The sequence below is a fragment of the Camelus dromedarius genome, unplaced genomic scaffold, assembly GCF_036321535.1.
Source record: "Camelus dromedarius isolate mCamDro1 unplaced genomic scaffold, mCamDro1.pat HAP1_SCAFFOLD_43, whole genome shotgun sequence".
Taxonomy (NCBI): Eukaryota; Metazoa; Chordata; class Mammalia; order Artiodactyla; family Camelidae; genus Camelus; species Camelus dromedarius.
This window is the reverse complement of record NW_026989754.1, coordinates 783,376-855,464: the sequence shown is the minus strand read 5'-3', so window position 1 is coordinate 855,464 and position 72,089 is coordinate 783,376. Positions and strand designations below refer to the sequence as shown.

The following is a 72,089-nucleotide window of genomic DNA, read 5'->3' as shown; positions in this document are numbered from 1 at the left end:
TCAGTTACATTTGTATATAAGATTTCAAAAGAACTGGTTTCTCAAAATGATGATATTTAACATCTATGGCCTTTTCTTAATCAAGTAATTCTATAAGGCTGTCAAGGGCAGCAGTGAACTTTGTGTGTGGTGATTGCTGCTTCAGAGTCTCCGGTGCTGACCCAAGATCTTGCAGGTGTTTATGCATCCTTGTGAATGTCAACACATCAGTCTATTAGGAGCTGAAATTAAACTACCTGGATGCTACTTTTTCTTTTTAAAAACAATAAACTCAATTCCCCTTACTAATTCTTTATTGTTTCTTATACTGAGTCTCAACACTTTTCCTAATATATATGTTTGGTGGGGAGGGGGGCACAGCCCTGAATGCCTGCAGACAGCAACAACTCTATAAGATTAACCAGAGGTGGCCGTGGATGTTGTGTGACTTCAGTCACTGAGCACGAGCACCTGCTGTCCCTCCAATTGTTCTGCCTCCATTGCTGACAGCCCTGAAGGTCACTGCCTCTTGTAAAATTCTACAACATTACAGTTCATATATTTTTAAAAGGTATCAACTTGTGAAAGTCATCTGTGTAAAATGGGTGGTACATGTCTTTGCTCATTTCAGGCTAAACTAAGTTCAGAAGGCCACACTCACACACACACACACACACTCAGTTCTGAGTGCCCCCAAAGAAAAGTATAAAAGGCTTCGGGACAGTGGTGACACTCAAACCTTTGGAATTTTGAGCTCTATGAAAGTATCACTTATTCAGAAATTAAGCATTATAATTCTAGGCCAAGAGAATCAGTATCCCCCACAAGTTAATTACCAGAATTTTTTTAAAGAAACTATCTTCCCTAAAATCCAATGATAAATCAAATATCCATGGAAAGAATATAGATCAGTAATATCAAGCAACAATTTCTACACTAATGCTGATTAGCCATCAGCCCAAACCAAAGGACATAGAAATAAGACAACTGGAGATAAAGAGATGGAAGGGAGGTATTAAAAAGCAAGAATATAAAAGAAGTAATGGCCCTATGGAAACCTGCTCATTTTTTTGAAATAATTACTTGGTTAAAGGAACTCACTGTTGAGGATTTGAAATGCACCAAGGGGAAATCTAGCAGGGAAAAGAAGCAGAAGCAGGTCTCAGTTTTCTCCGAGGATGATCCTAAATGAAAAAAAAAATCCTTGGCTTCCACAATACACAACCTGCATTGATGTCTAAGCAGAAGAGTGAGGAGGAGAGAAAACCGAAAGTGTGTGGAAGCCATCCTTCACCAACACTGCTGGAAGCACAGAACTGTGGTGTTGGGGCACTGCCCGACCGATATATATAACAGCAGGAATAAGCTCTAACTAGGTTTCTGAGCGAAAAATGCTTTTAGCTTTAAATCTACTCAAGTAAACATGCAGAGAAATCATGGTAAGTGCTTGAGATGAAGCCTTGCTGTTTAGGTAAGATAAAGGAATGCTTCTACACTTGTTCCATTTTGGAAACATATGTGAGTAGAAGCCAACCTTCACCAAGGTTTTTGAGAACCCAGAGTTTCTGGCCTCGGGGAATTACGGTACTTTCATATATAAGGGGAGGCACAATCTCCAGGAGGCTTTTCCATTCCAAAGAGCTTTCACTTGAAACCGGCTTTCAGAATCATGCTGAGAAATCAGAGTTAGTGTTTCTATATGTCACTCCATCTTTTATGCTGTATGAAAGAACTCCACACCACATGCTCAATTTTTAGATATGTATGAGTTTGGAAGCCATCCTTCAACTAGCTAATTGGGAACCCACAGTTTTTGGGAAAGGGAAACTACGCTACATACATATCTATTGGGATGCACTAGTACCAAAAAGCGAGTACCGGAGGCACTCGCTCCAACGCGGTTTTCCTAAGCAAACCACTTTTACTTTGAAACCAGCGTTAGTAAACACGCTGAGAAATCAGAGAATGTGTTTCTACATGTCACTCTGCCTTTTATGATCGGTGAAAGAACGCCACTCCACATGCTCTATTTTCAAATCTGTATATGTACGGAAGCCGTCTTTCACCTAACTTTTTGGGAACCATAGTTTCAGGACTAGGGGAACTACGCTGCTTTCTTATATTTGGGGACGTCCTAGCACCAACTCGCATTTCCACTGCAAAACTTTTTTACTTGAAACGGATTTCAGAAACATGCTAAGAAATCAGAGTGAGTGTTTCAGTATGTCACTTAACCTTCAATGGTGGAAGAAGGAAAGCCTCCCAACATGCTCACTTCTGACATCTAAATGTGAGTTGAGGCCATTCTTCACATTACTTCTTCGAGAACAAGGGTTTCTGGTCTAGGGGAACTACGCTGCTTACATATCTAAGCAGAGGCTCTCGCTCCAAAGCGGTTTTCCAGAGCAAACCACTCTTCCTTAGAAACTGGCATTAGGAAACATGCTGAGAATTCAGAATAAGTATTTCTGTATGTCACTTAACCTTCAATGCTGGATGAAAGTACGCCTCTCCACAAGATCACTTCTGACATTTGAATTTGTGTTGGAGACGTCCTTCTCCTAACATGTTGGAAAACCAGAGTTTCTGGAATACGGGAACTACCCAATTTACATATCAAAGCAGAGGAACACGATTCAAAACAGTTTACCAAAGCAAAGTAATTTTTTTGAAACCAGCATTTCACAGTAAACATAAAAGTCAGAGTGAGATGTACAAACACGTTCTCTGATTTCTCAGTATGTTTCTTAAACCCGGTTTCAAGTAAAAGCGGTTTGCAGTGAAAAGCTGAGTTCGTGCTAGTACATCCCCATATATATGAAAGCAGCGAAGTTTACATTGGACTGAAAGTCTGGGTTTCCAACAAGCTAGGTGAAATGCGGCTTCCACACTCCTACATTCCTGAAAATTGAGTGTGTGGAGAGGCGTTCCTTCAGCATAAAAGGCAGAGGGACTTCTAGACACACATTCTCTGATTTCTGACCGTGTTTCTTACGCCGGTTTCAATGTAAAAGTGGTTTGATCTGGAAAACGAAGTTGGAGCGAGAGCCCCCCCTTACATATGTAAGTAGCATAGTTCCTCTATACAAGAAACTCAGGGGTTCCAACAAGTTAGGTGAAGGACGGCTCGAAGAGAAATTCAGATGTCAAAAGTGAGCTTGTGGAGAGGTTTCTTTCATCCAGCCTTGAAGGTTAAGTTACATACAGAAACAAGTACTCTGATTTCTCAGCATGTTTCTCAAAGCCGTTTTCAAGTAAAAGCGGTTTGCAGTGAAAAAAATCGAGTTCGTGCTAGTACATCCCCATATATTGGAAAGCAGCGTAGTTTACCTTGGACTGAAACACTGAGTTTCCAAAAAGCTAGGTGAAGAACGGCTTTCACACTCATACAGATCTGATAATTGATTATGTTGAGACCCGTTCCTTCATACAGCATAAAAGGCAGAGGTATTCGAGACACAAATTCTCTGATTTCTAAACATGTTTCCTAACGCCTTTTTCAATGTAAATCCAGTTTGCTGTGGAAAACCACTTAGGAGCGAGTGCCTCCCCTTAGATATGTAAGTAGCGTAGTTCCCCTATACCAGAAACTCTGGGTTTCCAACAAGTTAGCTGAAGGACGGCTCCAACACAAACTCAGATGTCAGAAGTGAGCTTGTGGGGAGGCTTTCTTTCATCCAGCATGGAAGGTTACGTGACAGAAATAATTACTCTGATTTCTCAGCATGTTCCTCAAAGTCGGTTTGAAATAAAAGTGGTTTACTGTGAAAAACCTTGTTGGTGCCAGTACGTCCCCATATATATTAAAGCAGCGTAGTTTACCTTGGACTGAAACTCTGGGTTTCCAACAAGCTAGTTGAAGTACGGCTTCCATACTCATACAGCTCTGAAATTTGAGCATGTGTAGAGACGTTCTTTCATGCAGCATAAAATGCAGAGGTATTCTTCACACACACTGTTATCTCAGCAGGTTTCCTACCTCCGTTTTCAATGTAAAACCGGTTTGCTGTGGAAAACCAAGTTGGAGCAATTGCCTCCCCTTAGATATGTAAGCAGCTTAATTCCTCTATACCACAAACTCTGCGTTTCCAACAAGTTAGTTGAAGAATGGCTCCAAGACACATTCAGATATCCGAAGTGAGCTTGTGGAGTGGCGTTCCTTCATCCAGCATTGAAGGTTAAGGGACATACAGAAAGAAATACTCTGATTTCTATGCATGTTTCTCATAGCCGGTTTCAAGTAAAGGCGGTTTGCACTGTAAAATCGAGTTCGTACTAGTACGTCCCGATATATATGGAAGGAGCGTAGTTTACCTTGGACTGGAACTCTGGGTTTCCAACAAGCTGGGTGAAATACGGTTTCCACACTCATACAGTTATGAAAATTGAGCATGTTAAGAGGAGTTCCTTCATGCAGCATAAAATGCAGAGGTATTATAGACACACATTCTCTAAAATTTCAGCATGTTTCCTAACACCGTTTTCAATGTAAAAGCGATTTAGTGTGGAAAACCACGTTGGAGCAAGTGCCTCCCCTTAGATTTGTAAGTTGCGTAGTTCCCCTATACCAGAAAATCTGGTTTTCCAAAAAGATAGGTGTAGGACGTCTCCAAAACAAATTCAGATGTCAGAAGTAAGCCTGTGGAGAGGCGTTTTTTCATCCAGCATTGAAGGTTAAGTGATATACAGAAACACATTTTCTGAGTTGTCAGCATGTTTCTCAAAGCCGGTTTCAAATAAAAGCGGTTTGCAGTGTAAAACCGAGTCCGTGCTAGAAAGTCCTCATATATATGAAAGAAGGGTAGTTTCCATTGGACTGAAACTCTGGGTTTCCAACAAGGTAGTTGAAGGATGGCTTCAACACTCATTCAGTTCTGAATATTGAGAATGTGGAGAGACATTCATTTGTGTATAATAAAGGGAATGGTTTGCAGTAGAAACACCTACACTGGATTCTCAGTAAGCTTCCTAGTGCTGGTTTGAATTTCATACAGTTTTCATTGTAAATCCCAGTTGGAACTAGTACCTTCACATTTACACAAATGTAGTGAATTTACCCACTCATAAGAAACTGTGTTCCCAACAAGCTAGCTGATTGAAGACTTTCACACAACTTAACTCTCAGAATTGTGCAAGTGGAGAGACGTTCATTCATCTAGCATGAAATAATGGGTTGCAGTCGAAACACTTGCTCTGGTTTCTCAGTATGTTTTCCTAGTGCCGGTTGGAGATTCATGCAGTTCTCACTGAAAAACCGAGTTGGAGCTTGTACCTCCCAAAATATATTTATTTAGCTTAATTTTCCACACAAAAGAAACTGTGTGTTCCCAACAAGCTACGTGATTGACGGCTTTCATACTCATTTAAAAGTCAGAAGTGAAAATGTGAATAGACGTTCGATAATCTAGCATAAAGGGAATGGGTTTGTAGAAACACGTACTCGGGTTTCTCAGTATGTTTTCTACTGCCGGTTTGATGTTCATGATGTTTTCACGATAAAACCGAGTTTGAGCTAGTACATCCATATACATATATAAGAAGTGTAGTCCCCACATAAAAGAAACTGTGTGTTCCCAACAAGCAAGGAGATTGATGGCTTCACAATTAAATCTCATAAATGAGCATGTGGAGAGAAGTTCGTTCATCTAGCTTAAATGGAATGGTTTCTACTAGAAAGACTTCTACTGGGTTTTCAGTATGTTTTCCTCTTGCCAGATTGAAGTTCATGAAGTTTTCACTGTAACACCGAATTGGAGATAGTACTTCCCATTATATATGTAAGCAGTGAATTTCCCGGCTCTAACGAAACTGTGTGATCCCAACAAGCTAGGTGATTGAAGGTTTCCCACACACTTAACTTTCAGAATTGAGCAAGTGGAGAGACATTCGTTCATCTACACAAAGGTAAAGGGTTGAAATAGAAACACTTACCCTGGACTCACATTATGTTTCCTAGTGCCGCTTGGAAATTAATGCAGTTTTCACTGTAAAACGGAGTTGGAGCTATACCTCCACACATGTATTCATGTAGTGTAGTTACCCACTGAAAACAAAATGTGTTTCAAACAAGTAAGGTTTAGGATGGCTTGCAAAATCATTTATCTCTCAGAATAGAGCATGTGGTGAGACGATGTTTCATCTAGCAAAAATGGAACTGATTAGGGTAGAAAAAATTTCACTGGTTTCTCAGAATCTTTGCCTAGTGCCCTTTAGAAATTCATGAAGTTTACTCTGTAAAGTCGAGTTGGAGCTAGTAATTCCACATATATATGTATGCAGTGTAGTTACCCACTGAAAAGAAAATGTGTTCCAAACAAGATAGAAGATAGAAGAATTCCCACACACTTAACACTCAGGATTAAACATATAGACAGACGTTCGTTCATTTAGCTTAAAGGGAGTGGTTTCTAGTAAAAGAAATATTCTGGTTTCTCAGTCTGTCTCCTAGTGCCTGTTTGAAATTCATGCGGTTTTCAATGTAAAATCTAGTTCGGGCTAGTACCTCCCCATATATATGTATCGAGTATAGTTTGCAACTGAAAACAATCTTTGTGTTTCCAACAAGCTAGGGGAAGGACTGCTTTCATACACCATTATCTGAGAAGTGAGCATGTGGAGAGAAGTTTTTCATCTAGAAAAAAGGGGACGAATTGCAGGAGTAACACCTACTCTGGTTTCTCAGACTGTTCCTAGTGCCGGATTGAAGTTCCTGCAGATTTCACTGTAAATCCGAGTATGAGCTATTAAATACCCTTATAGAGGTATGTAGTGTAGTTTCCAACTGAAAAGAACCTTTGTGTTACCGACAAGCTAGGTGAAGAATGGCTTTCACACACACTTATCTCTCAGATCTGAGCATGTGGAGAGACGTTCGTTCATTTAGCACACAGGGAACGTTTACAAGAAAATCACTTACTCAGTTTTCGCAATCTGTTTCCTTGTGTCTGCTTGAAGTGCCTGCAGTTTTCAATCTAAAACCGAGTTGAAGATAGTACCTCCCTATATATACGTATGTACTGTAGTTTCAAACTGAACAGATTATTTGTGGTCCCAACAAACCTTGTGAAGTTCGGTTTTCACACACAATTATCTCTCAGAACTGAGCTTGTGGAGAGACGGTCGTTCAACTAGCACAAATGGAATGGCCGCAGGGAAAACACTTAATCTCTGTTCTCAGTCTGTTCCCTACTGCCGGTTTGAAGTTCCTGCAGTTTTCACTTTAAAACCGTAATGGAGCTATTATCTCCCCAAATATATGTAAGAAGTGCAGTATACAAATGTAAAGAAACTTTATGTTCCTAACAAGCTAGGTGAAGGAAGGTTTTTACACATACTTATCTCTCCGAAAAAAGCACGTGGAGAGACGTTCGTTCATTTAGCACAAAGGGAACGGGTTGCAGGGAAATCACTTACTCTGTTTTCTCATAGTGTTTCCTAGTGCCTGATTGAAATGGCTGCAGTTTTCCCTGTAAAACCGAGTTGGAGCTTGAACCCACCAATATATATGTATGAAGAGTAGATTCCAACTGAAAAGATATTTGCTTTCCCAACATGCAATCTGAAGGACGGCTTTCACACACACTATTCTCTCATAACAGAGCATGTGGAGAGACATTCGTTCATCTAGCACAAGGGGAAGTTTTTGCAGGATAAACAATTACTCTCGTTTCTCAGTCTGTTTCCTAGTGCAGGTTTCAATATCCTGCCCTTTTCCCTGTCAAACTGCGTTGGAACTTGTGCCTCCCTGTATATATTTATGTTTGGTAGTTTCCAAAGGGAAAGAAATTTGTGTTCCCGAAAGTTTGTTGAAGGATTGATTCCACACACAATTATCTCTCAGAAATGAGCATGTGGATCTACTTTCGTTCATCTAGAACAAAGGGAACGGGTTGCTGGGAAACAATTACTGTGATTTCTCAGTCTGTTTCCTTGTGTCTGTTTGAAGTGCCTGCAGTTTTCACTGTAAAATCGAGTTGGAGCTAGTACCTCCTCATATATATGTTTGTAGTGTAGATTCCAACTGAAAAGAAACTTTGTGTTCCCATCAAGCTAGCTGCAGGACGGCATTCACACACACTTAATACTCCGAAATGAGCATGTGGATAGACGTTCTTTCATCTAGCAAAAAGGGAACGGTTTTCAGGGGAAACATTTACTCTGTTCTATCACCCTGTTTCCTAGGGCTTGTTTAAAGTTCATGCAGTTTTCCCTCTATAACAGAGTTGGAGCTAGTACCACCCCATATATATGTATGAAGTGTAGTTTCCAAATGAAAACAAACTTTGCTTTCACAAAAAGTTTGCTGAAGGACGGATTCACACACAGATAGCCCTCAGAACTGAGTAAGTGGAGAGAAGTTCGTTCAACTTGCACAAAGAGAACGTGTTGCAGGAGAAACACTTACTCTGTTTTCTCAGTCTGTTTGCTAGTGCCGATTTGAAGCTCCTGCAGTTGTCACAGTAATGAATACTTGGAACAAGTACATCTACATATACATGTATGTAGTGTAGTTTCCAAAGGAAATGAATCTTTGCTTTCCCAACAAGCTTGGTGAAGGCGGCTTCCACAAAAAATTATCTCTCAGAACTGAGCATGTGGATAGACTTTCGTTCATCCAGCACAAAGGGAACGGGTTGCAGGGAAAATACTTTCTCTTGTTTCTTAGTCTGTTTCCTTGTGCCTGTGTGAAGTTTATGAAGTTTTCAAACTTAAAACGTGTTGGAACTTCTACCTCCCCATATATATGTAGATAATGTTTTTTCATCTGAAAAAAATTTGTGTTCTCAACAAGATATATGAAAGACGGCTTTCTAAGAAACATCTCTCAGAACACAGCATGTTGACAGACGTTCGTTCATCTAGCACAAAGGAAACGGTTTGCAGTGGAAACTTTTTTCTGCTTTCTCAGTTTGTTTCCTAGTGCCCGTTTGATGTTCCAGCAGTTTTCACTGTAAAACTTAATTGGAGCTAGTACCTCAATATATATATCCATATAGTGTACTTTCTAACTGATAAAAAATTTTATGTTCCCAGCAAGCTAGTTGAAGGACGTCTTTCACAAAAAATTTTTTCTCAACTGAGCATGTGGAGAGACGTTCCTTCATGTAGTCCAAAGGGAACTGGTTGTAGGAGAAACATTTACTTTGTTTTCTCAGTCTGTTTCCTAGTTCCGGTTAGAAATTCCTGCAGTTTTCAATGAAAAAATGAGTGGGAGTTTGTACCTCCCTTTATACATTTATGCAGTGTAATTTGAACTAAAAATAAACCTTGTGTTCCCAAACAGCTAGGTGAAAGGTGGCTTTCCCACACACGTAGCTCTCAGAACTGAGCAAGTGGAGGAATTTCGTTCATCAAGCTCTAACGGAAAGTGTAATAGTAGAAACAATTACACTGGATTTTCAGTCAGTTTCCCAGTTCCCGTTTCAAGTTCCTGCAATTTTCACTGAAAACAGAGTTGGACCTAGAACCTCCCCAAATATATATGTATGTAGTAAAATTTCTAACTGTAAAGAATCTTTGTCTTCCCAACAATTAAGGTAAAGTACGCATTTCACACATACGTATTTCTCAGACTGGGCATTTTGAGAGATATTCGTTCCTCTAGCACGAAGGGAACGTGATAAAGGAGAAACATTTTGCTTTCAAAGTGTTTTTCTTTCTGTCGGTTTGAAGTTCCTACAGTTTTCAGTGTAAAACCGAGCTGGAACTTGTACCTCCCCATATATGTGTAAGTATTGTAGTTTCCAAATGAAAAGAAAATTTGTGTTGCCAACAAGATATGTGAAGGGCTGCTTTCACACGCACTTCTCTCTCCGAAAAGACCATGTGGAGAGACGTTCGTTCATCTAGCACGAAGGGAACAGTTTGCAGGAGAAACACATAGTCTGGTTTCTCATTCTGTTTCCTAGTGCCGGTTTTAAATTCCTGCCCTTTTCACTGTAAAACTGAGTTGGATTTAGTACCTAGCCATATATATGTATGAAGTGTATATACCAAATTAAAAGAAACTTTGTGTTCCCAACAAGCTAGGTGAAGGACGGCTTTCACACACACTTAACTCTCAGAAGTGAGCGTGTGGAAAGACGTTCGTTTATTTAGCACAAAAGGAACGGTTTGCAGGAGAACACTTACTCTGGTTTCTCATGCTTTTTCCTAGTACCGGTTTCATATTCCTGCCGTTTTCACTGTAAAGACGAGTTGGAGCTAGTGACTCCCCATATATATGTATGTAGTGTAGTTTCCAACTGAAAAGAATCTTGTGTTCCCAACAAGCTTGTTGAAGGACGGTTTCCACACAAAAGTATCCCTCAGTATTCAGCATGTTGAGAGTCGTTCGTTCACCTATTCGAAAGGGAACGGGTTGCAGGGAAAATATTTTTCTGTTTTCTCAGTCTGTTTCCTAGGTTCTGTTTGAAGTCCCTGCTGTTTTCACTGAAAAACCGTATTGGCGCTTGTACCTCCCCATTTATATGTATATATTGCAGTTTCCAACTTAAAAGAAACTTTGTGTACCCAGCACGCTAGGTGAAGGACGGCTTTCACACACACATATATCTCAGATCTGAGCATGTTGAGAGACGTTTGTTCATCTAGCACAAAAGTAAAGTTTTCAGGAGAAACACTTACTCTTTTTTCTCACTCTGCTTCCTAGATCCTGTTTCAAATTCCTGCCGATTTCACTGTAAAACCAAGCGGGAGATAGTAACACCCCAGATATATGTATATAGTGTAATTTCTAAGTGAAAAGAAACTTTATGTTCCCAACAAGCTAGGTGAAGTACGGCTTTCACACACAATTATCTCTCAGAACTGAGCATGTGGAGAGACGTTCGTTCATCCAGCACAAAAGGAACGGGTTGCAGGGGAAACTCTTATACTGGTTTCTCAGTCTGTTTCCTACTGCCGGTTTGATGTTCCTGCAATTTTCACTGTAAACCCGTGTTGGAGCTAATACCACAACACATATATGTATATTATGTTGTTTCTTCCTGAAATAAACTTTATGTTCCCAACAAGATAGTTGAAGGACGGCTTTCACACACACTTATCTCTCAGAACTGAGCATGTGGAGAGACGTTCGCTCATGTAGTAGAAAGGGAACTGTTTGAAAGATAAACAATTACTCTCTTTTCTCCGTCTGTTTCCTAGTGCTGGTAAGAAATTCCTGCCGTTTTCAATGAAAAACCGAGTTGAAGTTTGTACCTCCCCGTATATATTTATGCATTGTAGTTTCCAACTAAAAAGAAACTTTGTGTTCTCAACAAGCTAGGTGATAGTCGGCTTCCCCACACAATTTTCTCTCAGAACTGAGTATGTTGAGAGACTTTCTTTCATCTAGCACAATGGGAACGGGTTGCAGGTGAAACAATTACTCTGTTTTTTCTGTCTCTTTCCTAGTGCCGATTTGATATTCCTGTATTTTTCACTGTAAAACCTATTTGGAGCTAGTACCTCCCTATATATATCCATGCTGTTTTGTTTCTAAGTGAAAGGAAACTTTGTGTTCCCAACAATCTATGTGAAGTTCGGCTTTCACACACACTTATCTCTCAGAACTGAGCTTGTTTAGAGACGTTCATTCATCTAGCACAGAGGGAACGGCTTGAAGGTGAGACACTTACTCTGGTTAGTCAGTCTTTTTCCTATTTCCGGTTTGAACTTTAAATTTTTCACTGTAATACCGTGTTGGAGCTAGAAACTCCCCATATATATGTATGGAGTGCAATTTCCAACATAAAAGGAGCTGTATGTTCCCTATAGTCTAGGTGAAGTTAGGCTTTCACACAAATTTATCTTTCGGAACTGAGCCTGTGGAGAGACGTTCTATAATTTAGCAGAAACGGAAGGAGTTGCCGTAGAAACACTTACTGTGGTTTCTCAGTATGTTTCCTAGTGCTGGTTTGGAATTAATTCAGTTTTCACCTTAAAAACCTGTCGGAGCTTGTACCTCCCCACATATATATATTTTCTGTTTTTTCCAACTGAAAATAACTTTTTTTCCATCCAACTATGTGAATGTCGTTTTTCACACACATTTATCTCTGAGAACTGATCATGTGGCGAGACGTTCGTTCATCTAGCACAAAGGAAATGGGTTGCTGTAAAAACACTTACTCTGGTTTCTCAGTATTTTTCCTAGTACCGTTTTGAAGTTCATGCAATTTTCAGTGTAAAACCGAGTTGGAGCTTGTACCTACCCATATATATGTATGTCGTGTTGCTTCCAAATTAGAGAAACTTTATGTTCCCTACAAGCTAGATGATTGACGGCCACACACACACGTATACCTGAGAACTGAGCATTTGGAGAGATGTTCTTTCATGTAGCACAAACGGAATTGGATGCTGTAGGATCACTTACTCTGGTTTCTCATTCTGTTTCGAAATGCCAGGTTTTAATTCATGCAGTTTTCACTGTAAACCCGAGTTCGAGGAAGTAACAATAAATATATATTTATGTAGTGTAGAATCCAACTGAAAAAAAATTTGTTTTCCTAACGAGCTAAGTGAATGTCTTCTTTCACTCACACTTATATCTCAGACCATAGCATGTGGAGAGATATTCGTTCATCTAGCTCAAATGTAGTGAGTTTCAGTAGAATCACTTACTCTGGTTTCAGTATGTTTCCTAGTGCCTGTTGAAAGTTCATGCAGTTTTTACTGTAAAACAGATTTGGAGCTAGAACCTCCCCATATATATGTATGTAGTGTAGTTTCCCACTGAAAAGAAGCTGTGTTCCCAACAAGCTACGTGATTGACTTTTTCACTCACACTTATATCTCAGAATTGATCATGTGGAAAGACATTCGTTCATCTAGCTTAAGGGAAATGGTTTGCAGTTAAAACACTTACTCTGGATTCTCAGGATGTTTCCTCTGCCGATTTTAAGTTCCTGCAGTTTTCACTTTAATTCCCAGTTGGAACTTGTTCCTCCCCATATGTATGTATGTAGTGTTGTTTCCCACTTAAATGAAACTGTGTTTTCTCAATAAGGTAGGTGACTGACGGCTTTCACACACACTTAACTCTCAGAATTGAGCATGTTGGGAGACGTTCGTTCATCTAGCATAAATGGAATTTGAAAGTGATGATCATGACCTGTGCTTGTAAAAAAACAGTTAAGGGAGCATTAATTTAGAGCCTTTATAGTTATGGCCATGAGACATTACAGAATTTCGTTTTCAGCAGTTGATTTCTTTTTTTTAAACTTCAGAAAACTTAAGTCTTTCCTGTAACTGGATATAGATAGTGAATATCTTAAAATCTTGAGCGACCGCTTCAAAGTAGATTAGTTACTTTGCTTTTGGTCTTTAACCTAAAGGAATATCCAGAAGTCCAATGGCAGTTCGTAAGCAAGGGCATTATCCTTGCCTTTTCATTTTTTATGTGGAATAGGTATAACTGTATACTAGGTTACTGTGTTTATCTGAAGAGCTTCTTGAATATGTATATGTAAGTTATATTTTCAAAAATTATAATATTATGAAAATCAATTAACCTTGGAGATATATTTCATATATTTTATTCTTTAATAATATAGATTTAGATAGCCCTGTTTTATGTAATACTTATGAAAATAAGTTGGCTTTATATAAATCCTTTTTCGATAAATCATTTAAAAATTGGTTTTTTTTTATCATTTGCTTCTTAAAAATAAGATATTAATTGCACAATATGTATTTTCCTTCAAGTTCATCCTTTTTTCTCTATACTATCTTGAGTTGCTTAGATAATTTTTCCCGCAGTATTATTTATTTTAAACACTCAGTATGTGCTTCTGTCTGTTGCTTTATTAGAGAGCAAGAATTCATTATTATTTTTAATAAAATATACTTTCAGGAAACTATACTGGGATTCTTTCATTCACACAGTTAAGCAATGATACCTGTTTTGTTATATCAATTGTCTAAGCCTCTCAACTTCCAAAAGATTACATGGACAAAGTTTAAAACGTCATAAATGATTGACTAACAAAGTTTATTGTGTTCCTTGATTAAAAGTACAAATATGAGTCAGTCTTAAATTCGGATGTAAACGTCTTATAAATTACATGAGTCTTCTCCAAAATTCTTTAATTTGGGCTTTAAATCCTCCAGTAAAAAACTGGTTTGAAGAAGAAGAAAGTCGAGAATAGATTCAATCCAAATTCTATGGGAATAAACAAAGCTAAATGTTTCAGTCATTTTTTTGAAGCAGAATAGGTATGTTTTGTGCACCATATGATTTTAATAGTATTCATCTGAACATACGGTTTTGACACCATGAGACCACAAGCCAGCAAACAAGATTTCAGGCAAAGCAAGAAAAACAACTGAGGGGATTTTCTGCTGCAAAATTTCCCCTAACTAAAACTGTAATTGAGAACAAATCTGACGCCATATTGGATCTGTTCCTTCAGTTTGAAGCACTGTGCCCTGTTTTCCAGGTTTAATCTTGCTGGCTTTGCACCTTTTGTAAAACAACGTTGCCTTTAGCCTAAAACCTACAGGAAAGCCTATTCTCGGGGCTCTGACCTTTAAGGATGTTAGCACTTCTGCACTTATGCAGAGATGGCAAGTTGCAAAATAGAGAATAACCTTTGTTTTGTTGGAGGCTTACAGGGACACAATAGCCTGAGCCACATGGATGGCTGCAAGAACAAAGAATCCCGGCAGCAAGAAGTTTGCACAACCAACCACACCCCCTCCCCTTTTTAGTTCAAAAGGAGCCTTAATTCTGACTTGGGAAAGATGATTCTCCAGGACATTAGTCCCCCATCTTCTTGGTCTGCCAGCTTTCTGAATAAAGTTACTATTCCTTGCCCCAAAACCTTGTCTCCTGATTTATTTATTTATCACTATTGTGCAGTGAGCAGAACAAGTTTGGCCTCAGTAACAGAACCAGCTTTGTCATTCCCTCTGATGTGAAATCTCTCTGGGTGTACAAGTGCTTGCCTTGTGGTGGTGGTGGCGGTGGTGGTGGTAGGCAAAAATATTTCACATCTCCTGATTTCATTAGGCTAAAATTTACTGCTATTTAAGTCAACTCTAGACTTTTACAGAATCACCTGCAGATGTGCTTCTGGGAGCTACAAAAATTCCAACAATGAAAATAATTCTATTGTCTCCAGACAAGATAATTTTCCTCAAAATTGAGCAGCTCTGAAACACACTTCAGGAGTACAGATAGATGCAGTGTTCTTCATTTCCCATGCTGTTCTGACACAATTTTCCACTTATATCAAAGTAAATTAAAATCAGTCTTCAATAGCAGATGCTCTGCCATGATACAACAATGTCAATTCCACTTATTTATTGAGCCAGAGCAGCTTTAGAATAAATGACTTTATACCAAACTCCTGCTTGATATCCTGTCTTCTCCCTGGTGGCTAATTCATTCTTCTTACTTCCTAAAAGTTCTCCTGTTATGGGAAGTTAGCCTTTACTGTGCACATTCAATTGGAAAGGCACAAATTAAATATGTGAGGGGATGACATACATATTTAATTCTTACTTATACATAAATACAAGCACACAGGACCTGTGTCTTGGAAGATGTCACTTTCTAATGTGGGCAAAAGGATGGTCTATAGTTCAATCAATGATCTAAAAGCAGTTTTCTAGGATATAATAAAGCAGTGCTTGAGTTATAAGACAGAACAACTCCTGGATATGAAACAGTGGCACCAATCAGTGGGTGCACATGTGTGCATACACACGCCTATGCACACGGAGCAGCCTTGGAGACACTCCATCTGTGCTGATGGAGCAAAGCCATGCTGGGGAGATGAGGAAAAAGTGCCTAATGCAATCAAACCAGGACACCTGAGTAATGGGTAATAGGAGTCAATTGAATTTTCTGGTTAGCTGAAGGCCAAACAAAAACACTTTTAGTTTCAAACGTCATTGTTAAAAACTTTCTTAAAGCACAGAAGCCTGTTTTCCTGCTTTGCTTAGTGTCACATGGCATATTAAACATGACAGATTCTTAGTTCTCTGACTGTGGAACGGGAAAGGCCTTGCTGTCATATTTCTGAACATTAGTCTATGTTTTGCAGCACAGTGGATACTGAAAATGGGGCAATTTGAGTGAATGGGAATGGAAATAACCTAGCAGTCAGTGACTGTGTGTGATTTGCCAACTTTCTCCAAAAAGTAGGGGTAGCAAGCAAATCAGATAAATTGAGGGATCCTGGGGTGGGGAGTCAGGTGGGCTGACAGCTGGTGGTCCCAGGTAGCTTGTTTTACTGTGTAAAATTGTGACTATGATCCAGACAGTAAAACATTGTCAAATTCCTGTGCCTGTAGCTTTGATACCTGGCCGAGTCTGTGAGCCAATTTTATCGATGGTGCATAATGAAGATAACTAACATTTCCTGAGGACCAGGTTATGTGACTTCCATGCATTGACTCACTGAATTCCCTAAGCACCCTTTGTGGTACATAACAGTCTTAAAATATGCAGCAGGGGATTATTCTGTTTGCAGATGATAAAATGAAACTCTGAACTGTTGAAGCCTGGCCCGAAATAATGCAGATGGGAAGACGCCGTGTTGGGAGCTAAGCTCGGGCCAGGCTACAGAACCTGAAGCTCCCAGCAAGTCCCCTCACCCAGGAACCTGGCCCACAGCCACTGTCTGGCCCTGTTCTATTTCTATGAGTGCTCATATGAAAAAGCCAGGTACTCAGGGTCAATGCGACTTGATTAAGAAATTCAAACTGGGATAGCCTTTTGATGGGGACTGTAACCTGGGAGTGAAACTGGCAGTGAAATAAGGGAGGAAACATCTCTGGTTGTAAGAATATTTCTAGGGAAGAAGGTTCCCTGATGGGCTGGCATGGGAATCGCTGTGGTTGTGAGCCCCGTGTTGCACTGTTGGGTTGTGGGCAGGGAAGGAGAGAGGCTGTTCATACTGGTCATAGTCAATACAGTTTGTAAACAGCTGAGTTCTGTTCCCTCACAGCTCAGACACATGCAGGACATGAGGATGCTTAGCTAATGACCAACAGTTGGTATCAAAGGCCAAGAGTGGGGTGGGGAGGAGAGATGGGGCCACCTTCTGGAAGAACCGCTGCCCCAGGGGACCAGGAAGGTAGTGAATGATTGGGGATGCACAAAGGGTTTCTATGGCCTCATCAGGTAGTTCCTATTTTAAACTGATAGTCTGGAATATATGGTCAAATGCGGTGGAATGTCTGCTCTTATTTTAAGTTCTACAAACACTTAAACGGATAGATTTCTATCTCCATTATACATGCACTGCCGGGTGACCTTTATAGTCAATGTGAGGATCAAAAGAGTGAGTACTTATTAATGCTATTACCATGCTTCTACTGAATTAACACTTCAGCAACAGTATAACGGCCACGCTCCTTAACAACTGCCTCTGTAAGGGTCTTGTAAGTCACAAATAATAATTATAAAGAAAATATATTAAAAATAATAACAATTACAGTTACAACAACTATGTTGTTTATAACGATGATAGTGTTAGCATCTCCCTCTCATATTAAACATTACCCAACACTAGATTCCTTAGGAAACAACGCCAATGCATTTTTGGACTTTTCTAAGTCTTCACCCACTGAAGCCTTTTTATTCACATTGGTCCACCAAAGCCAGAATTGCTGTTCCTTGCATGGTGGGCTGCCATGCTGCGATGTTCTGGGCTTTTTCTGGCACAATGCGTCTATACTGGGTAGTCAAGGTTCCACGTACCCATTCTGATTTCCAATATATTGTTCTCCAGAGCCAACAGAGGGGCCACTGGAAAGAGGCCACATATACTGTGGTGAACCCAAACTGAATACCTGTTGAAGGAATGGACACAAAACATGGAGTGGTGGATGGATGGAAGGACAACATAAATTCTTTTACTCCTGTAAAGAGAGAGGGGAAAATGGTGAACTAAATCCCAAAGAGAAAAGACGTTCATGGTAATAATAATGTACAACAGTGAAAGAATCCAAACAAAAGGCAAATATAAAATCTCTGGAAAGAAGACTCATTACAACCTGTTTCTTTCACATATATACCCTTAGTAGAAATAACATACTTAAAAATCTTCAACCAAACATAATTATTTGCTCATAATAAACTTGGGAATCTTGAAGCAAATTATTCACTCTTTGTGTTGAAATAATACAATCTTGGAAGATGATTTGTATTTGAGGATTAAAAAAAGAATATTGTGGATGTATCTAACAATTTAAATAGAAATAAGAAATGTACCTTTGGGAAAGCTATGCATAGAGAATGTTGGAGGAAATACACAGAATATAGGCAAGTGAGCAAGCTCCCTTGAGTCTGGGAAAGTGAGTGCAGCACATTCATAGAGTCTATGAAGTTATTACAAGTCACAGAAAGGTATGCAATTAAAGTGTCTTCCTAAGCAAAATATTCTTCTTCAGGAATTTTTATCTTGATATTTCTATGGTCTGTGTGGTCACAGGAAGTCAAAGTTATGGTGGTGGCTTAGAAGTTCTTTTCTCTCTGTGTGTAATTTACAGAGCAATGCTACAGATGGGGCAGCAGAGATCTGTGGTAAGCTGTTCCATAGGGTGGGGGAGAGGTTAGAAATGATAAGGTCAGAGATCTAAAAGACTTTTAGACCCTCCCCTCCTAACTGGCAGACCTTTAAAGTAAACTAGCACAGGTATGTAACTAAGACAGTGGATGAGAGGCAAATTTATAGTCCCTTTAGTGTTACTGCTCAGTCAAGGGGTAGGGACCACTCTGGCCAGGAACGGCAAGACCGTGAATGGGGTGGATGGGTAGGAGGAGCTGACATTTGCTTCTGACCTGAGAGGCAGGCGTGTGTTGCAGAAAAGCCGACAGTGCTGGAAAGATGCAGTAGGTCCACAGCCCAAAAGGAGCTGTCATATTCAGGGAGGTCAGAGAGAAAGAACCAGAGTTAGTGACACCACAGGGTCAGCAGCGTGGCAGCATTGATGTCAGTATCTGTGTCCATAACCCACCTAACCCTACATGAGCTCATCTGCCTACGGGGGCAGGTAAGTAGCAGAAATGCTTGGAGTGGGTGCAGCCACTGGCAAATTGGCAAGTGGACATCCTAAGGAAACGCAATGCTCACCATCACCATATTGGAAATAGGGCCTCACAGTGTCAGATCTCCTTCTTATTCAAGAGAAGCCAGAAATTAAGAGTTTATTAGCAATCAACCCAGATCAAAACCCAGAAAAGATATCATTTTATAATGACAAAGCAGGCACAGACTATTCAGAAATAAATTAATGAAAAATATTAAGAAGATTCTGATAAATGATTTAAAAAAAGAAAAAAAAAGATGATTGAATGAACAGTAGAATGCACCACCCTCTTCAGTGGGCAGACTCAAATTTGGGGGACATAGAACATTTTTTCTCCAAAATAAATTTAGTATCTGAATGCAAATTTAGTTAATATTCCCAAATGGATTTAAGAAAAAAATCTGAAAAGTGATCCTAAATGTATTCCAGAAATATACCTATATATACAAATAAAGTAATGAGGAGGGATGTTTGAATTTGTAGTATTAGGGATATTCTGGAAAAGGATAAAACAGGACCAACTCTAGGAGGTATTAATCTATGTTCATGGAAACAGTATAGAAATAGTGCACTGAGAGTATGAATGAAATACATTACATTTCAAGAATAGACGTGGATATTTATGAGATTTTAGTAATATTATAAAACTGACACTTCAAATCAGTGGATTCAAGTTCTGCAGTAATTAGCTAAATCATTGGAAGGCCTGGTAGACTGTCCTCATTTATGACATTAAAATAAATTCCAGATAATTTTTTAATTAAAAAATAAAACACCAGAAATAACCCAACATGATTAAATGTGTTCAGATTTTCAAGCGAGAAGAACTTTCTAAAAAGCTTTTGGAACAAAGACCAAAAAGAGCAAAGGCCTAGCAACTCAGCAAGGCCAGAAACGCCCACTGTAAAACAAAACGAACCCTGGACCAACCATCTCTCACGGCCCTGTATTGCTCTCTGATATGTTCTACACTTTCTTCTTCCCTTTAAAGTCCAGTTTCTTGGAGAAGTACCTGCGCTGAAGACTCCTCAGGGCTCAGAGCCCTGCATCCCCCACGGCCCTCATCGCAGCACTGAGACAGGAGTTGTACTGCCGGTGGCTGCGAGTTTCAAACTAGTCAGCATTTTCAGCTCGTGTTTATTTGATTACCAGTTAGCTTTTGCCGTGGACAAATATTTTCCTCTCAGGGGGATGTTTTCCCCCCTTAATTTTTGTTTTATTAAATAAACTTAAAAAGCCCAGACAGAAAAGTTTGTGTGCACATATGCACACACACAGATACACACAGATCTGTTTTTTAAAGTCTACCTAAGTATAGTCCTCCTCCTCCTTTTCCCCAGGCTTGGCAATTAAAGGTGGGCTTTAGCTCTTTCTTTATTGCCCCACACACCCCCCCCCTTTCTCACTATGCTCCTTTTAGTCAGTGTTCAAATCCCTCTTAAGCCAGGTTACAGCCTTCTCTGTGTTGCCTCAACTAGTTTCTCCCAACAGCTCTGCTATTCTTCTTTCTCTTGGTGGATTTCTCTTCTCCCATGTGCCATGTACATGGCCATTTTCCCCAGGGCCTCGTCCTCAATCCTCCACTTGGCAGGAATGAATCGCCCCCACGGCCTCACCCACAGCTCCTCTGAGCTCCTGACTGTTGAATCCAGCTTAACAACGGGCATCACTCCTCAGATGTCCCATAGACATTTTGCAATCAAAATGCCACACACAGAACCATCTCCTCGAATGCATCTCCTCCCCTTACACTCCCACTGCAGATCCGCTCTCCAGATGGGTCACTGGAAAGTCACCTCAGCAGCTCTGCAGCCCGCCGCCCCGGCCCTGTAGTCCCCTCTGCAGCAGTCACCACTTCTGCCACCCACGACTCTCTCCCTCTGCCCAGGGCCTCTCTGCAGGCGTGTGCCACTTGTCTGGATTACCTGGGGTGGCCCCCGAAATATCCTTTCCCCCCAAAATATGGGCCTCCCCCCAAAAATGTTATTATCCATTCTGCTGCCAGTATAACCAGATCTACTTTAACATAATCATTATACAATTCTCTTGCTTACATATATTCCAATATAGCCCTGTTTCTTTAAGGATACATTCAAGTCTAATCACACAAGACCCATCGTGACAGTGGCCTTGTGCACCTGATATTCCCACCTGTGGATACTTTGTTCTAACCCTACTTGTTGTTCTTCAGTCTGGCCAAGCCGCTTCATGCCGTGTACTCTTATATGTCTCTACCTCTCTGCATGAAGTGTCCACTCCCTCTACCACACATTAGAGAGCTAACTTCCTTTCACCTTTCAAAATTCAGTTCAAATATTCCCAGCTCTATGAAGTCCAATGTGTGTTCACCTGCTTAGGAATCCATCAACTACTCGTCAAGTCTCGCCTGCCCTGCGGAGTGCAGACACCAAGTCTTACCTGTCTTGGTCTCCTCAGCAGTTGATACAGTGTTTGGCATAGCAGGTGCTCAGTGTTTGTTGGATAGATAAATGAATGAATCAGTAAAGAGATGAGAGGTCTACAATCCCCCCCAGTTACTCAGCTGCCATTTTGGAAAGTTCATTCTGTGGAGTTAAGGAAATGTCAGTGCAGGTGGTGGGCAGACAGAACAGAGGTGAGGGCCTGGGGGAGAAAGGCCTGGTCCTGGAGAGCGCAGGAGAGGCGTGGGTGGGAGAGCACTGGAGAGAGAGGGAATGGAGGGGGCGGGTGCAAGGAGATGTTGAAGAACAACTGATATTAAATGCAGTCACATTTATTAAATGCTGAGTCACATCTAGTAACGGTTCTGAGTTCATCCTTAGACGACATGACCAGAAGGATCTGAGAATCAATGATGGAGAATTACCTGAATGAGTATTCCATTTCATTCCTTGGCAGTAAACCTTCAGCTTTGTACAACATAAATATTGACAAAGATATACACAGGCAACCTATTTGAAAGCCTGACTGCATAATTGCATCTAATTGAGAAAAGCGGGATCCGTTTCGGTATGCTAGGTCTTTGTTTGGCTCGGTAACCGATGCTTCTGAGACCCAAAGCATATTCTAGTATAACCGACAGCACAGAAATCCCCACTGATGACTTACTCATTTCAGGGTATTCATAAAATAACCCCAGTTTGCCCGTTGGATACAGATGGTTGTCCCATTCCCATCGTGGGGTGGTCTATTCTGCTCCCGAAACTGTGGCATCATTAGATTCATGACCCATCTGTCAAACAGATCAAATTATAAAGCAAGATATTATCAGACCAAGGTCATAAAAGTATTACTGACATTTCAAGCTGAACACATCATCTTCCCAAGAATTTAATTTCTTGTTTTCAGGATAAATTTCTTTTTATTGCTGCCTACCTACACTCAAGTATTGTGAAAACTAGTCCTGACTACGTACCTTGTGTTTACCAAAATTGTAACGACTACTACTACTTTATCTCCTACCTCCTTTTCAGGTGGGCACTTTAGCTTTTAGAAGATACCTACCCTCATTTGTTTTTTCCCCCATTTCTCTGCTATTATCCACCATGGCATTTCCAGTTTGTAAATTGTCAGAGAAAATAAGTAAAAGAAAGAAATACAGGGTCGGTGAGCTGGTGATAAGTGCTGCAGAGGAAAATAAAGGAGGGCGAGGAATGTGTGGTAGGGAGGAGTGTGGATGGGGCAAGTGACCTTTGAATAAGGCAAAGACGGAGGCAAAGGTGTGGGCAGAGGGAACAGTGATCACAGGCCTTGAGGTCCCTCACGCTGGACAGACAGCATGGAGGCTGGTGTGGGCCAGAGTGAATAGGAAATAAGTGGTGGTTTTGGGGGGTGGAGCCTTAGAGGCTGCCGTGAGGATGTTCATTTTTCCCTCTGAAGGAATTGTGGAACAATGGAGGATCACTGAGCAGAAAAGTGATACTCTACCGTTGGATCGAACAGGTCCAAGACCCTAATTTCAGCTGAACAAATCAAGGGCCAAAGAAGTGACATGCCACCTCAAATTCAGTGCAGAGCTTGAAAGAAACAGCCTCGACTCGCAGCCCAGTGCTCTGCCCCCTTCTGGATGTTGTCCCACAGAGCTGTCTCTAAGGTTAAATTTTTTCCTCACTCAGAGGCTTGTGGGACAACTGAATGCTTCCCCCTTTTTCAAATGGCAATTTGTCCTGAAAGGAATTCGGAGTTGGCAGTGAAACAAGGCATGGACCTGTAGACTACAGAGCTGTTGTTCCTGAAAGCAACAGCTGGCGCGTGGTTTACTCGTGGAGTTCAGCAGAAGAGACAGAGCAACAACAGACAACTTAGCATCTGGCGGAGCTTCGGCTGACTGCACTGCACGTTTGGATGGATTTCAAATTTGGACAGTGAGGCGTCTTCACACGAAAGGCAGGTGTATACATCATACATGCCCACACGTCTGTATGCACACACACGTGGACACACACAGAGTATATGATGTGACTTGTAAAGAGCTTCCCCTGCTAGGTTTCCCACTGCCTCTGATCTCAGCGTTAACCTTTCCCTGGCCATGCTCCCAGGGTTGCTACGAGATTTCTTTGCAATGGAACATGCCCTTCGCTTCACAAACTTTCCCCAATTCTTTCAATGACATTAGGGGAAGAGCAGGGAGCTCTGTGAAGTGGTGGGGATATGGACTCGAGATACCCCTGAATCTGAATCCACACTTCATGGCTTATTTGTTATTTAACTTTATTTACATTCAAAATGCAATTGTTGCAGATCTCAGAAGTTGATTTACACTCACTGCTGTGGCAGAATGTTGCGGTCAGTAGACCCACCACTGGATCCTCTTATTCAACACGTCCTTCCAATAATTCACATATTACTGTATCACAAAATGCCCATTTCTATATTTTGATACCTGCTTTTCAGTATAATTATCTTCCTTCTTTATTCTCTAAATCTTATGATTTTTAAACATTTTTCTGAGAAGTGTTCCACAGGCACTTTACATATGATAAGTTGATAAAGAGATCCTGGAGCTCAAAACCACATTTAAATCCTGAGATAAACTCAACTGTGCCGTATACATGGATAGGTTTAGTCTGCTTCCTTTGTTACTTTGTTTAGTAATTTTTGTTTCAAACAAGATTCTACTGTATAGCACAGGGAACTACATTCAATAACTTTTAATAGCCTATAGTGGAAAAGTATATGACAAGGAATACATATATATATATATGTATGTATATGTGAATCACTATGCTGTATACCAAGAATTAACACAATATTTTACACCAACTATACTTTCAACAAAAAATGTTGAAATAAAATTGGGAGGTGAAACTTCGACTGCCCAGGCTGCTGTCAAGATGAAACGATTCAAAGCAGGCCAGGTATTAGCAAACCCCCTAACACATCAAAACCCCATATGGGATCTTCTTTTTGAGCAACACAGGCTAACCAGCTGTGGTCACCTGTAAATAAGGTTGAAGTCACTTAGACCCTTGGCTTGGGAACGCCGTGGCCACCGGGGTGGCGGTCACTGCAGCTCCTACGAGAATGACGGGGACAGCCTGCTCCTGACGCCGCTCCCCAGGCCGCAGCCCGGAGCACTGCAGTCAGGTCTGAGGTCCGGCCGGGAGCGCACAGCTCCACAGCCACTCGGAGCCCTGCGGTGCGGGTGGAGCTGGGACCGCGCTCGTCCATCACCCTTCCAGGCACCCAGACTCGGGAGTCCCCTGGGGGAATTTTTCTCTGCCTCATAATTCCTGTCTCAGCCTCTTGTGGAATGCGGTCCATGCCCAACGGAAGCAGGGCTTTAACCCTCCGGGACCCAAATCCATCACGGTTTGGATCCAGGGTGTAACTTCCATGTTAACTCACCTGGTGCTCCCTTCTTGTGCTGAACTGCCCTCCCCCGTCGATGACATTAGGTCGTATTAGAAGTCCCGACTTGCTTGTCCTTAGCTAAGACTCTGAGCCTCTTGCTCAGTCTTCCTGACTGGAACCACTCTTCTGTGGCAGAAAAGCTTGGGCTGTCGGCAACCCATCATTGTCCTCGGTCTTTTGGGCTTTCTGTTGGTTTATGGTTCTCATGCAGGGATACCAATTTGCACATGAGAAACACCTGTAGACATTTTAAAAAATACAGACACTGGATCCTCCCCACTCTCCAGCCAAGGCTGGAAGCTTTCTCCCTCTAGCAGGGGTTACACAATAATTTGCTTGGGAATTGACCACACATATTGGCAAAATCATGGTAAATTGCCCTTTACTCAGTGCTTCCCACGTGGCATTTTCTACTTCATGTTGTCTTTGTACGTTCATTATCACATTTAATCCCTGAATTATAGATAATCACCTTTTCTTTTGAGGACACTCCTACTTGCTAATCTTGAATACAAGTATCTTTGATTCTCTTAATCTATTTCATTCCTGAGTTTCCTGTTCCTGGATTTAAAGAGTGAATTATGGACACATGTATTTAAGATTCTCTTAATATATCTATCTGACTCATCCTCTAACCAAATCTTATCTGGAGAAGAGAGATTTTCTCTTTTAAATATTTGCATTTTCTTACTATATAGTAGTGCGTACACACGGTGGAAAATGTAGAAAGCATATAAAGTAAGAAAATTACAGCCATACATTATCTAAACACCAAAGGACAGTGCTATGTCATGTTGGGCATTTAACCATTTTTCTTAATATTTTATCATAAAATTTCCCTAGGGCAAGTTACTTAACCCTGGAATTGTACTAGACTTTTGTCAAGTACAGAATAACATTCCCAGAAATGACCCCAACATCAAAATAGTACGTGAGGCTGGGAAGGCCATAGGGCACTCAGCTTAGTCTCTGAGTCCTACAAAGAATGCTGTTAATTCACTGATGTTACTCATTCGATGCCTGTGAGTCACTCACTCACTCAGCTGGCTCGGACTGAGACCTACTTTATACCAAGTGCCGATCCAAGTGCTGGGGAGACCCCAGAGAGAGAATGGATCACGGCATCACTGTCCTTCTTCATTTGCTCCCAGAATCCTACTCAACAAACCCACATGGGATTGGGGGGTGGAGGCAGGTGAGATATGGTAAAATTCATTTCATTATGTTCCTTTAGACATATTTAAATAGCATGAAAATAGTCACTAACTTTGATAAGTTTTCTTTTCCCTTCCTATGTATTTTTGAGGATGGGTATAGTTTTGGGGCAGCAAGAGTAATTGATAGATCTTTAGTATGTTAGGATTTTATATGAAAAATTAAGAAGGAAACTGGCACCTTATACAAAGAGAAGAGGCAGTGAGGAAAACACAAGCCACCCTCGAACTTGGCTACCATTCAGAATTTCTGGTATTCAAAAAAGGGAAACATAATTCAAAATATTTTCCCTAAATATTTTAGCCCAGAGTAGAAATACATGTAGGCAAAGTTCAGCTCACTGGAACCTACAACAACGTGCTTACTTAAGCGAAGGTATAAACAGACCACAGATACTATAATGCATCCTTTACTTTAAACTAGTTAATGTGAGCAAGTTTCATTTCACATGAATTGCTCAGTACCAATTTAGGAAATATATCCTTCTTGATTGGTAAAAATAGCTCACTGATAACCAGATTCAACAAAATTTAGTGTTAAATAATTAACCTATTTCCTTCAGGAAATGCTTTTGAGTAATCTGAGTTAAGTATTTCCTCTATCTGATCTATTTCTTTTCACAGAGAAAAGTAGTATTATTTGCACATGAGCTACTTTTACTCCTCTGGAGAAATCTGACTGTGAGCTCAGGGTAAGAGTTGTCTACTGCACAGTAGGGAAAAAAAAGATTCATTTCACAGCAAAGATCAGAATCTTTTTTTTGAGGGGCGTGGTGAGCTGGGGGACAAGGGAAATGCCTTTGTTTAGAGACAGACCACAGTAATCCATCCTGAAGCTGAAAGATGAAGACCTTGTGAAGAAATGTGGAAGGACACACTGACACACAAATGTGTTCACTCTGCAAAAACAGAAAGAAGGAAAGAAAAAATAATTTAACTGCCCTATAAAGAGAATGGACAGAAAATTGGTAATAAGGGAGAGTGAAGGAAAGTTAGGGAAGGGAGGAGAAACAGTGAAAGGGAACTTGGATGCGGTGGGCAGAATAGCAGGTTTCTGGAGCTTACAATGAAGGATGATAAGAAAAAAAGTAAAGTTTAAAAAAAGTTACAAAGTTTAAAATAGTTTAAAAATTAAAAAATGAAGTTAAAAAATAATTTTTTTATAGTGGCATGGAAGATTTTAAAATGATGGAGGTTTTTATTTCAAAATTCAAGTTGTTTGAGTTTCTCCTCCATGCTCCAAACAACAGTAAGAATTGCTTGTGTAATTGGTTTTGGGGGACACCACAGAGAGTGGTGAGCAATGCAGTTAGGTTGGCCAGGAGCAGAATGATTTTGTTGAAGGCAAGACAGAAGAGAGATCAACAGTTTCATGAGGACAGAAACTCAAAGCCAGAAATTATCTTAAAAAGCTTAGTGTGGTGGGCAGAAAAATGTTCCCCCCCAATATGTCTATGTCCTTATCACCAGAAAATAGGAAGAGGTCAGTTTCCCTTGCAAAGGGGGTCTATGATTTCAGATGCGGTTAACGTTGCTAACCAGAATTCTCTAAGAGAGACGAGCTGGATTATAGAGGTGAGCCCATTGTAATCACCAGGGTCATTAAAGTAGGAAGAGGGAGACAGAAGAGGGGAGAGAGGAGAGGAGATTTGACCACAGGATCAGAGTCAGAGGCACACAACCATGCTGACCTTGAGAGAAGGAAAAGAGGTCACAGGCCAAGAGACGTAGGTGGCCTCTGGAAGCCAGAAAAGTCAAAGATACAGTTTCCCCTGAGGCCTTCAGAAACAGCCGTGCCAATATTTTGACTTCAGCAGGCTCCTGCGTTCAAGAACCCTACGAGGTTAAATTTGTGTTGTTTAGTGGAGACTATTTCTTTTTTCTTCCTACTACCATGTCATTTGGGGATACTTGTTACAAAAGAAAGTGAATACACTAAGCTCCTTGAAATGTTCAGAAATTGCAGATAACACTGGAATGTCCACTTTGATATGGGATAGGGCTTATGTGAAAATCCAATGGACAGTGTGACTTTTGCTAACATCTGCTTTTCTCATTTTTAGGAAGAGAACAGTAAGTCAAAACCTCTGTAGTTATTATTTTAGACAAGTGTCTCTTAAAACATTATGTAGCCCTGTGCCTTAGGACACCAAGAGAGTCTCTGTTCTTAGAAGAACATGAATTCCATGAGATAGGGTCTTACATCTGAGTCCCACAGTGGTCTCTTATTGGCAATGAGAAATTGGGCAAATCATTTACCCTCTTTAAGCCACGGGATCTTCATTTGAAAAGGAAGATAAGAATAAGGATTGTTTGGGTGATTAAATTGTACACACACACACACATATATGTACAACATTTAATACAGTGACTAACACATACTAGGCACTCAACAAATTCCTGTTATGGATTTTTAAATGCATGTATAAAAGGAGGAGAAAGTTGCGGGATGTTGTGGGAAAACTTAGTTCACGGCCCCAAAAAGGGCCATCTCTCAACGGGCTCTGATCAGTCAGTCCCCAGTGATGGGCTAATAAGCAGAAACTATAGCACTTGAGGATTTAATTTAAACATAAAAAGGAAGGAATTTAAACATAATTATTAAACAGGAGGTATGTTTACACTGTTGGCTGGATCATCTTATCTGGAGAGCTTTAATAAGCAGAGAGTCTCCCCTGTTTTAGAGATGGGCATGCAGGAAAATTACTTGGATGGGTGGGCCGTTCTCACCCCAAGATCACATGACTTAGTACTCACGGAAGTAACACCTCTTGTATGTTATTCCAGATGGACTGTCCTCCCATGATTATTGTCAGCTGCATCATCAGTTCAAGGAGACAGCCACCTGGGTCACACTGGAATATTAGAAAGAAAATCTCATTTAAATTTTAGATAGCTCTAACATGAAATAAAGTCATTATTTTATGCCTAAAAAAATCTAAGGAACAGAGAGTAAAGACACTCTTCATTGGGCAACTAAGAGAAAACATGAAACAGGTTAGACTGTCCGAACACAAAGCTGTATTCACACGTCTTCATTTCTGTATTTTCACAGCCAATACACCAGATCTCCAGGATAAGTCACAAATCTGCCATTAAAGAATGTGATGTAGAAACACGAGGAGTAGTATTTGACAAACTGGAAGAAGAACACCTTCATGGCTAGGTTGTTCCCACAGTCAGTCTGGTCCTTGGGATCTCTGCAGCTAGAATAAAGAAAAGTTAAGTCTGTAAAACTGTGAACAGCTTTGAGACCATAATCAAAGCCACGGACACATGAGTTAACAAGCTAAATATGTATATATATATATATATATATATATATATATATATATATATATACACAATTCACACTTTTTTCATATAAGCTGTTTTGAATTCCTTAAAATAACTACTATGTTAATTCCAACTGTACACACTGTTGTAAGAGTTTCTCCCACTATGAATGCAATATCACACAAGGCAAAAAAAAACAAAGTCACCCGTTCCTTAAAATTTATAAGCACAACAGTATCCAATGGGCAAGAACTGTCCTCTGTCAGGTGTAAGTTTAAAGAAAGCTACTTCTACACATCCTGCTAAGTGAAATTCTCTTGTCTCCCTCAACGGCAGGAAGGTAGGACTATTGAAGAAAACAAACAAAACACGGGGCAACTTGCTAGAAGCATTTGGGGAACATAAAACATCCTGCTAGTTCAAAATTTGAATTGGTCTTAGTGTTTTCAGAAGATGACCACTGAGCAGACAACTGGGAGAACGACCCAGCCACATGCAGTGTGTGGGAAGCAGTTAACTAGGGCCGCTAAGCCGCTGGCTGGGATACAAGCCAGAGAGAAGAAACATTTGTTATAGAAGCCACAGCTGATGAGAATGGAGCTACACTAACAGGAACAGCATGGGGGGAGGACACATAACAGTGTGATTACTTGTCCTCTCCGTAACGCACAAGCAAATCTGCCACTGGAACCACGACCCTCTTCCACTTATTTGCAATAGAGAGACTATTTACTTTCAACAATAGGGTACATGATCTAATGTAATTGAAATTATTATTAAGCACTGACATATTTACACAGAGCTTGGACATTCTAAAGCTTTCTTTGTCCCTTTTACTAATGCATAGCTGCAGCTAATTCACTTCTCATATAGGCTAGAGAAAATACGTTTACGCTTGAAGTTTTCTAAAGACTGTAATGTACTGGAATTGAAGTGCCTAAAAGATAAAGTCTCTGTTTTGACCTGGTTCTAAAACTGGTGTAGAAATGACCTCAGCTGCAGAAGGAGCTTAACAGACTCAGTCATCTTGATTGCCACTTTCTCATATAAGGCGTTCAGGGTCACGATGATGTTAAAACTGATGAGGGAAGCAGTGATGGGCGTGGCCCACCTGCACAGTCAGGTACTTCTGGATTGGGTCTCTTCCATTCAGGTTCTTGGGAAGTTCTGCTGAAAATACAATGAACACTGAAAGTCCGTAGACAATGATCCCAATAACTGAAGCAATGGTCAACAGGACCTGACAACCCAAAAGCCCAGCAGCATAAGGCTCACTAATGATCATATTTTTACACAGAAAACTTGCCCCCAATCTACGCTTAAACAGACAACATGCACGTGCTGTAAACCTCACATAAACCTGAGAAGTGATGTAAATCGCATGTAAATGCCACAAGAGACGTGAATATCCGGCATGTTAAATTTTAGGGGAGGAGGAATGAAGGATGTCAAAAAGAATGAGTACATCCACTAATGTAACATGCTGACAGCAGGAGCAGCTGTGTGCAGGGCATAAGGAATATATGGGAACTCCACTTTCTGTGAATTTTTCTGTAAACCTAAAACTGCACTAAAGAAGGAAGCCTGTTAAGTATATCTTTAAATGGCTGAAAATGGAGTAACTGGTGGCATGTTCTTTTGGAGACAAGTCTGTGATAGCAGAACCAATGAAAGTATCCCTTCTACATCTATAGAATTATTTAGGTTATGAACTAGTTGTAACCCATGAAGGGGATATGCTTCCTTTCAAGGGAGAACCTATCACTGATTCAGGGGTCAGCAGGTGCTAGCTGTCATCTTCATTCTGAATAGGACCAGTGAAGCTGTGGACATGCCCTGAGGGAAATAGTGGAAGTGACTGCAGGTCTCTGGTGATGAAAGCTTCACATGCTTTTCATACTCCTTGAGATCTTAAAATGGCAGGTACTCCTACTCCCTGCATTTGCACAAGATTCATGTCCCTGATCCATTGTAGTTCTGACTGTGTGGACTCAAGGGCAACGGGAGTGTCTGAAGCATAATTTGCACGTGGCTGGTAAGGCTTCAGTTCCTCACTAGGCAGGTATTTTTCTGCCCACTGAAGAATGCACATTAAAGGTACCATTTTTAAACTGTTTTCCTTCCATCTACCTTCTTGGTCATAGTCCAGAAGCATGTACTCAGGGTCCCTGGCTGCTCCTGATGGCTGCCCCAGAGAGAAAGCTACAAAGAATGTGAATTTCAAGACTAGGTGAACCACATCATGTTATTTACAGTAACAGCGGGAGGCTGGCTTGCACCTGCAGGGGAGAGCAGATGGAGTGTTTACAAGCCCCTCCTGGAGCCACACTCCTGCATCTGGATCCCAGCTCCGATGCTAGCTGTGGGGCCTTGTGCAAATTTCTTAACTTCTAGGGGCTTCAATCTCCTCACCCATATAATGGGGGGATAATAATAGCAATTTATAGGACTATTGTGATGAGTCAATGATTTACTAATTGTGAAAACAATTAGAACATTAACCACCGGCATGTGAAAAACTATACCTAAGTATTAGCTATGAATATGGTGACCAAAGTCTTAAAAAGGTGTTTTTCTTAGTTTTTAAGCCATCACTTTGTAGAGAAAGCATTTTATTTTCTCCTCTACTCTCTTTCATCATCCTTTTCTTCACAGTAAGTCTTCATGATTGTGAAAGGAATAACTTTTTGGTGTGTGTGTGATTAAATGTGAAAATTAGTTAAGGCTGTGAAAAATGTATTATACAAGGTATATTAAGCCTTCCTCTCTTGTACAGCACATATAGGCTATTTAAATACTATGCAATTTTAAAAAGTCTGCATAATAATTTTTTAATTATGTATTAAGTAAACTTAATAGTTAAGATTCTTTAAATGCTTACTATTGCTTCAGCACACATCTATTTTTCTAAATCCTCACAATCACCCTGTTGGGAAGGTAATATTATATCTCTTTTACAGATGAGGAAATAGAGCCACATGGAGATGATGCAATTTGCCCCAAATGAAGCAACTATTAAGTGAAAGAACTGAAATACTCAAAGAGCCCGAAGACACACTAACTGTAGAGCACTGTCTACTACATGGTCTGTGAAATCAATTGTAATTCATTTCAGAACTTTTACAAACTTGACACATTTCCATTTTTCTTCCAAGCACTTAATGGGTTCAATATTTCTTATGAAACAGGAAAGCTTTCCATTCCCCTTCCTCAAGTTTCTTCTTATTTATCATCTTTTCTGATCATAATTTTAACATTTGCTCATTAAAGATAATTTGAAAGTACTCAGTACTGGACAGAACTGTTGTCCTGGATCTGTCCCCAGTCTTAGAAGAGGGCCCAGAATTTGCTTTAGGATAAATAACCTCCCTTTTGTTTTTAGTCCTGTGATTTAAGCTCAATTAACCAACTCATTCTGAAGCACCAGAGGTAGATCTCAGTTGGTTTAAGACAAATAATACCCCTCATTGTATTGGCCTCACACATGATTGGAGAATTGGCAAATAACCCAGTAAGAGCCACTATTATGTGAGGAGATACGTGCTTGTGCCCATGTGAATGATAAGCTTCCTCTATCAAGAGAGGAAGCTGCCAAAGAGACCTCTCTTGGTTTGGATGGATGATCTGGGATGGTGAGTGCCTAGAAGCAGCATGCTGAGACATCTTTGGACACAGAATGAAGACAGGACAAGACCAGCCCTTGACATCATCTGGGCTACAGTATCTCTCCTTGACTGAAGCCAGACCTCAGATCTGAGGTTTTCATTTACAGGAACCAATAAATCCCATGCATCCCCAATTTTGGGTGTTGTTTAAACACATTGGAAATTGATTTTGTCACCTACAATGAAAGGACTCCAACTCTGAAAATGAATAAAAAATAAAATAAGGAAAATGCTTCTACCTATAGACATAATTCCTTCAGAAGGGTACATTGTTTGTATATTACAAATCATTTTATATATTAATTTTATTCTCAAGCCTATCGTAAGCGTAACACTTCGGCATGTCATAAAATATTTTCATGGACACACTTTTTCATGGCTGCAAAATATTCTACTTTGTTAACGTTTGGAAGAATATTTTGGCTGAGATTTTATATATATATATATATATATATATATACATATAAAAGTATGTCTGTGACTTGCATCCGTACTGACTTTTCCCTGCCATTTTGAAATACTTCCTGATTAAGTTTTTCAAAGCTGAATTAGTTGATTAAAGCATATGAATATTTTTGACTCTTGATATCAACTGCCAGACTGCTTTCTAAGAAAGCTTGAGGAGTACACTAGAAATTAACACAGCATTGTAAATCAACCATACTTCACAAAAAATATCCAGTAACCTACGCAAGGGATTGGTGATCACTGGCATTTCATCCTCATAAACAGAGCTGTGTCACTTGAGAGGTGGAAAACTACTTCATTTTGATGTGAACTGAGTGAATTACCATTGGAGTGTGACATCTATTTTTCTTTGTGAATGTGTGTTCCTTTTCTCTGCCTTCTATGCTCCTGAGATTTTTTGATGTTACCTTTGAAGTGATCTGAACTCTCTATGTATTGAAGGAATTAGCCCCTTGTTGGATTTGTAAACAAATAACATCCTCTGGTGTTTTGTTTAAAATTAGGATGCTTCTGATGCATGGAGATCTTTGTATACTTTCCTCAGAAACTTACTGTTCATCTAGAGTTTGTGTAAACATCCATATTTATTTCTAGTTTTTTTCTAATTGTGTTACTTTTTAAATGTTTCTGGAATTTATCACAATATATGGTTCACTGTATGATTTCAATCTTTTCTTTTCCCCCCAAGTAGCTAACGAGTGTTCCATTCACTGAATAACCTTTATTTATCTCCCTGATTTGTAATGCCTTCCATCTCTTATATTAAATTATTATTGATATCAGAGCCCATATCTGGACTTCCTGTCCTATTTTCTAATCTGGCTATTCTTGAACTACTAAAAGTCTCATTATCTTATTAATTATTATATTACTAATATGATTTTATTCACAATAAACCCCAAATCAATTTTATAACTTCTGATATTTTGGAGATATGATCTTTTAATCTAGAATCATGTGATTAAAGCATCTTTTATATCTTTCAGTAGTTTTTACTTTTATTTTTTGATAGTTCCTACTATCCTTTTCTTAGGTTATTCTTAGACATTTTACCTTGGTTGTTACTCTTGGAAAATTTTAGAAATCTTAATGCCTCCATCTGGTCTCTTAATCAGACCCTGGAGAATCCTAAACCACTGATCTGATTTGAACAAATGAGGTGAAAAGAATAGGGGGAAGCACTGTGAGCAGAAGAGACTGTGGAACCTCCAGAGTGGCGCCCTGCATTGGCTCAGATGTTCTCTGGAAAAAGTTTTCTCTATGAGACTTCATAGTTCCCAGCTTGATTTTCAGTTTTCTCAGGATTTCACATTAGATTTTAAAAAGTCTGTGGCAGGTTCTTACCCAGAAAAAGAGCACTTGCACAAAGGGTTATATGTATAAACTTTCCCCAGGTGGTAAATGGAAAACTCTCTTCTTCCTAATTAAAAAAACAAGTTAAGTCAATCAAGGGATTACACCAATGAAATGACTTTTCTCCTAATTGGTCAATAAATCCTAAACATAATTTAAAAAAAATAATTTTCAGACATAGCCTCATTATTTGTAATTGCATTGGTTTTTTCCTTTTTTTTGTTCTTTTCTTTTCCGTTAACGATGTCAAACAAACAACAAAATACGTACAGTGTTCATTTTAATACTATTTTTTGAAAATGCATATGTGAACAGTAAACTATTTCCCTGCCATGGTCTGAGCTTGGGGGTCTGGGTACCTGACGAGGCCTGAGCTTGCCTTAGATTTCAGAAGTGACGGTAGTGACAGCATAGAGTCCGTGCAGGACAGAATGTTTCACAGGTGTCGGCAGCTAACTGGTCTCCACTGTGTGTTTCTTGGTTGAGCTTTATGTGTTAATTAGCTACAACTATGAAGTTTTAGAGTTTACATTATAGAGTTTATATTTCGAATATTTTTAAGAGATGAAATCAGTAAGAATCAAGGTTTACCTGGATTATAAAAACAGATATAGTATAATAATAGCTGTCCCTAAGTACATGGCCCTTCCTCTGTGCCAGGAAGTCTTCCAAGTAGATTCTGTACATTACTTCGACCCGTCATTGCCACAGTCATGAAGAAGCAACCCTCTTATTCTTATTTTATAGGAAACTATGGCACAGAGAAGGTAAGTTGTCCAAGATCACTCAGGAAGCAAGCTGCTGTGTTCAAATATGAATTTAGGCAACTTCATTCCCAAGCTCTCACTACCACAACGCTGGCCTCTCTAAACAATGGAGCATACTTTCGCAAGTAAAGTAAAATGCTTCAATTAAAAAACTAAACAAAAAAATATTAGGCAATTTTTTAAAAAAGGAAGTACGATAAAGTGAAATGAGTTTTCATCTTCAATTTTTCAACAAGCATGTTCTAATGAAAATTTAAACTTATTAGCTGGCAATTTTAAATTTAAAATTGGCAGTTTAAATGACCAAAAAACTTTTCTTCAGTATTTTTTGTATGCTGCCAATATGATACGTTTTTGTTTTTCAGGACTCAAAAGCATTATGAACATCTAATTTTGTCTAAGTTTCAGCTTTCAACTCTGAATGTACAGTCTTTTACCAACATATGCTTTGACCCCCATCTTCAGTTGTAAACAATGGGAAATATTCATAATGGGGATTATTAGAAGCTTATTACATTGTAAAAGACAAATGTCACTTTCTATTGGTAGCTGAACCTCATTTTTTTCCATTTATAAAAAGAGGAGTTTTACCTGCTCCCTCCAGAACTTTTCAGTGCCAACATTCTGTAGATCTGTGATTCAATTTATTAAATCTATAGTTGGAGACATTTTCAGATGCTCCTAGTAAAAGCATTTTCTTTCCAAGAGTTATTCATGTTCACAACATACTGTCCTGCTGCTGCTGACTGCAAGTACCATCAGCTCTAAATTATCTCAGCTGATGGAAAGAAGCAATAATACAGATGACTCAAAAAATCATCTTTTCATAGCTCTGGAACGTTGATACAAAGATATATATTATTATTTTTTAATTTTGCAGCAGGAGTGGCAGCAATAAATTTACATTTCCAATTATATAAAATGCCTAGCTCAAACACTGCTCAAACACTGATGGCATCTCAACAAATGTTTCCCTGCTTCTCCTAACCTTTCTCTGACTTTAGGATGAGAGTCATGCTGCTTTGTGCACATCCCAACCGGAAGTGGGAGCAGTGACCGGGACTTAGTTAAAGACAAATGGGCACCTAGTCTACGATGAAAAGGAGGCGGCAATAATGAAGGCACATGTGAAAAAATGGGAGTCAACTATAAAAACCAATGTGTCTTTCCTCCTACATCTATGTCATAGCAGCTAATTTATATTTTGCATTTATTTATTGGTGTTATGAAAGGATAAAAGTCAATGCCTCTTTTCTTATACACTTATACAAGACTTTTTCTTTTCCCCCTTTTTACTGTTACTATGAATGAAGGACCACACTTCTCTTCTGTGTACACCATTCCAGTCAGTGCTCCTTCAACTTGGCTGCACATTAGAATAACCAGAGGAGCTTTAAAAACTTCCCTATGCCAGAATGCACCAAAGGCCACTAAGTACCATCCGAGTTAGCAGTGATGGAATCCAGGCACCAACATTTTTTAAGGTACCCTGGTGATTCCAACATGCAGCCAAGGCTGACAAGCCCAGAAGTAAACAGACTAAAGTGCATCTAAACAGCGCCCGCTTTTCCTGGGTAATCTCATCTGTCTCCACGTGGGGACACCGCGCCTCCTATTCTGGCTGGACTTGTTCTTCCTGTTCAAACGTGTCCCATTTTTACTCAAGTTCTGCCTGGCGCCGCTTCCAGAACTCCAGAAGTAAGGTGACTAACAGAGAGAGAGAACAGCAGAATGTGGATCTTCAGTGATGACTGATGCTTCAGAAACCAGTACTTAATATTTATTACCGTTAACACTTTGGTAAACGGTTAATAAAATCACATTTATTTATAGGCGATACTAAAGAGAAACATGAGTTAATGCCTTTTTTTAAGAAAAAAGAAAATGTAGATTATTTATTGAACTTTTGGAAACAGACTAGCTCTCTAGCTCAAGAAAAAGTTATTAACGTGATGGTCAGACGCAGGTGACTGTGTCTGATGCTAAAGTATCTGCTACCAGCACATTATGCCCACTAAAAACACAAATATCAGGGGGATGGGTATAGCTCAGTGGTAGAGCACGTGCTAAGCATGTACAAGGTCCTGGGTTCAACCCCAGTACCTCCATTAAAAAAGAAAATTAAAAAAAAGTAAAATTAACTGTCACAATTTAAAAGCAGTGCACGGTCCACCCTCCAAGCCTTCTCCTCACATCCCTGTCTCTTCTGTCCAAAGGACCTGAGGGTGGGGAAGGGGATAACAATGCTTTAGTAACCCTTGCATTTCTATTTTCCACCACCCCAGTCACACAAAATTAAAATAATATTCTTAAATATGGAAAACTGCCATTTTCCTCAATCTTCGGTAAAGTAATTTTTAGAAATCGTCAATCTGTTTTAAGACTCGTAACTTCAAATAGTAGACAAAAACAACATGAAATGTTTATTGAAAAATGTGGCTTCAGGGTAAATCCCCTAAGCCCTTCTTCCAACCAGACTGTTACCCCTAGGCCCTAACTCTAGAGAAATTCCAGAATAACCACTGTTCCCTCCACCATTATACCTGAGTCTCTACCATGCTCTGAGAATAAAGAGAAAAAAGACACAGTCCCTGCTTCCGGGAGCTCCTAGGTGCACAGGACTCATCATGAAATGATGGCTGAGGAGGCGTGTTAAGACGGCTTGGATAACAGTCAGCAGTGGGTGCTCGGGGCAGAGAGCCGGAACTGTAGCCAACGCTCTCCCAGAGGAGGGAACCACTGTGGTGAGTTCTGAGATGCCCTAGAAGTGATCAGGTGAAGTTATAATGTTAAGGCCATTTCTCCCTGGGGAGCTGCACATGCAAAGGAGGGAGGCCAAAGAGAGCCAAGTCACTTCCAGGAACTGCAAATAGTCTAGAAGTGAGAACAGGGTGTGGGAGGCAGGTGAGGCAACCAGGTGGAGAGATCACAGGTGCACATCACACAGGACTCTGTGTGCCTCCAAGGTAAAGGAGACATGCAAAGTGATCTAGAAAGAAAAAAGATAGAGGCAGGGAGACCTATTGGCAGGTTCATGTGAAGGCCTGCTGAGGCCCCGCTAGGAGGAGAGAGAAGAAAACATTTCAGCAGGTGGACGGATTGGCCACAGATGTGATGGAAGGGCAGGAAGAGGTCAAAGATGCCGGCCAGCTTTCTGGCTTTGGCAGTGTGCCAAATTATAGTGCCATTTCCTAAAACAAGAAGGGCAGGAAGAGGAGCAAGTCGTGAGGGGAGACAACTGATTCAGTTCTGGCTGGGTGCCTGTGGGCTCCAGGAGAGATGTCCAATAGGCAAATAAAAGTCTAGAAATCGGGAGAAAGTTCTAGGCTGAGCCAAGTAGTTTTCCTGCTTCAAGAGGCTAATGGTTGTGAGTGGACAAGCTCACGAGAAGAGATGTAGAGGGGTAGCTCTCACCGTCCTGCACATGGGAAGCATCTGGGAGCCTTTAAAACATAGTGCGCCCCAGCGTGGTGTGGGGCCTTTGTACTGTTTATTGTTTTTTAAATACTTTCCTTTTTTGGGGGGGTAGTTAGATTTATTTATTTTAATGGAGGTACTTGGAATTGAACCCAGGAACTCTTGCATGCTAAGCAAGTGCTCAGCCACTGAGCCATACCCTCCCCACCATTTTTTTGTTTTTAGACATTAGCTCTACTGAGCAGTCAGGGTTGAGAATCAACCTGTAGAGAGCAGAGAGCCTTGGGGTAGAGATCAAGGAGAAGCTTCCCAGAGCCCTGCAGACCCCAGCAAGGGCAGCCGGAGATGCAGGGAGCCTCGGATGGGCTGTGAGGAACGTGAACTCAACACTCCCCAATGACAAACATGTTTCAAGCACCCACTTCCCAGCAGTGTTTCTTCTGAGTTTACTAATTTTCCAGTAATACTGGGTGAGAATAGAAATAATCTGGACAAAGGGATCAAATTCAAATGCTCGTTCTGACCATTCTTAGCTGCGTGATTACTGATTAAAAGGTTACCGGTCTGCCACGTGTAAACTGGGGGACCTAGAACCGTGCTCGTGGGCTGCTGTGAGCATAATGAAATGACAACTATAAAGGCACTCCTGACTCTCAGAGGTAATTGCTACTATTGTCCCCATTTGGGACACCAAGAAACAGAGTCACAGAAAGCTTCAAACATTTGCCCAAGATGAAGGTTAGTGTCTGGAATCAAGCCAATGACTTCGTGGATCCAGAGCCCAGGATCTTCTTATGAATAACACGGCACTGCCCAGGTTCCCTGCTCCAAAACCCGCCTCCCTTTGGCTCAGTTCCATGGGCCCTGCGCTGCACAGATGTCGTCACTGCCTGCCTGCCCGCCCGGTGTCTGACCCCGGCACTGCTCCCTCCATCTCACACACCGCTTCCTTGGGCACACCAACCCTCACGAGGCCATTGCTGTGGGTACTCGGATGTTTACACGGAAACGCAGGTGGCAGCCCAGCTTTTTGCTATAGATGCTGCTGTCAGTGGAGGCAAATAGCTCACAGTTGGTGGCGGAGGCCACTTCTGGTATCCTCCTTGGCTGGAGAGCTGGATGGAATCCAGTTTCCCTCTGCAACTTAGACATCCAGCATGAGAGTTATGTAAGGCCATCTGGCCTCTCAACATAGAAATGATGCCCCCGCAGTCGTACTTAATATTGTAATCTCCTGGCTCCACCAGGGAGCAGAGGCCATGGCCTGTTGTCCAACAAGTTTTGTTTCCTTACACGACAGCTACAATGGGGTGAGTAAACACCGGACCAGAAAATCTACAAAGCCCTCGTGTACTATTTCCTGACACTTGCAGGTCACCCAAATACCCCAGATCCTCCAAGTAAACAACTAGTAAGAGGAACTGAGCTGGCTCGTCTGTCAGATCCCTGATGGCAGGACGGATTTGTCCTCTCCTGCTCTCGGGATCTTCCGTTCTCCTTCTGTGTGCCCTTCCCCGATTGAAGGAGACTGTTCTTTGTTTATGGGCTATGGAGTATTTGTGGCTGTCTGACGAGAACCTTCGAAACTAGAGCTCTTGGTGAGAATGGAAGCATGGCACCCACGTCTCATGAGCTCAGCTACCGAACAGCCTCATCTAGCCAAGACTGTGGCCAACACCAGGGGTCCACGCTGTTGAGTGTTGGGTCTGGAGAGCAATGCCTCCACCACTGAGAAGCTGCCCCACCACTTGTGCCCTTGTCCCCATCCAGGGGGAGGTGACGCATCCATGGGGTGAAAGCCTTGAGGGCACTAGGTGACTGTGGACCAAGCTGTGACTGGCTGGTCCTGCCCCCCAAGTGACCCATGTTACCCTCACATGCAGAAAATCCCCAAAGAGACCCCTGCTTGAGGGAATGGGTCACCTATAAGCCAACTGTCCTCGGGCCACCTAAGAAGCAACACAGTATACACAGTGAGCCACCCACTCACTACAGTATCCAAGGCTCACAGTTCCCTCATGTGACACCATGTACCCCCAGCAAAAAGAAGACCGTTACTTTGTAATTGACTTGAGAATTCTACTGAAAACACTGCCTTCCACCTTCCACTTATGAAGTTCTTTCCACTGTGTCCCCTGCTCTGCAATTGTGCAATCAGTCCAGAGCTCCCTCATGAGAAAGGAAGGAAGGGGCCGGGCAAATCCAATAAAGGAATGGCACAGCCTTTAGCACCAAGATGGTGGAAAAGTCAACTCCCAGTAGATCTTGAGCTTCAATACACACTCACCGAAATACAGCAGGATGTTAAATGGCACTCCCACAGGTCCCAGGACAGGTTCAAGGCTGACCATAAAATGTCAAAGGGTGAGTGGTGGCCCAATTTCTGGGAATCCCAACACCTTTCCCAAAGCAGTTGGAATATTCCTCCCACTTATTAGCATATGAAGATACTGAGTGCATAAAATCTAACAATCCCACACCTCGTGGTTGCTCTCTCTGCTGAGATAGACAGCCCACACACTGTCTGTGGAGTGTGTATCTACTTTTACTTTAAACTGGAGCACCCAACCCCCATGCCTCATGGCATTTCTGTTGCCTTCTGAAACAGCCCACTCTGTCTATGGTGTATATATCTCTCTGAATAAATCTACTTTTACTGAACTGTGGCTCTCGAATTCGTTGCTGGGCAAACCAAGGACCCACACTTGGTGAGGTGCATCCCAGGGACCCAAATACGACCTGGGATATGGCCATCCTCTCCCCCACATTTTCCTGTATCATACATTCCTTCCCAAAGGATCTCACCTTGTGCACTCCAAAATAGACAGCACTCATGTGTCCTGACCAGGATCTGCTCCTGTGTGTATCATTTCTTATTTCCACTAGAACATCAACTTCAGGAGGACAAGGATTTGGTTCTGTTCACAAAGGAAGCACCAGCACATCACAGGTGCTGGAGAAGTATTAGCTGAATGAATGAGCTGTGGGAAGTCCTGGGATTTCCACCTGGAACTCCTAGCCTCTTGGGTCCCAGCTGACTACAGGTGCTCCCTGCTACTCATGGCTGACCTCTTGCCACCAATCTCTGCTCTGCCATCACCTGAGCTGGGATGAGCTGAGATGGGCACACACCCCGGAGAGCATGGCGCATGGTTCATGCCGTTACAACACACTCGCCCCTTGACTGTTAGATGTTACTTAGGGTGGACAAACTGAAGGCAGCACCATGTGCACCGCCCTACCCCACAACTCACTTGAAGCACCAGGACTGCACACAGGGGAAACGCTGGCCCTTTGCAACCTAAGGAGAGGGACTATGGGTGAGAAGAGGGTCTCTGTCAACTAACAGTCTCTTTACAAGCCCAGTCTTAGGAAATCTCTTTAAAGATACTTTTTGTATCATCCTTGTGTTTCTGTAATCCCTCTAGATTTTGTCATTTTAATCTACACATCAGAAATACAGATATTCTTGAAATCTCTATTGATTTTCAATGAAGAAAATCCTCAATTTCCTACACTGCTAAGAAAATTACTGCACTTTATTTAAAAAAAGCAGCTTCCTTTCATGACTTCCTATCTTCAAACACCTAATTTCACAAGAATAAGTGAAGCAGGACATGAAAATCATGCTATGCTTTATCACCTACAGGTGGGCAGGGATGAAATGAATGAGTACTGATCTCATGAGACGGGTGAGGGTGAGGAAGGACCAAGGATGAGAAACCAACATTTTCTAACCCATTACTCTTTTTCAGAGTCCCAGACAAAACAGTGTGATTGTATCAACTAAAACAAGAATATCTGCACCCTTCTAAATGCACGCTACAACTTTACTACTACACACGGCACTCTGTCACTGACCTAAAGGCTGATGACAGCCAAGAAATTTGCAGGGATCTTATTCTGTGCTCATCCCTTTTTGTCTTTGGAACCTCAGGATATTTGCCTCCTCTCCCTGAGTGTCATTTTCCTCATCCTTCAAATGGGAGTGTAACAGTCATTCATTTGCTCAGGGTCTATTCGACAACTGGAGACGGCTTATGAAAACAACAACAACAAAAAAAGCAAAACAGAAATTCTGATCTGTGCTGTCTTCCTCCTCCTCCCTGAACATGAATGGCATTTTTCACTGAATCCCGAACTTAAGGAGTAGTTCTGATGAGGAAGTCACAGGACTGCCGTTTAACTGAGAAATGACCTGGTGTAAAAGAATGAATTGCCAGCAAATCCTCAAAACCCATAAGGGTGGAAACCCTGGGAGCTACAGGCATGGGTGGGAGTTCCTTAGTACCCCATTTCACAAATGGGGAGAATTTTGCAGGGTCCATGAAAGACACAGGTAGCCCAGTAAAACCACACCATGTTTTGGAGTACACCAGGGCCACGTCGATGCTGACCTGTACTTCTTCGTGTCCCAGAGCAAGAGTCCTGGGCAGGGGTGACTGTGCTTGAGGCTGGACAAGAACTTTCTGTTCTGTCTCTTTTGCTCTCTCTCTTCCTGCAATAAAACAACTGGTAGGACTCTGGTGGGGAGCAATATACCCACATTCTCTGGCAAACCACACACCAGGCAGCTCTAGCTGATCTGAGAGAGGACTCTTCAATGAACATATATACATCAAAGTCAGGCAGAAGGCTGCCTGTGACCTTGGGAATCCAAACCAGCTTGTCCTCTTAATCAGGATATTAGACATCTAAAGAAATTGTGCACCAGATGAAGACGATGCATTAGACAGCGTTGGTGGTTATGGCCAGCAGTATCTAAGGACAAGTCATGCTCTGGCAAATGGGAGCATTTTGGTTGCTTTAAGAGTTTGCTACTGAAGGGCTGGGACATTTCATTGGGCCTTGAATCTCCAGACCTCTTTACTCACAAAGGCAGAAAAGTTAGGTGAGCCAGCTCAGGCTTTATTCCAACTTCCTAACCAAAATGCTATGAGGTTGAAAATATATTTCTCAGACTCTTCTGCAGCAAGGGTTCCAGATGTGGCTTTAAAAATGCCCATCAGAGATTGAGATTTACAAATATTAACTACTATATATAAAAATAGCTAAAAAAACTAAATTTCTTCTGTATAGCACAGGGAACTATATTTAATATCTTGCAATAACTTTCAATGAAAAATAATATGGAAAGGAATTCATACATATATATGTGTATATGAATGACTGGAACATTGTGCTGTACATCAGAAATTGACACATTGTAACTGACTATACTTCAAATAAAAAAAAATATATATATATATATAATGCCCATCAGCACCTTCTGAGTGTCACTTAAAGCAGAAACCCAGATGATTGGAGGCAAAGGTGGGTGGAGGAGCTACGTTATTTTGCTGGGGTGGATGCAGCGGGCCTGGCAGAGATCTAGAAGGAATGCTCACAACAGCCACTTACTGATCTGCAAGTGAGTTTTGGTAATAGCTTCCTGAAATCCTCCCCACCCCTCCTGATGAGCCAGGTGTCTGGCGTTTCTCTGGAAATCACTAGGCACAGCCTGGGACTCAAAGGTAAAAATTAAAAACTGCAGTAAGGTAGCGAAGAGGCTGGCAGGACGTGTTGGACAAAAGTAGGTCAGAATCAACAAAGAATGGGGAGGGGATACAACGTGGGCTGAGGACCCTGACTACAGTTGTGGATTGTCTGTGTTAAGGACTCTGAGTCAGTATGAGTAGATGGATTGGTGTGGACTAAAATGGTGGCCATTGTTCAGATAAATATGTGATTTGGACTTTATTAATTAGAGGAGGGATTTTTTTCCCCCTTCAACATTGATCATTCCTAGGGAGCAGAAAAATACTCTGCCACACAACATCTAAGTGCAAAAGAGATGCTACGGGATGGTGGTGGTGTGAAAAATTTTAGTCCCGCAGTTCCAAGGTTTCCTTAATGAGGTTCACAGCAGTTGGTACTTAAAATAAAATAAGGTACTTATAATAAAGACATCATCATATGTACATATCCTTAAAGATACACATATGGTGCTATAAGTGGGCCTGAAATGTGTTCTACATTCTAAAATCCGATGAAATAAAATCAGTAGCTCAATATGCCTCTCGGCTCTATAAACATGATGTAGCTAATGATCACAGAAAACAAGATCAGCTAGTAAATTTGAAATTTGTCTTTTCCAGTGTCAAAGATAATATTTTTTGCTTTACTTAAAAAGCATTTTTTTAATTAGGACTGTCAGTGTCCATTGGTATATGGGGTTCAGTAGATATGTTCAGATGTTCTAGACAGTGAATCAGAGCAAAGACTGAGGTTTAGACAGTAGTTAAATGCCTCACCCGTGTAATCAGCATCCACATATTGCTATACTGAAAATCCTTAAAACTGAGAACTTCATTAAAACAACTAAAAGAAAGGGAAAAAAATAGCCACAGTCTAGTGGAAGATTTGTAACGTGTAAAAATGACAAAGGGCTATTCATGAGCATATTCTTAAAAACCCCTACACTTTAATAAGTAAAACAACAAACGGACAACAGGTTGCACACTTCTCCCTGTAGGAGAAGCCATGCAGATGGACTCTTATTTGAATGGGGCTGGAGCTGTAGAATTAGTTACTCTTGCAAGTAACTCAGTTAAAAACAAATGCAAATGGGATACACTTCTACAATATCTGAGTAAAAATCTTGGAAAACTTACTCCTCTGTTAAGCAATGACAATGGGAAAATTTGTTAAAATTAACCTCTGCAGAACTCTGGAAATTTAACCAAGGCTTCCAGCAATAAGGGGAATGTTTATTTGAGAAAAAATAACAGCTAAATCTCTATAAAGATAGTCAGTTTTGTCATATCGTAACTTGAACTACCCCCATCCCCGTATCCTCACCTAAATGGTGGCCTTTAAAAGCAAAAGTCTCACAATCAAGGAAGGGGCAGAAGTGATTTGAAGTTACCCAAAAAATCCGCCCCCAGAGAGCTGTCACTTATTCACCTATCTCAAACTCATGCTGTGCAAACAGCCTGTCCCCAGAGTGTTTGTGGAAAACAATCAGCAGTGAGTAACTTTACAACTGCATGAGGCAGTGGTACCAGTACAGGCTAATTAGATGCTGACTAGGAAACTTAGAAGGCAAAATTGAGTATTGAGACTTTCTGGGGGTGGAGGTAGGGTTAAATAGCTCCAAAAAATTCTGAGAATTGTAGAAGTCCGTACACATGTGTGGCATATGGCAAGGAAAGATCTGAGAAAATCTTAAGCCTTCAACTCTGGCTGAACTTGAGGTTCTGCATAAGCAAGAACTAAAGGCTACAGAATAGCTGCAGACTGCCTGCCGGTGCTGAGGGCATCCCTCAGCACGCAGGCACACAGCCACCTGGCAACAGCTCAAACGATTGGCTCCAGGCATTGAAAGAATTCACTGTCCAATCATTATTACAGTGATGACAACTAGGCTTTCTGCACACATACAGATCTCATGGCCATGCATGATAAAGAATACAGACTTTACAGAATTTGTTCAGGAAAGTAACTAAATAAATATCTGCAGCAGCAATGACAATGGAAACAATGATAAACCCTGGAGATGAGGAAAATCTGGCTTTCAGATCTGCCATATTGTAATATTTTAAATGTCCAGTTTTCAACAGAAAATTACAAGATGTACAAAGAAACAGAAAAGTTTGGCCATAACACAGGGGAGAAAGTAGTCAATAGAAACTCCCTGAGGAAACCCAGACACTGGACTTACTAGACAAAGACATAAATAAGGAATTACACATATGATCAAAGAGCTAACCGAAACCATGCCTAAAGAATTGAAGTATGTGAACATCTCATTGTACAGAGAATATCAATAGATAAAATTTACATTAAAAACCAACTGGACATTCTAGAGATACAAATATTTGACTAAAATGAAAAATTCAATAAGAGATTTCTCTGTAGATATGAACTTGTTGAAGAAAAATTCAGTTAATTTAAAACTACTGAGATTATCCAGTCTGTGGAACAGAAAGAAAAAGGAATGAAAAAAAATGAACACTGTGTCAGAGATAGGTTGGACACCATCAACAATACCAATACACATATAATGTGAACGCCAGAAGGAAGGAGAGAAAAAAAGGGGTAGAAAAAGTATATAAAGAAATAATGGCTGAAAACTTCCCAAATTTGATGAAAACATTAATTTGTACATCCCAGCAGCTCAACAAACTCCACGTGGTATGAACGTAGAGACATCGAAAATAGGCACATCAGACTAAGTGTGTCAAAAGAGAACAAAGAATCTTGACAGCAGAAAGAGAAAAGAGGCTCAACATATTCAAAGGCTCCTCAGTAAGACAGTTGATTTCTCATCAAAAACCATGGAGACCAGAAGGCAGTGGGATGGTATCGTCAAAGTGATAAAAGGAAAATACTGTCACCAAGTATTTTATAGCCAACAAAATGATTCTTCAAAAAAAAAAAAGAAGAAATTAACACACTCCTACAAAGTCTGAAAGGATAAATTGCTAGCAGGCCTGCCCTACAAGAAATACTAAGGATAGTCCAGCAGGTGTAAATGAAAAGACACTCACCTGAAAAATAAAGAGCACTACTACATGAGTAAGAAAATAAAACAGTATAAATACAGTATTACATGTACGTGTTTTCTTCTAATTGATGTAAAAGACAACTACATAAAACAATACTTATGAAACAGTGTAGATGCACTTATAAATGCATAAAGGTGTAACTTGTATGACAGTGACAGCATGAGGAGGGGGAGGGAAAAGATTGATATCAAAGCAAAGTTTTTGTGTACTATTGAAATTAAGTTGGCATTCATGTGAACTAGATTGCTTTAAAACAATATGTTAATAATAATCTCCAGGGCAATGGAGGAGAAGGAGGAGGAGGAAGAGGAGGAGGAGGAGGAGAAGAAAAAGATAAAATAAACAACAAATTAAAATGGCACACTTGAAAATGCCTACTTTGTACAAAAAAGTGTAGTAATAGAGCATTGGGGAAATAAAAAGTCATATAGAAAGCAGATAGCAGATGTAACTTCAACCTGATAAGAAATTACATTAATGTAAATGAATTAAATATTCTAATCAAAATAGTAAAGGCAGAAATAAATGGAATAGAGAATAGATGAATAACAGAGAATAATCAACAAAAAGAAAAGTTGGTTCTTTGAAAAGATCAAGAAAATTGACAAATTTTTAGCTAGTACTGAAGAAAAAAAGGGAGAAGGTTCAAATTACTAAGATGAGAAATGAAAGGAAGGATGTCACTACTGCCCTAACAAAAATAACAAGGAATATAAGGGAATACCATGAATACTTGTATAGCCAATAAATGAGATAATCTAGATGAAATGGATAAATTCCTAGAAGGATATGTGACTAAATCTAATTCAAGGAGAGATAGAAAACTCAAATAATCCTACAATAAGTAGTGACTGAAACAGTAATCCAAAACATTCCCACAAGGAAATGCTAGGCCAGTATGGCTTTGCTGGTGAATTCCATCAACTACTTAAAGAAAAAACAAAAACAAAAAACAAACAAACAAAAAATGCTTCACAAACTCGTCTAAAAATAAAGAGGTGGGCACACTTCCCAATTCATTCAATGACACGAGTATCACACTGATACCAAAACCAGACAAAGGCATCACAAGAAAACTAAAGACTATCTCTTATGGATATAAATGCAAAAGTCCTCAACAGAATAAAAGCAAATCCAATCCATTAACATATAAAATAGACCACAATTCAGTGGGATGTATCCAGGTATGCAAAGGCACTTCAACATACAAGTCAATTCATGTAATATGCAATATTAATAGAATAATAGATAAAAACTAGGAATAGAAGAGAACTTCCTCAACTTGACAGAGAACATCTATGAAAAACCTGGAGCAAAGATCATACATAATGGTGAAAGACTGAATTATTTCCTCCCAAAATCAACATTGTACTAGAGGTTCTAGTCAAAGCAAACAGACAAAGAAAATAAAGCCTCTAGATTAGAAAGAAAGAAATAAAACTATTTCAATTCCAGATGACATGATATTATACATTGAAATCACAAGGAATCCACAAAGAAAAAAGAGAGAGAGAGAGAGAAAAAAAAAACTATTAGAATTAACAACATAGTTTGACCAAAATTGTAAGACACAAATCGATATATAAAAAAGTAATTATATTTCTATACAACAGCAGTGAATAATCTAAAAATAAAATGTAGGAAACATTTTCATTTACAATAGCATCAAAAAGAATAAAATACTTAGGAATATTAAGAAAAATATGTGGAATACTGAGGAAAATGTCTGAAACTTGTATATTGAAAACTAAAATACTACTGATAGAAGTTAAAAATGACCTAAAATAAATGGAAAGCTCTTCTGTGTTCATGGATCAGAAGCCTTATCATTGTTAGGATGGCATTTGTCCTCAAAATGACCTATAGATTCAATGCAAATCTGGCTTTTTGGGAGAAATGAGCAAACTGTTCCTAAAACTATGGAAATGCAAGATACCCAGAATAGTCAAAACAATCTTGAAAAAGAACAAAGTTTTGAAGTTTCCAAATTCAAAACTCAGTAACAAAATGGTAATCCATACAGTGTGGTACTTGCATAAAGGACACACAAATAGATTGAGAGAAAAGAACTGAGAGTCCATAAACAAACTCTTACATGTAGCCAGTTAATTTTTCATAAAGGTTCCATGACAATCCAACGGGAAAAAGTAATTTTTACAAAAATGATGCTGGGACACCTGAACATACACCTGGAAAGAAAGAAAACTGAACTTTTATCTTAACACCATTTATGAAAATTAACTCAAAATAAATCACAGACCTGAAATTATAAAACTTTTAGAAAATGAACAATGAGAAAATCTTCAGGATTTTGAAGTACAAATACTTCTAAGATATGACAGCAAAAGCACAAACAACAAAAGAAAATATATCAAGTGAACTGGACTTCAGTAAAATTAAACACTTCTGTGCTTCAAAGGACTTCATCAAGAAAGTAAGAAGACAATCCACAGAATGGGTGAAAATATTTCCAATATTTTCCCTGATAAGGGACTTTTTATCCAGAATAGACAAAGGAGACTTAAAACATGAAAATACAAAGACAAATACAATTAAAATGGGCAAAGAATTTGAATAGATGTTTCTCCAAAGAAGACATACGAATGGGAAATAAGCACATAAAAAGATGTTCAACATCAGTAGGCATTAGGGAAACAGAAATCAAAAGCACAATGACATGCCACTTCATACCAAATAGGATGACAAATATATATGATATATGATATATAAATATGTATCTATAAACTCGGTAATAAAAAGTGTTGATGAGGATGTGGAGAAACTGGACTCCTCATACATTACTACTGGAAATATAAAATGGTGCAGTCACTTTAAAAACTACTTTAGCAATTCCTCAAAATGTTAAAAGTAGAATACATCCCAGCAATTCCATTTTTTGATATATCCTGAGAAGAACTGAAAATATGTGTTCACACAAAAACTTGTCCATGAGCATTTACAGCAGAATTATTCATCATCAACTGATGGATGGATAAGCAAAGTGGTGTATTTATAACAATGGCATATTATTTGAACACAAAAAGGACTTTGGGTACTGATATATGCTACACCATGGATGAGCCTTGACAACGTCACACTAAATGAAAGACGACAATCAAAAAAGGCAGCATACTGTATGGTTCTACTTATATGAAATGCCCAGAACAGGCAAATCCGTAGAGACAGAAAGTAGAGTGGTGGCTGCTGGGGTCTAAGGGAAAGGAAGTTTAGGGAGTGACTTACTAAAGGGTACTGGTTCTTTTTGGGAGTGATGGCTACAAAACCCTGAAATGTAATTAAAATCCTAATGCACAATTTCAAAGGCTGCATTTTATGGTATGTGAATTATATCTCCATAAAGCTGTTACTTTTGAAGCTGAGCCCACATATGGAGCAACTGGCCCAGCACTGACTGCAGCATCTGGAGGGGGAGTGACCCACCCACCCACCACAAAGGAAAGGATCACCTGACCCAGTGTTGGAGGGGTGCAATCTTCTTGCCGAAAGACACTGTGAGCAGCACAGACAAGGGGGCAAACAGAGCAAGGTGAGTTTGTGAAACAGGGCGAAGACACAAAGGCCTCTCAATAAAACCATTAAGAGCACACAGTCTCTAGGAGAACACATCTTTGTTTTTAAAATTTTTTATATCTGTTTTATTCCTATTACATTTTTAATCTTTATTTTTAAACAGTCCTATATGTTTACAATTCTCATTTCATTTATATTCTCTTGGTTTTGATCTGTTATTTATTAGTCACAGGTTTCAAATATTGTATTTTGAATTTTCTCTTCTTTTTATTAAGATTCTTAAAAGATATCTCAACTCGATTCCTATTCTGCTTCAACTTGCTCTTCTATTATTGATTATACACTGTTTTCAAACCTTCTTTTCCTCCATTCTTTTAAAATTCTCTCTCTCTCTCTTTTAAGTTTTATTCCCACATAGGCTTTAGATAGATAAATAAATAAACTCCTTTAAGGACCACAATAGATAACTGATACTCCAAAAGCCACAGGGCCAGAGAGATATGAGCAGAATGAAGAAGCAGAGGAAGTCCTGCCAATTAAAATAGCAAGAGAAATCCCCTCAAAGAACGATCAATAAAATAGAAATTGATGGCCTACTAGATCAATATTTCAAAAAAGAAGTGATCAAATTACTGAAGGAACTAAAAGAGATAGTCTTTAGAGACATAAAATATATCAAAAACAAAATAGAAGCTATAAAGAAGAGCCAAGTAGAATTGGTAAATTCATTGGCTGAAATGAGATCTGACCTAAAGGCTGTACAAAGCAGGCTAGATAATGCAGCAGAACGAATAAGTGACCTAGAAGACAGGACAACAGAAAGAACCCAATCAGAACAGCTGAGAGAAAAACAAATATAAAACAATGAAAACAATATAAGGAACCTATGGGATAATATAAAGCATGCCAATCTATGCATAATAGGGGTTCCAGAAGGGGAAGAAAGAACAAAGGGGATGGAAAAGGTAATTAAAGAAATCATGACTGAAAACTTCCCAAACCTAAAGAAGGAATCAGACACCCAAGCACAGGAGGCTCAGAGGGTCCCAAACAGGAAGAGCCCAAAGAGAAACACGCCAAGATATATCATAAATCAAGATGGCCAGACTGAAGGATAAAGAAATGATCCTAAAGGCAGCAAGAGAAAAACAAAGAGTGAGTTACAAGAGAAGGCTCTCAGCTGATTTCTCTACAGAAACACTACAGGCCAGAAGGGAGTGGCAAGATATATTCAAAGTCCTGAATGAAAAAAAAAGATGCAGCCTAGGATACTTGCTCCAGCAAGGCTATCCTTTAGAATAGAAGGAGAGATAAAGAATTTCACAGAGAAGCAAATACTAAAAGAATTTAGCAACACTAAACCCATGCTAAAAGAAATATTGAAAGGTCTACTCTAAATAGAAAAGAAGCAGGATGCTACAGAAATGAGAATTCATGACTGTGAGAGTATTATTCCTTTCTTCTTTTTTTTTTTTAAATCTTTTTCTCAGTAGGATGGGTTTGAGATTACATTAATATCTGTTTAGTACACACAGTTACAGTAATTGGTTAACAGACTTACAAAAAAGTGTAATCACAAGCCAAAATCTTACAAGTGAGTCACAAAAACTAAATACAATACAAAGGAAAATTACCATACCACAAAAGGAAGAAGAAAGGAACCAAGAAGAAATACCAAATCAACTGCAAAAATAAGTTCAAAATAGCAATAAACTCTCATCTATCATTAATTACTGTAAATGTTAATGGTCTAAATGCTCCAGTCAAAAGACAGAATAGCAGACTGGATAATAAAGCAAGAACCTTCAATACACTGCATACAAGAGACACACTTTAGGGAGAAGGACACATATAGATTGAGAGTGAATGGATGGAAAATGATATTCCATGCAAATGGAAATGCCATAAAAGCAGGTGTAGCAGTATTGATTTCAGACAAAATAGACTTTAAAACAAGGGTCATAAAGAAAGATAAATAAAGACATTTTATAATGATTAAAGGATCAATACAAGATGAAGATATTACAATCATTAATATATATGCACCCAACATGAGCACCTAAGTACATTAAACAACTACTAACAGAGATAAAGGGGGAAATTGATGGGAATACAATCATTGTCAGAAATTTTAACACCACATTAACATCACTAGACAGATCTTCCAGACAGGAAATAAATAAGGCAACAGAGAAATTAAATGATACAAGAGAATAATTGGATTTAGTGGATATTTTCAGAGCATTACAATCCCCCATAACAGAATAAATAATCTCTTAAAATGTGTGTGGAACATTTTCTAGGATTGATCATGTACTTAGTCACAAAAGAAGCCTCAACAATTTTAAGAAGACAGAAATTATCTCAAGCATCTTTACTGACCACAATGCCATGGAAACTAGAAATCAACTTCAGAGAAACAAAGGAGAAAGAAAGGAAAGCATTGAGATTAAACAACATGCTATTAGAAAACCAATGGGTCAATGATGTAATCAAAGTTGAAATTAAAGAATACCTTGAGACAAATGAAAATGAAAACACAACCACACAAAACATATGGGACACAGCAAAAGCAGTGCTAAGAGGAAAGTTTAGGGTAATGCAGGCCTTCCTCAAAAAAGAAGAACAATACCAAATAAACAATCTAACCCACCAGCTGAAAGAACTAGAAACAGAAGAGCAAAAACACACAAAAGTCAGCAGAAGAAAGGAAATAATAAAGATCATGGAGGAAATAAATAAAATAAAGATTAAAAAAATAGAGAAAATAATCAATCAAACCAAAAGCTAGTTTTTTGAAAGAATAAATAAAATCGAAAATCCTCTGGCCAAACTCACAAAGAAGAAGAAAGAGAGAGAACAAATTTGCAAAATAAGAAAGGAAAATGGAGAAATTACAACAAATAACATAGAAATACAGAATATCATATGAGAATATCATGACAAACTACATGGAAAAAAATGGATAACCTAGTGGAGATGGACAAGTTTCTGGAAACATACAGTCCACTAAGACTGAATCAAGAATAAACTATCCACTTCAACAAATGGATCACTAGGAATGAAATTGAATTAACAATAAAAAACCTCCCTACAAATAAAAGTCCAGGACTGGACAGCTTCACCGGGGAGTTCTACCACACATACAAAGAAGAACTCATACCAGTCCTTCTCAAACTCTTCCAGAAGATTGAAAAGAAGGAATATTCCCAAACTCATTCTATGAAGCCACCATTACCCTGATACCAAAACCAGGCAAAGACACCACCAAAAAAGAGAATTACAGACCAATATCACTGATGAACACAGATGAAAAATGTCCTTACCAAAATACTAGTAAATAAATTCCAACAGCACATAAAAAAGATAATACATCATGCTCAAGTGGGGTTCATCTCAGGGACACAAGGGTGGTTCAACATATGAAAATCAATCAATGTAATAATTCACATCAACAAGAGAAAGGACAAAAACCACATGATCATCTCAATAGATGCAGAAAACTTTTGATAAAATTCAACACCCATTTATGATAAAAATTCTCACCAAAGTGGGTATTGAGGGAACATATCTCAACATCATAAAAGCTATAGATGACAAACCTACAGCCAGCATAGCACTCAACGATGAAAACCTCAAAAGATTCCCACTAAAATCTGGGACAACTCAAGGATGCCCACTATCACCACTCCTATTCAACATAGTCTTGGAAGTCCTGGCCACAGCAATCAGGCAAGTAACAGAAGTAAAAGGGGTCTAAATTGGAAAAGAAGAGGTAAAAGTGTCACTATATGCAGATGACACGACAATATATATAGAAAACCATAAAAGGTCCACACAAAAACTACTAGAGCTGATCGAAGAATTTAGCAAAGTAGCAGGTTACAAGATTAATGTTCAAAAATCAGTTGCATTTCTTTACACAAATGATGAGTCAACAGAAAAAGAAAGTAAAGAAACAATCCCCTTTAAAATAGCACCCAAAGTAATAAAATATCTAGGAATAAATCTAACCACAGACGTGACAGAATTATACACAGAAAACTATAAACCATTGGTGAAGGAAATTAAAGAAGACTTTAAAAAATGGAAAGGTATCCCAAGCTCTTGGATTGCAAGAATCAATATTGTTAAAATGGTCACACTGCTCAAGGCAATCTACAGATTTAATGCAATCCCTACCAAATTATCCTGGACATATTACATAGAACTAGAACAAATCACAATAAAATTTATATGGAACCATCAAAGACATAGAATTTCCAGGGAATAACTTAAGAAAAAAGAAAGAGGCTGGAAAAATAACTGTCCCAGACTTGAGACAATTCTATAGAGTTACAGTCGTCAAGACAGCATGGTATTAGTACAAAAACAGACATACAGCCAAATGGAACAGAATAGAGAGCCCAGAAATGAGCCCAAATACTTTTGGTCAACTAATATTCAACAAAGGAGGCAAGAATATACAATGGAATAAAGATAGTCTCTTCAGCAAGATAAACATAAGACAAGATACAATAAACCTCCTAGGAGAAAATACAGGCAAAATATCTGACATACATCTCAGAAATCTTCCCCTAGGGCAGTCTACCCAAGCAATAGAAATAAAAGCAAGAATAAACAAATGGGACCTAGTGAAACTTACAAGCTTCTGCACAGCAAAGGACACCTTAATTAAAACAAAAAGACAACCTACAGAATGGGAGAACATTTTTGCAAATGAAACTAACAAAGGCTTGATCTCCAGAATATATAAGCAGCTCATATGACTTACTAAGAAACAACCAAATAACCCAATCCAAACATGGGCAGAAGACCAAAACAAGCAATTCTCCAAGGAAGATATACAAATGATCAATGGGCACATGAAAAAATGCTCAATATCACTAATTATCAGAGAAATGCAAATCAAAAGTACAATGAGGTATCACCTCAAACCAGTCAGAATGGCCATCATTCAAAAATCCACAAATGACATATGCTAGAGAGGCTGTGGACAAAGGGAAACCTCCGACACTTCTGGTGGGAATGCAGTTTGGTGCAGCCACTTTGGAAACAGTATTGAGTTTCCTCAAAAGACTAGGAATAGAATTGCCATATGACACAGGAATCCCACTCCTGTGCATATATCCTGAAGGAACCCTACTTCAGGATGACAGCTGCACCCCAATATACATAGCAGCACTATTTACAATAGCCAAGACATGGAGATAGCCTAAATGTCCATCAACGGATGACTGGCTAAAGAAGTGGTATATTTATACAATGGAAAACCACTCGGCTATAAAAACTGACAATATAGGGCCATTTGCAGCAACGTGGATGCTCCTGGAGAATGTCATTCTAAGTTAAGTAAGCACCGTAACAAGGAATAAAGAGAAGTTACCTCTAAGTACAGTTATTTTGATTAAAATATACATACAGAAAGCAAGTCACCCCCACGACTGCTGCCAGGAGGAGCATCTGAATGTAATAGCCCAGCCCAAGCAAAGTAGATTCCGACCTTCTCTCCGTAGAATTTCCTGTAGAAAGACAGAAGGTAGTTTCAGAAGACACACATATTCACTCTGTAGCTTCATCCTCATGTTAATTTCTTTTTTCTTTGTTTTTAAGGTGGGGCATAAATAGGTTTATTTATTTGTTTTTTAAATGGAGGCATTGGGGATTTAACCCAGTACCTCATGCATGCTAGGCATTCACTCTACCACTGAGTTATACCCTCCTTCCATCATACTAATTTCTGATTCTAAATCAAGGGGGCTTTAAGTTTAAACCTCTGACTCAATTCACACTTAAAACATATGCGTTTTCACAGCAGCCCCCAAATTCTACCGTGAAATAAGAAGTATTTTACGTATCATAGAAATACAGATCACTGGTTCACCTGCTGAAGAGAGATAAATGAGAACAGAGCAAAGGAGGGGACGAGGCCGACTCCGGAGCAGATGCAGGGGATCATCACCACTCACTGGACAGTCTGGCACATTCAACAAATCCCACCAAAGATCATTCTTAACAGGCTTGACACAAGTGGACTTCAACTACTGGCTCAGTCATCTGAGTCTGCCTTATCTCGGGAACTTCCCTGGAGCAAATGCATCGTAAACCACAGATAATAAGGAAATGGCTGATAATGATAACAACTGGGAGTGCAATGTCTCTCTGACAAAATATTTATAAAACTCATGTAGGAATGGGAGAGGGCAGGAGGGATGTGGCTGAGTAAGGAACTGCCCTGTATTCTTTGTATCTAGCACGTCGGCTGTTCCTAGGTTTCAAAAACACTTCAATGTTACTCAGTTAAACTGGAGTAGACGGAACAGGCCAGGGAGGCAAGATTAGAAGAAAGGAGGCAGGGCACGAAGCGGTGCCAGGCTGGTCCTGAAAGGGAGACAGACACAGACAGGCAGACACAGAGGGCTTAGGGATGAGGCGGAAAAATGAGGCAGCGGCTCAGGTGTGTTTGCTGCTGCTGCTACTTCCCTCAGCTGGAGCACTGCTGACGCGGCAGTGCTGGGTAAGACCTGTGACTTTCCTCAGCTCTGAGTTCTCTCGGAAGCTTCCGGCTCAGTCTGGAGCTGAGATGAGCTCCGAGGGCTTAGCCTAGGGGGGACTCAGCTCTGAGAACAGCCTAGAGTCCTGAGAAACTTCACGCAGGAACCCCTAGGGCTGGACCAGCGCTCACAGGGCTGCTGTGAGACCAGCTCCATCGTCAGAGACCTGGGCTTGGACTATTCCATGGGGAAAATGGCTGAGCCCGATGCCAAATCAGATAGGAGGGACAAAGTGTGTTCATTCTCATGTGACTGGTCTTTGTGGCCTGGCTCACAGATGGCAGGCTCAGGATGGTGTCTGGCAGAGAAAACCCTGGCAATGGGTTTGAGATGTTTTGGACTCTTTCTTGTTAAGCTTTTTGTAATACATTCTTATCAACTATCCATCCTGAAAATGCCACATTCAAAACTGAAAGAATGTTAGAAGTTGCTTGCTCCAACTGGCCAATGGTAAACACACCCTGCTACAGTTAGAGAGCTGGTCAGGCAGCCTCTGCCTGCATATTTACAATGAAGGAGAGTTCATTACTTCCAAAGGTTACATGTCGGCAAGAATGTCAGAAAGAATTTTTGAACCTTAAACAGATGTCTGCCCCCTAGTCCTTGCTGAAAGGCTAGAAATAATGAGGATCCCTTCAAATGTAGTTTTGTCTGATTGTTATCTCTCTCTGTCAAAAACACCCCAATTCTTAACATCAATTTTTCAAAATTCAGCTTTGATTTCTTTTTATCAAACTTATACCATACATTCATTAAAGAGTCAAACAGTTCTCGAACACCGATTGTAAAAAGGAGCAGTTCCCAACAACCACCCCATTTCCTGGTCAGAAGCAACAATGTTCAGCTCCTACTGCTGACTCTTGACAGTCGAGCGCTGCGTTTCTGATTAATATCCTTGTAACACAGCCTACTGACTTTTTCAGCTTTATGTATCACCTATTTAACTTTCTATTTTGGAAAATGAATATTAAGCTCTCTTTCAAACCACATCTCCTCTACACATCCAAACCTTCATTCTTCCAACCTTTTGATACAAATACATTATAATTTTGATCAGCTCAGTATCCTTGCTTTACATTATTAGGACTCTGTACAGACTGTTCACAGCTGTAGCAAGTTGTCTGCTAGGCTTACTTTTTTATTCCCTACTTTGTTTTTCCTGGAGTTAATAATTGTCTTGGTGGTTCATAGCTTAGATTTCTCTGCGCTTAACAATTCAACCCCATACCTTCTCCTAATGAATAACTTTCTCAATACTTTCCAATTCATTGTCTACAAATTTCATCTCCTTGAATAAATCTCTTCAGATCTCCTTCAACCTGGATTAACGACATGCTAGTCTTGTCACAGAGCTCAAGGGGCCACTAGTGGGAAGCAACAAGGGAATACATGGACCAGGAGAAGGGAACAGATCAACATAATTTCCTTCACAAAACATACTTAAAATAGTGGGAAAATTGTTTTCTTTACAAACACAAACACACACACCAACCCCAAAATCCCATAAAGAATGATTAAATAGCCATCAAACCCATTGCCCTGCCATCAAATTCTGTATAACATAAAACAAAAATAACAGAAGGAATATATCATATAAATATGAATCTCAAGGGGGATGGGGTACACTCAGTGGCAGAGTGTGTGCTCAGCAAGCATAAGGTCCTAGATTCAATCTTCAGTACCTCTATTAGAAAAAAAACATTAGAAACAATAGAAAAATGTATCAACTTTAAATATTTACAAATATATAAACTTCCTCTTTTAAAACTGTTCTACAGGATAATCCGGGTTAATGAGAAAGTGCCTCTTCATGACTGTGATCCTGCTGATAATTGTGGGAGGAAATTAGAGTATGACCACATGAAATAAAATCCCTTATGAAATAATGATCCCGGGTGACAATCATTATTGGCTGCTGTCATCACAAAAAAGAGGGTCAACTGGACATTATGTACCTTATGACAGGAGTACAAAACTTCATATAACAAATATTCTTGCACAAATTTGAACCTCGTTCAGATCAAGCTTTTAGGGGAGGATCAAATCACTTAGCTAAAGCCAATACATAGGATGGAGAAATAAGTCTAACCACAGGGGAGAATGAAATCAACCAAACAGGAAATAGAGAAATCCCTCAGCAATTTCAAGGAAAATGAGAAACAGGAAAATTATAGATTAGAACCCACTTGAGAGATATGCTAGCTGCAATGTGTGAACTTAGTCTGGATCCTGATTTCAACCCCAAAACTGCTTAAAAGTGTATTTTTGTGACAATCAGGGAATTATTTTGTAACCCTAAAAAAAATGAATATTCCAATTGTATTTGAAAGAGACCTTGTCATTTCACTAATGAAAGGTTAAGCTACGTAGGATTGCCTTCAAAATGATCCCGAAGTGGGGGAGGGGAAGAGGTGGAGATGAAAGTTGCAACAACAGTGACTCTGAGTTGATAATTCTGGAGATGGGTGACTGATACAGACAGGCTGGCTGTGCTGTTCTCTCTACTTCTGTACGTGTTTGAATCTTTCCATAAAATGTGAAACAAACAAAAAGACTTCAGTGATTTAAAACCCTCACTTGGAAGGTTAAGAGGTTTGCCCAAGTAGGTGGGCATCTGAATGGGGCACTGAGATTAGGAAGATCAGGCACCTGGCTCCAGGCCGACCTGGGGCTACCTTGACCCTTCTCTTCTCCTCACCATCCACAGCCAGCCCATAACTGCATCCTGTCAGCTCCACTCCCCAAACGCATTCTCCCTGGCTCCCACCATCTCTCATCTGGCCCACTCCAAGAGCCTCCGACCAGGCCTCCCTGCTTCCTGGGTCCCTGCAATTCATTCTCCACATTATCTTTGCAAATTGTGAGAGAAAATTACCTTAGTGCTTAAACTATCATGACTGCTTCTCACTGCACTTAGAGTCTACACTACTTTCCGTGCTCCTGATGCCCTTCTAAACCTCGCGTCTCATCACTCTCACCAGCGTTGGCTCCAGTATCTCCTCAAACCTGCTGAGCACATTTGTGCCTCGGGGCAATGGACAAGCTGCCTCTATTCCTGGGGTGACTTATCCCAGATCCTCAAAGACCAGCCTCCTTATCACCATCTCAGCTCACATGTAACCTTCTCAAAGATAGCTTTCTTGACTCCATTTCCCCCAAGTCTCCCATCTCAACACTGTATTATTTCCTTCATTTCAATCTGAAATTGTTTCCTTATTAGCCCGATTATTTTTGTTTGCTCAGTTGTCCTTGGCCTCCCTCCTCCCAGCAGCCTTGCACAAACAGCATAAGCTCCCGGGGAGCAGCCGGCGCTGATGCTCTGAGAATACACATGCTGAGCGCGACATTACAGTCACGTGGTGTAGTGAAACGGTGTCGAACAGCAGATAGAGCTAAGCAGTGAGAATACTTCTCTTATTTTATAATTTAAGTGAAACCTAACATTTACTCCTGTTTAATGAAGAATTTGGTAGGTCTTTGTTCCCAGTTCCTGGACGGCAACCCCTAAAGCCTTGAAATTTCCCAAGATAGGAGTGTCTTTACTATTCATGGTGGACCCTTGGATGGCTTGTGTTCATGAGATAACTCAGGATGGGGACTGGCCAGCCAGAGACACCAACCATGTGATTAGAGGAGTGGGGCTTTGAGCTTTGTGACAAGTGACTGACCATCAGGAGAGGTAGGGGCTCAAATGTTAGGGCTTTGACTTACAGTTAGTGTTTGGGGTAGCCATGTCAGTAGTGACCCAACAAATCATGTCTTTGTAATAAAGTCTCCAGTAAAAACTTGGGGCAACAAAGCTCAGAGCTCCTGTGAGCTTCCTGGTTGGTAACACTCTTGGAGGACTGTCACACTCAGAAGCCATGAGGGCAACCCTGAGCCCTTCCCACTGGAGTGCTCTCCACAACAGCTCACCTGATGAGATCTAAGGGCTGCTTCTTGTCTATGCTTCGAGGAGGAGCACATTCCCTGTACAGAAGGCCCTGTTCGCTGGGGCAGCTGAGGTCCTCTGATGGAGGCTGAAGTTGCACTGGGAAGCAGAAGCAAACAGGTGAGCGTCACTGTCACCACGTGTTCACATGTTCTGCTAATAAAATGTGGTGCTAACACTTTGTGGTCATTTGTAAATAAGGGGCCCTCCTTTGCCAGAAGGGATGGAGGTACCATATAATTTTTCATAATTCTCACCAAGGATTAATACTAACCCCTTGAGGGTCATTTGCAAACGTGGCTGGAAAGGAACACTTGGATGTTACAGTCCTGGGACCACCGTGGGTACCTGGTGAGGGCCTTGCAGATGCTTAATGTCCTACAACCGGGCCAGTCTTCCACAGCAAAAAAAACTACGCCACCCAAGTGCCCAAACTGCTTCAGTGGAGGCAGCAGCCCCCTCCTTGGACACCCAGAGGAACCTGGACTCTGGCTGTTTAGGGGCAGGGTCAATTCTAAAACCCAGGCTTTTTTGTCCCCACAATTCAGTAGTTATTCGGTGACAGCACATGGAATATAAACAATAAAGAAACTTGACATGATGTTATATATTTAGCTTACTCAAGAAACAAAATTTAAATCCAGTCATTCTCCTTCCCACCTGACCTACTTTCCTTTCTCCTGTACTAGAACCAGATTATTACCCACCCAGCCTTAGCATGGGTCCTGACTCCACTTACCTCCCTCCCAAACACCACATGAGATGATTCCTCAGCCTGGATGTGGAACCAGCAATTACAACAGGCTTTAGTGGAAAAGAAATGGTTGTGTGCAGATGCCAACTAAACACTGTAGAATCCTGGTGTCCCACATTAGTAATCATGACAGCTGTTTGCAAGTGTCCCCAAAGTTCATTTCAGACTCTCACTGCTAATTTTGCTGGGATATAAATATAAAACATGTGGACTGCTGGGCTGGACTGCTATGCTGAGTCTCTGATCCAGGAAGCTCAGTGTCTGCTCCCTGCAACCAGCTCCCTGTTCTGTTCATGCATGTGCATCAAGCAGCTGTTTAGTGTCCATTTTAGTATCTTAGACAGTGCATTTCAGTATGGTCTTCATCCACAAATACGTGTACCACACAGTAGTAATGATCAATCTCAGTCTTTGCTTTCTTTTGTCTTAGAGAGTCAGATAAACGGATAGCAAGGTAACAAAGTCATAGAGTGCTATAATATAGTATTTCCTTTATTTCAATGACAGGATTTATTTAAAGAGCTTAGATATAACATCTTTGCATTTATGGCATCATTTAGCGTCTGAAGCTCTTACATTTTACAAACTTCATTTCATGCGAGATGTTGTCAGTTAGAGAAGTGCTTCTGAATTTGAGGGGTTGCTGTCATCTCAGATGGAGTCCCTAAAAAATGTCAAAACTCTGCAGTATTGTCATCATGACAAGAACTCAGACAGATGAAATTTGGAAAGCCCTGTGATTTACTAGTGCACAGACAGAAAATGGTATTTCAGAGGGAAAAAGCCTGAATTACAGAAAATGATAAATGAAATGGTCTAACATGCATTTCCCTTACAAAGAACTAATACTTCTTTGGTTGATAATAACATCTGTCAGTAATTATGAAAAGAGCTGGCAAATGCATAGTACTTACTATTAGCCAAGGCTGTTCTAAAATTCAAACAGATTCATTAATCCCCATAGCATCTCTACGAGGTGGGTACTATTATTATCCCCATTTTATTGATGAGGAACTTGATAAACACAGAGGCTAAATGACTTTTACAAGGTAGACAGCGAGAAACCAGCACAAGTGTTCCAGCCTGAGTCTATGCTCTTGGCCACTTCTACCTTTTTTTTTTTTTTTTTTTTGGTGGCAGGGAGATAATAAGGTAATTCTGGTGGGGGGTGGGGAGGTAATTAGGGTTATTTGTCTATTTTAGAGGAGGTGTTGGGGGCTGAACCCAGGACTTTATGCGTGCTAAGCATGCGCCCCATCACTTGAGCTGTACCCTCACCTCTCGAGTCTATGCTCTTAGCTGCTAATCCACACTGCCCCACATGGTAACTCTGGGGGAACTACAGTTCATTCATTCACCCACTTGTTAAACTCAGCCTTCCTGGTGCTTGGGATTCAGCAGTGAACAAGACAACATGGTTCCTGCCCTAAATGGGCTTGTCGACTCCTGACATATTATCTTCATTTTACCCAGGAAGTAACAAGGTCAAGAAGACTCACCTTTTCCTGTTAACACCGGAGGATACATGAAGTGCTTTATTTCATTTCTGCCATTTGACTTACACCATGGGAAGGGAAAGCTGCCTTGCAGATCCCGGAGCTCACAAGCCAGTTAATCCTGAATTTTTTTTTAAAACTGTCCCTTACTTGATACTTGATCTGAGAAAGGATGAAGTAAACCTAAATAGATTCTAAGAAAGCGTGTGGTTTATACAGGGTAAATAACCAGCCACTGTTTACTATCCTAACAGGAATCTGTAGGCATATTTCTTTTCTTTCTCTTTTTTCATTTTTATGGGCAGCTTTTAAAAACCAAACCAAACCAACAAAACCAAATCACTTATAATTCAACAGCAGGTTCTAAATCACCCCCAAGACAGCAGCTAAACTCGGTTTAGACTTACAGTGAGGCTCCTGGTGGTTGGATTGATGAATGTATCTCTATCCTGAATATAAAAGTCGTTCACGCAGCTCTTCTCAAATAGGGCAATGAAAAACTCTTGTTCCGGTTGTTGATACTTTCATCCACTTGGAGGACTTTCATAAAACAGCTGAAGGTATCAAAGGCTGAGGACACGGTTTTCAGATGATTGGGATTCAGAGGCAATTTTATGTACAGTATCTCAGCGTATGTACAGAGCACCTCCCACAGGGTGTGTACATTTGCAAATACAAGCTTGTCATCCAAAACCTATATTGGGAGAATGAAAACACAAACCAGGAAACTATTTTCACATTTTTAGTACACAGATTTTTCTTACATTGCTGGTAGTTAAAGCACTTGTGCAAACACACACAGATATGACACTGGTAAAAGTGAAGATATAATGAAAATAGATTTGCAAACCATCATACATTTTTGCCTTAAAGTTAATTTCTTTGTTGAAATTACTGAAAAGTTATTTAAAATCCTTACAATTCATTCATAAAATAACCAATGTTTTAGATGAAGAAAAGTAAACTTGTTAACTTTTAGTCCAAATTAGTAACTAAAAATAGAAACACGAAATAATTCTTTGCAGGGGCATTGTAATGACAATTTTTTAAATTTCTTAAACCTAGGACTATTTACATATCTGTTCAATATAATGTTAAACAGCCATTAAAAGGGATTTAAAAGAATTATATTTATTAATATGGAATATATAATAAAAGGAAAAAGAAAAAAATGTGAAATAATAATTTTCATTTTTGGAAGGGAAAAATATCTACATTTGAACAAAAAAATGTTTAGAAGGATTTTAAGATTCTTTATGTATAACTAAGGTACAGATGATTTTTAATTCCACTGTTTTTAATTCCATTGGATTTTAATTCCAATGTTCTTTCATTTTCAATTTTGGGGGAAATTTTTATAATAAAAAAACTTTAAAATTGTTCTTGCATAAATACATTAATAGATATATTTATGACTACATTCTCTGGCTATTAAAAAAGATCTCCTAGCTTTGGATCTGAAACATACATTCCATAATGCAGATTCTGACTGACTCGCCTCCCAGTCCAGAGCAAAGGCACGGCTAGGGTGACATGTTTCAAATATCATTCCAGGGAACATGCAGGCTCCCAGCCAACGGCTGCAAAGGGACTGACACTGATCTGCTTGCTCCCAGCTGCAGACCATCACAGATGAGTTTAGATTCATAGGCTCAAGTTTTCTCTGTCAAAAGAAATCAGAAAATGTTAGACTTTTACTTTCACCACGGGAACAAGAAGTTGTTTGATTTTCTTTTATTAAAAAAAAAACAACAAACCAATTTGAACCTGAAGAAAAGACATTTGCTCAAAATACCACAGTAGCAATGAAGGTGCTCTGGCTGGCAGGGACTTGTTGGATTCCTGTGAGTGCTGGACTCCTCACATGGAATTCCCTTGGCACTCCAGAAGGCCTGTGGTTGTCCCCATGGGTTTGTGGCCATATGTGGTGCACAAAAGTCTCTGGCTTTGCCACAATTTCAAAGCCTTTTTTGGCTTATGAAAGGCTTTGCACTCAAATGGAGTTTTCTTGAGTCCACTCACTGATGTCATTCACCAGAGTTATAGTCCAGATCTGACATTCTAGACTCTTAAAATCTTGCAGACATTCAAATGGTTCAGGTTTGGATGTGTATTCACCTCTGCAGGCCTGGACCAAATTCCATAAAGCCACCCGGACAAGTTCAGCAAAATGCAAAGACATTTTTCTTTCTGCAAGACTGAAATGTCTGTGAAGCTATAAAAACTTCTGCATCTACAAAAATAGGGAACCAACTCATCAATAACATATCTATCCATAATGCATGGACATTTGAAAAAATACTGTATTTACTCCTATTAAATTCTATCTGGCTTTTGCCAAATTGTGTCCTAAACTGTAAGGAAAGTATATAAATGTAGAGAATTTTTGACCTTTTAAGAGAAAAAGGAACCCTCCTACTCGGTTGGTGGGAATGTAAATGTTGCAGCCACCATGGAGGACAGTATAGAGTTTCCTTAAAAAACTGAAAATATACTTCCGTGTGATCCAGCAATCCCATTCATGGGTATATGTCTGGAGAAAAATATAATTCAAAAAGACACATGCACCCCAGTGTTCACAGCAGCACTATTTACAATAGCCAACACACTGAAACAACCCAAATGTTCACTGGCAGATGACTGGATAAAGAAGTTGTGGTATATTATATATATATGTATATTTACATATATACACGCATATACACACACATATATACACATGAACACACACACACAATGGAATACTGCTCAGCCATTAAAAAATTAAATAATGTCTTTTGCAATAACATGGATGGACCTACAGGGTATTATGCTAAGTGAAATATGTCAGAGAAAGAAAAACAAATATTCTATTTATTAACTTATATGTATATCTAAAAAATAAAACAAATTAATTACTATAATAAAACAGAAATAGACTCACAGGTACACAGAACAGACTGGTGGTTACCAATGGGGAGAAGGAGGAGAGGGAGGCAGGAAGGGGGTAAGGGATTGAGAGGTAAAAAGTACTATGTATAAAATGGATAGGTTATAGGGCTGTATAATACAGCACAGGGAAATATAGCCATTATTTTATGGTGACATTAAATGGAATATAATATATAAAGATGTTGAGCCTCTGTGTTGTACACCTGAAAATAATATGATGGAAATCAACTACTCAATTATAAAATACTTAATCAAAGTTTTTTTCATATTATTTGCAATAAGTTAGAAGCCAGCACTGTCAATAGAAACATAGTGCAAGTCACAATTTTCCAGTAATCCCATTTAGACAATAAAAAGGAACAAGTGTACTTAATTCCAGGAATAATTATATTTATCCCAAAATATCCAATATACTATCATTTCAAAAGTGATTAACACTTTGAAAACTTTTAATAAATATTTTACATTATTATTGTTGTACGAAGTCTTGAAAATATATTATGTATTTTCCACTTATAGAACATCTCAATTCACAATAGTCACATGTGGCTGGTGGCTACCATACTAGACAGAGCAGATTACACCATTCACACTTCTGATAAATAACCTGCTCTTATTTATTTAAAAAACTTCCAGAAAAGGCTTTAGATATTCCCTATATCTAACAAAGCAACCTTGACGGGTGAGGAATATCTTCATTATAAAGTGAAAAATAAAGGTAAGAGAGCCATGGTTACATGTAAGTTAATGTAACAATTCCTTCTTAATTCATTCAGGACTTTACAATCTTTCTTCATATTCCAAGGATTCACTGTCACTGTGCAATGTTTTTCACTATAATCATCTTTGGAATTGAGAGGCTTCTGATGACCCTGCTTTGTGCATCTGTACATAAAAGAAAATAACAAAACAGAGAAAAAGACCTTATTAAAGATAATTTAGGGGGGTATAGCTCAAGTGAAAGATCATATTCTTAGCATGCACAAGGGCCTGGGTTCAATCCCCAGAACTTCTTATAAAAATAAAATAAATAAAAACATAATTACCACCCCCTGCAAAAAATTAATTAATTACTTTAATTAAAATTTAAAAAAAGATAATTTAGAGAAGCCTTATCAGGCTACAAGAGCTACAATGAATGCCCCTCCCCCATTAATTTAGAAGAAGTTTCACAATATTTCCCAACATAAAGGCTAAAATATAATTCGGAACACTTCCTGATGGTCAGCATCATTTTAACAAAAATGTAGATAATTACTTCCCTGGTGTCAAAGCTCTGTCAGAGATGGGCACAGAAAATTTAGTAAAAATTATTTTGCAACTACCTTTGAAAGAAATGCTGAGAAATGATCTTTTCTGTTGGAAATTAGCCTGCTTTTATATTCTGCAGTAGGCATACGTGTTTACAAACCAGGCAGGAACTGGATCATATTTTACACATACTTTAGAAACTGATTTGAATTTTGCTCTCTACCTGCAAGGCTATTTCTTATGTAATAACATAAGCTGGCCACTATACTAAATTTTGTTTCCCTGTTTGCTTAATCCTCACAATTCTGTAAGCTGCTATTATTACACCCATATAACAGACATAGAGCTTGAGACAGAAAATAATTTGGGTAACTTGGTAAATGGTGGAGCTGGGTAATATCGCAGCCAGTCTGACACTCAAGTCCATTCTTCTCACCGATGTCTGATACTGCTGCCTACATTCAGCAATGACTCCTGATTTCATATTTAAGTGTGTCATTTCTAAAAGTGCAAAGCTATATTAGTACTGCTGTGTAATTTATTCTTTTCAGATGTGATTGCCAAAAAAACAAAAACAAATAAAATCAGGGTGCCACTGAGGGGAGGGCGAACTGCATAAGGATGGACACAAGGGGACTTTATGAGGACACAGTTGCACAACTCTAGAAATAGTTAAAATGGCTGACTTGTACAATTATAATATGTGAATTGTATGGCCTGTAAATTACACCTTAATACAGCTATTAAATTAAGAAACTGAGATACCAAATTAAGACTAAAACACATATATATATATCATACATAGTACAACAGGCAAATATCATTATTTACTGCACCATTTTCCTTCATGCAGCTTCCTTTCCTCACCTGTTAATGAAAGGATGATTCATTTTTAAAATAGCCTTTTAATTTATTCAGCAAATAATTTTTGACGGCCTACAATGTACCCAGGACTACTCTAGGCACTTGGAATAGATCAATAAACAAAACAAAAGTCCTGTCCTCACGGAGCTTGGTTGGAGTCTAGCTGGGGTGGGGGGTGGAGATGACAATACACACAACAGAGCAGCAGAGGAGGTGGCATGCTAGGAAAGAGGAACCATGGAAAAAAGTAAAAAGGGCAAAGTAAAGAGAGTTGAGGGTATAGGATGAGGGTGATGTTGTATTAAATACCAGAGCAGGGCACACTGTGAACTGAGGTTAGAATTAAGACTAGGAGGTGAGAAGTCCCAGGAGGACGGAATAACCATCACCAAGGCCAGCGTGACCTCGCATGTTCCAGAATGGGGGCACGGCTGGAGCTGCGGAGAAGGGTCAGTGCAGATCCTGTATGGCCTTGGAGGACATTGTAAGGACTGTGGCTTTTACCCGGAGTGAAATGGGGAGGCACTGCAGAAGGACGACACAATCTAACTTAGGTTTTCAAGGCTCACTTGACTGCGGGGTGAGAATAGTGCAAACGGGTCAGAGATGAAAGGTGGGAAGCTACTGAGAAGGGCTATGCAGGAGGAGAGGACAGTGGCTCAGGGCAGGGAAGCAGCAGTGGAAGCAGGAGCCATGGTGAGAAGTGGCTGGGCTCTGGATATGTTTTAAAGGCAGTGTCAAACCAGATCTATTGACAGAATTCATGTGGTATGTCAGTGAAAGTCAGAATAACTCCAAGATTTTTGACCCAAGCAGCTGGAAGGATTAAGTTTCCACTAACTGAATGGGGGAGGCTGCATAAAGAACCAGTTTGGGGGGTAGGAGGACAAAGAGCTCAGTTTTTACACATGTTGGTTTTAAGATATCAGAGTTCCAAGTGAAGATGCCAAATCAGCAGAATATTATAAGAGTCCAGAGTTTGAGAGAAAAAGTCTAACGGGAGACAGAACTGTGGGAATCATGGGTCACACAGGTGGTACAGGAAGACATGAAACCCAGGTACTCAAACATTAAGATACCCTGGCATTAACCATAGAAGTTATCCTTGAGGGCTTGCCTACTAGGTGAGGATATCAGTCCTATTTCCCGACCACCCGAGTTTTAAAAAGGAACTTACAAATGAATTCGTGCAAGACACTGCCTCCAGTGTGTGGGATCAGAGCTGTAGTCAGAGAATGGGATGGTGCACGCTACTCCCTATGGCACATTGTGTGTGTGTGTGTGTGTGTGTGTGTGTGTGTACGCATATTTGTGTGAGCAGGGGGATGAGTTACACCTGTCTTAAGAAAAAGAGGTAGAAATTCTAGAAGCCGAAAGATGAAAGAATATCCAGATCTGGTAGAGGGAACAGGGGAAACACTGTGTACTGTAAGACATATCCCCATAATGCCATTTCCCACCATTCTTTTATCAGGAACACAGTTGGAACCTGGGGAATTATGTAGATACGTGTGATGTACACAAATTTTCTGACTATGTAACACTAAATATCTACATATGTAGCAAGTTAATGATATTTATATCTCCTTCAAGTTTAATAACAAGTTCACAACAGAAGGAAAATAAAATATTGAGGACTGGTAGAATTATCCTTGAAGGCCTTTCAATGCTCAGAATGGAAGCAAAAGCGGCTTCACCCCACAAAGTATGTCATTAAGAGTCAAGAATGTTTTTTATTTGCTTAAGAAATTGAGAGTTACAACTTCCTGCTTTAAAGAGTTAACTTTAAGACAGATACCATACTATAAACAACATCGATACTGGTGCTTTCTTAAAGCTATTTTTAGTTCCTGCTTGTTCTGATGTACTCCAGAAACTCTGCAAAGAAAACCTTCTATTCAAAGGCTTAAAGGAATAAAAAAAGAAATAACACCGCATTCTTTTAAGTGTTCTCTGTACTGAAAGTCATTTGCAAATGCAGCACTCTGCCACATATCTACATTTTTAACAATAAAGACTTTTGTGCAATTTTTCAATTGCTATGTGACTTTGCGTCAGTCTCTCACTCAGAAGCAGAATGGAGTACCAGAAAATGACACATCATGTCTAAAACTACAGATGTGGAATATGAACTTACACCAGGAAACAGCTAAGTGGGAGGGTAAGGTTTACCTTTTAAGTTACCGTAAGTGCAGTTACACTTTCTCCCTGCTTCCCCTGTGAAGTGAAGAACTAGTCTTTTCCAGGAAAGCTCTCATTCTGAGTACTGTTTTCTTTAAAATATTTGGAGATTTTTTTTAAGGTTCTTTCACTTTTAAGTCTTTCCCCAACTCTACATCCCATAACAAGTGTTAAAGTTATCCAATAGCCTATTGTTACAGAATATACTCTACAAAAGCTGAGGTTTCCCAGGGCTTGGATCCCACAACTCTGCTACCAGATAATCCTAAATCCTTCCTTCCATAACTGACTCTTCTACCAATTCCCAGCTGCGGGCAAATTCGGCTTCTCAGCCCAGTTAACTTTCTAACTCTGCCTACGAACACTCTACTGCCAGTAAGGGAAATCTAAGGGAGCCAACAAAGCCCCTAGTGAGGGTTGCCTCCTTCAAACAATCAAGAGGCCATCACCAAGCAAATATTTAAACCTACTGCAAAACTTCCGAAGACATCTTACAAACAATATAGTTTATATAGATTCATACTATTTGCTCTGGAATAGTGATTTCCAATGGAGGGAACAAAGGACCACATGACCCAAGCAATTATTTAAAACTGCACATAACTATCCCTCTTCACGTGAGGATTCAGGTAAGCCTGTCTTATAGGTCTAGGTGTAACAGAATGGCAGCACCCCTAGCAGTAGGGTGAAAAGCAGCAAGGTAGACTTTTAGTGAAAGGGAGTGATGTAATAGGACCCACCGCCCACTTACCTCCCACCACAGGACAATCATCTCAGATCGAGAACAAACAATTTGGGAAACAGAGGTTGTTTATGTTTTTATGGTATCTGGTGGAAATAATGCCCTGAGTCACGTGAAGTTGTGGCTGCAAAATTGAACAGGAGACCAGACATTTTCACATTCAGGACACAAATAATCAGCCCCCGAGTGGTCACCATATCTGCTCTCCCCTTTGCCTGTTCACCCCAAAATCTGCAGGACTCTCCTTCTTGCAGTGACACCCACCATTTCTCACAAATTCCTGCCAAGTTCACGTCAGCAGCTGG

At 39.8% G+C, this 72,089-nt stretch overlaps 1 long non-coding RNA gene across 2 annotated transcripts; it reads right to left on the bottom strand.

Annotated features, from left to right (window-relative positions):
- Positions 1-16,662: 16,662 nt before the first annotated feature.
- Positions 16,663-68,140, bottom strand: LOC135320527 (uncharacterized). 2 transcript variants are annotated; one of them, XR_010379697.1, is made up of 9 exons: positions 67,354-68,140; positions 65,284-65,478; positions 64,223-64,509; positions 62,896-62,983; positions 61,550-61,664; positions 56,503-56,602; positions 28,812-28,909; positions 22,096-22,219; positions 16,663-17,838 (listed from the first exon to the last, which is right to left on the bottom strand). It is a non-coding gene; the product is annotated as an uncharacterized LOC135320527 (long non-coding RNA). The 2 variants fall into 2 exon arrangements; XR_010379696.1 differs by lacking the exons at positions 16,663-17,838; positions 22,096-22,219; positions 62,896-62,983 and having other exon boundaries at positions 28,491-28,909.
- Positions 68,141-72,089: the final 3,949 nt, after the last annotated feature.